Raw genomic sequence first — 72089 nt, 5'->3', positions numbered from 1 at the left:
CTCTGCAGACCACATACTATAGTAGCTCCAGCTCTGAGACCACATACTACAGTAGCTCCAGCCTGTAGACTGCATACTATACTATAGTAGCTCCAGCCTGTAGAGACCACATACTATAGTAGTTCCAGCCTCCAGACCACATACTACAGTAGCTCCAGCCTCCTGTAGACTGACCATACTATAGTAGCTCCAGCCCCTGTAGACTGCATATAGAAGCTCCAACTCTGTAGACTGCATATTATAGAAGCTCCAGCCTGTAGACTGCATATTATAGAAGCCCAGCTCCTGTAGACTGCATATTATAGAAGTTCCAGCTCTGTAGACAGCATATTATAGCTCCAGCTCTCAGTAGACTGCATATTATAGAAGCTCCAGCCTGTAGACTGCATAATATATAGAAGCTCCAACTCTGTAGAGACTGCATATTATAGGAAACCCAGCTCTGTAGACTGTATACTATTGTAGCTCCAGCTCTGTGACCACATACTATAGTAGCTCCAGCCTGTAGACCCCACACACCACAGTAGCTCCAGCTCTGTAGACCACATACTACAGTAGCTCCCAGCTCCAGACCACATACCACAGTAGCTCCAGCCTGTAGACCACATACCACAGTAGCCCAGCTCTGTAGACTGCATACTATACTATAGTAGCTCCAGCCCTGTAGACCACATACTATAGTAGCCCAGCTCTGTAGACTGCATACATAATTATAGTAGTTCCAGCCCTGTAGACCGTAATAATATAGGAAGCTCCAATTTGTAGACTGCATATTATAGAAGCTCCAGTCTCTGTAGACTGCATATTATAGAAGCTCCAGCTCTGTAGACTGCATATTGTAGAAGCTCCAGCCTGTAGACAGCATAATATAGAAGCTCCAGCTCTGTAGACTGCATATTATAGAAGCTCCAGCTCTGTAGACTGCATACAATATAGAAGCTCCAACTCTGTAGACTGCATAATATAGAAGCCCAGCTCTGTAGACTGCATATTATGCAGAAACCCAGCTCTGTAGACTGCAGGCTATAGAAGCTCGAGCCTGTAGCCTGTATACCACATATAGAAGCCCAGCCTGTAGACTGCATATTACAGAAGCTCAAGCTCCAGACTGCATATTACAGAAGCTCCAGCTCTGTAGACGTATACTATACCATAGTAGCTCCAGCCTGTAGACTGCATATTATAGAAGCCTAGCTCTGTAGACCGTATACTATACTCGATAGCCCGCCTGTAGACTGCATACTTATAGAAGTCTTGTTTCTGGTAGACTGTATACTATACTATAGTAGCTCCAGCCTGGTAGACTGTATATTATAGAACCCAGCTCTGTAGACCGTATATTATAGAAGCTCCAGCTCAGGTTGACTGCATATTATAGAAGCTCCAGCTCTGTAGACTGCATATTATGGCTCCAGCCTGGTAGACTGTATATTACAGAAGCTCCACTCTAGACGTGCTATTATAGATGCTCCTAGCTCTGTAGACTGCATATTATAGAAGCTCCAGCTCTGTAGACTGCATATTGCAGAAGCTCTAGCCTGTAGACTGCATATTAGTAAGCCCAGCTCTGTAGACTGCAGCTAGCAATAGCCCCAGCCGTGCAGACTGCATATTATAGAGGCTCCAGCCTAGACTGCATACTATAGAAGCTCCAGCTCTGTAGACTGCATATTATAGAAGCTCCAGCCTGCAGACTGCATATAGAAGCCCAGCCCCAGACTGCATATTATAGAAGCCCAGCTCAGACTGCATATTATAGAAGCCCAGCTCTGCAGACTGCATATACCAGAAGCTCCCAGCTCTGCAGATCGCATATTATAGTAGTCTACTGTAGACTGCATATTATAGAAGCTCCAGCCTGTGACTGCATATAACAGAAGCTCCAGCTCTGTAGACTGCATATTACAGAAGCTCCAGCCTGTAGACTGCATTACAGAAGCTCCAGCTCTGTAGACTCTGCATATTATAGAAGCCCCAGCCTCTGTAGATCGTATATTATAGAAGCTCCAGCTCAGACTGCATACAGTACTATAGGCTCCAGCTCTGTAGACCGGGGTATATTACAGGCTCCAGTTCTGTAGACTGCATACTATGGTGGCTCCAGCTCTGTAGACTGCATATTACAGAAGCCCAGCCCAGACTCCTATATTATAGAAGCTCCAGCTCTGTAGACTGCATATAGAAGCTCCAGCTCTGCAGACTGCATATACAGAAGCTCCAGCTCTGTAGACTGCATATCATAGAAGCTCCAGCGCTCTGTAGACTGCATATTACAGAAGTCTTGGCTCCTGTAGACGTATATTATAAATGAAATTTGCAGATCAGTGCTATTATGAAGCTCCAGCTCTGTAGACTGCATATTATAGAAGCCCAGCTCTGTAGACTGCATACTATAGCCCAGCCTGTAGACTGCACACACTATAGAAGCCAACAGCTCAGACTGCATATTATAGAAGCTCCAGCTCAGACTGCATATTATAGAAGCTCCAGCCTGCAGACTGCATACTACAGGGTCTAAGTCCCAGACTGCACAGCCATTACAGAAGCTCCCCAGCCTGTAGACTGCATATTATAGCTCCAGCCTGTAGACTGCATATAGAAGCTCCAGCTCCAGACTGCATATTATAGAAGCCCTAGCTCTGTAGACTGCATATTATAGAAGTTCCAGCCCTGTAGACTGCATATTTACAGAAGCTCCAGCTCCTGTAGACTGCATATTACAGAAGCCCAGCCTCATAGACTGCATATTACAGAAGCTCCAGCCTCTGTAGGATTCCATATTACAGAAGCTCCAGCCCTGTAGACTGCATATTATAGTAGCTCCAGCCTGTAGACTGTATATTATGTAGCCCAGCTCCTGTAGACTGCACACAGGCTCCAGCCCCATAGACTGTGACACAGAAGCTCCAGCTCTGTAGACTGCATATTATAGAAGCTCCAGCCTGTAGACTGCATATTATAGAAGCTCCAGCCTGTAGACTGCATATTATAGAAGCTCCAGCTCCCAGACTGCATATTATAGAAGCTCCAGCTCTGTAGACTGCATATTGCAGAAGCTCTGGCCTGTGAAAGACCGCATATTATAGAAGCCCAGCTCCAGACTGGTAATACTTACAGAAGCTCCAGCTCTGTAGACTGCATACCAAAGAAGCAACAGCTCTGTAGACTGTATACGACAGAAGCCACAGCCTGTAAACTGCATAGTAGCTCCAGCCTGTAGACCAGCACACCACAGTAACACCAGCTCTGTATATCACATACCACAGTAGCTCCAGCCTGTAGACCACACAGCACAGTAGCACCAGCCCCTGCAGACCATATACCACAGTAGCTCCAGCTCTGTAGACCTCATGCCACAGTAGCACCAGCCTGTAGGACCACATGCTACAGCAGCACCTGCTCTGTAGACCACATGGCTATAGTAGCTCCAGCCCCTGCAGACCACATGCCACAAGCAGCAGCAATCTCACCAGCCTGGGTAAATCATACTACAGTAGCTCCAGCTCCCCAGACCACATAGTACAGTAGCTCCAGCCCCAGACCACATACCAGTAGCTCCAGCTCTGTAGACCACATGCCACAGTAGCAATTCTGCCCTGTAAATCATACCAGTAGCTCCAGCCTGTAAACCACATAGTACAGCAGCTCCAGCCTTGCAGACCACATACCATAGCTCCAGCCTGTAGACCACATGCTACAGTGCAGCACCAGCTCTGTAAATCATACTACAGTAGCTCCAGCCCAGACCATAGCACAGCAGCTCCAGCTCCAGACCACATACTATAGTAGCTCCAGCCTGTAGCAGACCACATGCCAGCAGCACTGCTCTGTAAATCATACTGCTGCAGTTCCAGCTCTGTAGTAGACCACATACTACAGTAGTCCCAGCTCTGTAGACCATAGTACAGTAGCTCCAGCTCTGTAGACCACATACTATAGTAGCTCCAGCTCCAGACCACATATTATAGTAGCTCCAGCCTGTAGACCACATACTAAGAAAGAAATTCCGTTCTTTTTTTTAAAAATTAGTTTTCTACATATTAAAATTTCAGTGAATAAATCCGTTAGATTAATCACCCCATTACAACCTGACCCTCACACGTCTTCTTTGGGCTCTTGTGTTACTCCTCTTAGTTCTATTATATTATGTACTATATAATAATCTGTATTCAGAATCATAATTTAACAAAAATTTCTTATTGTATTATGGTATTGGTATTACAAATATTGTTTCTCTGTTTTCGATGTAATGTATTATCATAGCCTCCAAGTGGTCAACTCTTGTAAACCCTTATTGACACGTCATATGTAAATTAATGGAAATGACAGCATAAAATAATGTCATTGTTATTAATACAAAATACGATCGTTTTCGTTATTTTATCATCTTCAAAATGTGTTAATAAATAAAAGTACATTATGTACACAAATAAAACCTTGTTAAGATTCAAGACAACTGCCCGAGCAGCTAGTAAGCCTGATACATACTAGAAATATATATAACAAAAAATAAATACAAATAGGGAGTAAAGGACCACCATGAAGAGTAAGCAGGACTCAACCACTGAGCCATGATAAAACTAGTTATTTCAATCTTAAAGTTCAAGAAACTGATGAAAATAAAGGAATGGGAAAGTTGTTATCTACTTCTCCGGAGCATCTACTTTCGGGAAAGTAGACATTGACTTTAAAGTAGACATCACTTTGGGAAAATGGAATTAGAATGGGAAATCCATCCTGAAGACTTTTCACTTTATCTTTCCAAAATTTGCATCATAGAAAATATCTACTTCCGGAAAGTAGATAATCTACTTTTCTTTGAAATATCATAGAAAACGGGAAATTTGTATCATAGAAAAGAGATTATTTATTTGATTTTCGAAAGTAGATAACCAACTCTTTCCCGGAAAAGTAGATGTCCCATTTCTGGCGATACAAATTTCCCGCCTTTATGATAATCACTCGGAAAATTCAGTATTTCCCAAAAGTCGATAATCTACTTCCTGTAAAGTCAATAATAATCTACTTTCCGAAAAGATAACACCTACCAGAAAGTAGATAACCAACTTTCCCGGAAAGTAGATATTTCCCATTTTCTATGATACAAATTTCCCGTTTTCTATGATAATCTACTTCGGAAAATTAGGTAATATTTCCCAAAAAGTCGATAATCTACTTCACCAAAAAGTCAATAATCTACTTTCCCGAAAAGTAGATAAATAATCTACTTTTCGGGAAAGTAGATAACCAACTTTCCCGGAAAGTAGATATTTCCCATTTTCTATGATACAAATTTCCCGTTTTCTATGATAATCTACTTCGGAAAATTAGGTAATATTTCCCAAAAAGTCGATAATCTACTTCTCCAAAAAGTCAATAATCTACTTTCCCGAAAAGTAGATAAATAATCTACTTTTCGGGAAAGTAGATAACCAACTTTCCCGGAAAGTAGATATTTCCCATTTTCTATGATACAAATTTCCCGTTTTCTATGATAATCTGCTTTGGAAAATATGTTAATATCCCCCAAAAAGTGGATAATGTACTTCCACGAAAAGTCGAAAATCTACTTTACCGAAAAGTAGATAATCTACTTTTCGGGAAAGTAGATAACCAACTTTCCCGGAAAGTAGATATTTCCCATTTTCTATGATACAAATTTCCCGTTTTCTGTGATAATCTGCTTTGGAAAATATGTTAATATCCCCCAAAAAGTCGATAATGTACTTCCACGAAAAGTCGAAAATCTACTTTACCGAAAAGTAGATAATCTACTTTTCGGAAAAGTAGATAACCAACTTTCCCGGAAAGTAGATATTTCCCATTTTCTGTAATGCAAATTTCCCGTTTTCTATGATAATCTACTTTGGAAAATTAGGTAATATTTACCAAAAAGTCGATAATCTACTTCCCTGAAAAGTCAATAATCTACTTTCTCGAAAAGTAGATAATCTACTTTTCGGGAAAGTAGATAACCAACTTTCCCGGAAAGTAGATATTTCCCATTTTCTGTAATGCAAATTTCCCGTTTTCTATGATAATCTACTTTGGAAAATTAGGTAATATTTACCAAAAAGTCGATAATCTACTTCCCCGAAAAGTCAATAATCTACTTTCTCGAAAAGTAGATAATCTACTTTTCGGGAAAGTAGATAACCAACTTTCCGGAAAGTAGATATTTCCCCATTTTCTATGATACGAATTTCACGTTTCTATGATAATCTACTTCGGAAAATTAGGTAATATTTCCCAAAAAGTCGATAATCTACTTCACCAAAAAGTCAATAATCTACTTTCCCGAAAAGTAGATAAATAATCTACTTTTCGGGAAAGTAGATAACCAACTTTCCCGGAAAGTAGATATTTCCCATTTTCTATGATACAAATTTCCCGTTTTCTATGATAATCTACTTCGGAAAATTAGGTAATATTTCCCAAAAAGTCGATAATCTACTTCACCAAAAAGTCAATAATCGCCGAAAGTGAATGCGATAATCTACTTTTCGGAAAAGTGATAACCAACTTTCGGAAAGTAGATATTCCCTATTTTTCTCGATACAGTGCAAACTTATAAATCTTTGGAAAATTAGGTAATATTTCCCCTAAAAGTCGATAATCTACTTCCCCAAAAAGTCAATAATCTACTTTCCCGAAAAGTAGATAAATAATCTACTTTTCGGGAAAGTAGATAACCAACTTTCCCGGAAAGTAGATATTTCCCATTTTCTATGATACAAATTTCCCGTTTTCTATGATAATCTACTTCGGAAAATTAGGTAATATTTCCCAAAAAGTCGATAATCTACTTCACCAAAAAGTCAATAATCTACTTTCCCGAAAAGTAGATAAATAATCTACTTTTCGGGAAAGTAGATAACCAACTTTCCCGGAAAGTAGATATTTCCTATTTTCTATGATACAAATTTCCCGTTTTCTATGATAATCTACTTCGGAAAATTAGGTAATATTTCCCAAAAAGTCGATAATCTACTTCCCCAAAAAGTCAATAATCTACTTTCCCGAAAAGTAGATAAATAATCTACTTTTCGGGAAAGTAGATAACCAACTTTCCCGGAAAGTAGATATTTCCCATTTTCTATGATACAAATTTCCCGTTTTCTATGATAATCTACTTCGGAAAATTAGGTAATATTTCCCAAAAAGTCGATAATCTACTTCCCCAAAAAGTCAATAATCTACTTTCCCGAAAAGTAGATAAATAATCTACTTTTCGGGAAAGTAGATAACCAACTTTCCCGGAAAGTAGATATTTCCCATTTTCTATGATACAAATTTCCCGTTTTCTATGATAATCTACTTCGGAAAATTAGGTAATATTTCCCAAAAAGTCGATAATCTACTTCCCCAAAAAGTCAATAATCTACTTTCCCGAAAAGTAGATAAATAATCTACTTTTCGCGAAAGTAGATAACCAACTTTCCCGGAAAGTAGATATTTCCCATTTTCTATGATACAAATTTCCCGTTTTCTATGATAATCTACTTCGGAAAATTAGGTAATATTTCCCAAAAAGTCGATAACACTGGTCAACATAAAAAAAAAAATTCTCATGGTTCTGGATCAAAACAGTCTGTCTAATAAATAACAATAATAATAATTAACGGTTTATTGAAAGAGCTTGGCAGCCAGAAGGCTGAAAATATACAGTTACATATTTGGGGAATGGGTTACGAATTACAAATAATATACAAGTAACATAAGTGACACAAATAAGACATATAATAACTAGATGGGGAAAAGCTCAAACTACAGTTCATTTCAACATAGTGACAGTATAAGGAGCAGTGTTTACTGGGAGTGAATACACTGATTTATTACAAGTTATTGATAATTTTTACAATGGTTGGGACTGGGCTGTTCTTATAGCGATCAGTTCGTGCACGTATGGGCTGGATGCGGTTGTGGTGTCGAACAACGAATTCTCGGACAAGGGATCTCAGGTGGTAGTAGGAGCCGGTGTCGGGGATGGTGTAGAAGCTTCTTACCAAATTTGCAGATGAGGTCGTGGTGATGGTCAGTGAGAGTCGAAAGGGTCATGTGTGTTGAGCGCTTCTTGATATGTGGAGTAGGAAGGGGAGAGAATAATCTTGCATGCCCTCTTTTGCACTTTTTCTAGGTGTTTACGTTGTGTGGCATTTAGGGAGGAAGACCAGGTGGTGGAGGCATAGGTGAGCTTGAGAAGTATGAATGTTGTGTAAACACTGAGGAGCTCGTGTGGAGGAACTCCGAGGGACTTGAGTCGGCGGAGGAGGTGGAGACGGAAACTGGAGAATTTGATAACTTCACTGACGTGTGGTTTCCAATTTAGTTTGTTGTCTATGGTGACGCCGAGGAGCTTTGTGTAATTGTATGTGCTGAACTCAATTATGACATTCGTATAGCTGTATCAGGCTCAGTTTTCCAGAACCAGCATATCTATATATTTAGTGTACCATGCTATTCATACAGTAATTTATATGCTCATTGCCTCCACTTATGCAATTATTTTGCCTTAAAGGATTTTTGGCCAAAATACTTTTTCTCTGAACTAAAATTTAATGTGCCTAACTATTTAAGGACATCCAGAATAATACACAAGCACCAAGAAATGACCTCGAAAACCCATAAGTGGCGAGTAATTAGTATTGCAAAAGTAATTAAAATATTCTAAAAATCATTTGAACATTTTCTAAAAGCCATTTGAACAAGTTATAATCAAGATATCAAATTTTGGTTAACAGATCCTTAAGCAGCACATTCAGGAGTACCTATACTGAAATTTTGAACAAAATCCATTTTTTTGGCCGAAATGACGAAAATTGTAAGTCTATAGCCTTAAAGGATTTTTGGCCAAAAATACGTTTTCTCTCTGAACTAAAATTTAATGTGCCTAACTATTTAAGTACATCCAGAATAATACACAAGCACCAAGAAATGACCTCGAAAACCCATAAGTGGCGAGTAATTAGCATTGCAAAAGTAATTAAAATATTCTAAAAATCATTTGAACATTTTCTAAAAGCCATTTGAACAAGTTATAATCAAGATATAAAATTTTGGCTAACAGATCCTTAAGCAGCACATTCAGGAGTACCTATACTGAAATTTTGAACAAAATCCATTTTGGCCGAAAATGACAAAAATTGTGATCTGTTTGCTTAAGGATTTTTATTTAAAAAATAACACTATCTCTGAACTAAGACAATCCTTCTTCTTTAGGACATCCAGAATAATACACAAGCACCAGAAATGACCTCGAAAACCCATAAGTGGCGAGTAATTAGCATTGCAAAAGTAATTAAAATATTAAAATCATTTGAGCATTTTTTAAAGCCATTTGAACAAGTTATAATCAAGATATCAAATTTTTTGGTTAACAGATCGTAACCTTTGTTCAAGGAGTACCTATACTGAAATTTTGAACAAAATCCATTTTTTGGCCGAAAATGACAAAAATTGTAAGTCTATTGCCTTAAAGGATTTTTGGCCAAAAATGCTTTTTCTCTCTGAACTAAAATTTAATGTGCCTAACTATTTAAGGACATCCAGAATAATACACAAGCACCAAGAAATGACCTCGAAAACCCATAAATGGCGAGTAATTAGCATTGCAAAAGTAATTAAAATATTCTAAAAATCATTTGAACATTTTCTAAAAGCCATTTGAACAAGATATAATCAAGATATCAAATTTTGGTTAACAGATCCTTAAGCAGCACATTCAGGAGTACTTATACTGAAATTTTGAACAAATTCCATTTTTTGGCCGAAAATGACAAAAATTGTAAGTCTTATGCCTTAAAGGATTTTTGGCCAAAAATGCTTTTTCTCTCTGAACTAAAATTTAATGTGCCTAACTATTTAAGTACATCCAGAATAATACACAAGCACCAAGAAATGACCTCGAAAACCCATAAGTGGCGAGTAATTAGCATTGCAAAAGTAATTAAAATATTCTAAAAATCATTTGAACATTTTCTAAAAGCCATTTGAACAAATTATAATCAAGATATCAAAAGGTTCTTGTTGGGTCTCCCAGCACCACATTCTCTTCAGGACGCTGAGTGGTGATTGTGACAGCAGTACAAGGGTCACTGCTGCTCTCTGTTGTCTGGTGATTCATATGAAGTTGATACTGTGAAGAAAGTGAAAGTCAAAACATCACAGTAATTGGTAATTGATAGTCATCATCATAGGCCTTTTCCCTGATGAGAGCTGTGGTACCAAGTAGCTCTTGAAAACAGACAAAATATACCAACCCAACCAAAACTATTGAGCCTAATTTACAACAATTTAGTCAAGTGTTGGTTGGTTAAATTTCCACGGATCTTTAAAGCGATTGAGCTAAGATATGGAACAAAAGGCAGTCAACTACATACTAAAAGTAATCTTTCATATCACTATGCATTTCCTTGGTTGTTCAATGGCCATGTTTATAATTTCGTACACCTAAAATTAATCTAGAATTGGTAGGCTGAAGCAGCAGTAACGTATCAACACATATTTCGATAAACAGTATCAACTGAATGCCTGTCTGAATTGTACATGTTCGGTGTGCATCGCCAGAAGTTATTGGATAAAAGCCTTCATTGAAGATGTGATTGATCATTTTAGAGGAGTTGATGAGCATAACCTGAAAGTTGTTTAACCACTGAAATTATGCTGCTAATGTTCTGGAAGCAAGTCGCCATTGTGACAGACGATCATCGATATATTTTTATGATTAATGGTTTAAAATTAATTATTTTCTTTAGTTTTTAAGTAGCATAGTCAGCCCAATGATAATTTCAGTGATTAATAACTTGTTAATAACACTGATAAATATTGCTGATTATACATTACTGGAAAGTAACTATAATACTTTATCATAATTTTTATATGGATGTATAAGTGTATGTACCTGTTTTTGAGAATAAACTGATATATCAGGTCTTGTCTTGCTTTCTCGCATTCCCCTTGAAAAATCCTGCAATACTTCCGTGGCAGCACCTGTCCTCTTGTATTGATGAAGGAATGCTGCTGAAGCTTGATATCCTGCAAAACCAAGCAATGAGAATAATTTGGTTAGTTCAAAGATACGTGATTGAGATGATAAAAATAAATTCAAGGTTACAGAACTTATTTCACGCAGGGGTCAATGATATTAACGCACAGTTGCAACAATTCGATTAATGAGAGGAGAGAGAGAATAGTGGGGGCAAACTTTTACAAGATATAATGTTGGCTTATAAAATGAAAGGACCTTCTGGAGGCAGAGCCAAGGTGGAGAGGATACACGAAAGGATTAATTAACATAATTTAAAATATAATCCTGACAAACTAGTGTACAGCTGTTTTGAAGAAAGTTTGCAGGACTCCACCCTGGGAGTAGTAATTTACATAAAATAAACACATTGTATGTACAGTATATTGTTATGGTTCAGTTGTGGCAGGGCAGGGTGTGGGATCCCTATAAGGCAGTACACAGAACAAGGTACTGATGAAACCAAAACTGGACTTTGGCTGACCAATTTTATATCATCACAAGCTGAGTTACAGTATATGTAGTGTTAGCAACATGGGAAAATGTTGTAAAGAGGAGTAAAGATTCTTATTTTTTTGTAGATAGTCCAGCAGCTGACTTGTGTGTAGGCCATTAAGAAACAACTTACTTTTTTTTTAAGAACTTTCTATCCGGACCCTCTGGCATATCAAACCGAAAGTACTTATTTTAATATGTGGTACTTTTACTTTACTTTTATCCTCTTCGCCACTGATCGGCTTGTTAGCCGCTTGGGCGATCGGTCACGACTCTTTTCCTTTATATTCTTCACCAAAAGGTCGGCTCGCTAGCCGCCCGGGCGATCGGTCACGTCTCTGTCACGCACTGTTGGCAAATACTGGGCATGCACCGGCTCCTGAATGTACCTGAACCCGCTCCAGTATTGGTCAAGTCTTCTCTTGAAAGAGCTCACACTCGGTGCCGTCACAACACTCTCTGGTAGATTGTTCCAAGAGTTTACAACCCTCACTCCGAAAAAGTTTGCCCTCACGGTTTTCCGGACTTGCGGCTTCTTCAATCTTGAGCTGTGACCCCTTGTGGGGCGAGCGTCCGCCAGCTCCAAGTAAGGACACTCAACTGAGTAGTGCCCCCTGAGATGCTTATAAACCTCAACTAGGTCCCCCCTTGCCCGTCTGTAGTATAAGCTAGGCAAGTTCAGGCGCTCCAATCTCGCAGGGTAGCTGAGATGCTGAAGTGCAGGCACCAGCTTGGTGGCCCTCCTTTGAACATTTTCAACCAACTGACAGTCCCTAGCATATCTCGGGGACCAGATGGGGTGACAGTACTCCAGATGGGGAAGCACTTCACTCCTGAAGATCGTCACGAGGGACGGACCGTCTAGATATCTGAACGACCTTCTTATAAGACCCAATAATTTATTTGCCTGATTTACCTTCTTCTCACAATGGCCTGAGAACTTCAGCTCATTGTCAACATACACACCTAGGTCCTTTTCTCTACACACAGTCTCAACTAGTATTTTCTTCATCCCGTTGGGGGGACATATGGTACGCCTCCTTACCGTTGGTACGCCCCAGGTGTATCCTCTTACACTTCGTGACATTGAAAGCAACTTTCTTAAAGCGGCATTGGCGTAAGTGTGCATTTTTTGTGGACCTGAGAGTATGCTCGGACTGTAGAGACTGCATTAATTGAGACCGAATGTGAAAAGGACCTGGGTGTGTATGTCGACAATGGACTTAAGTTCTCGGGCCATTGTGAAAAGAAGGTGAAACAGGCAACAAAACTAGTAAGTCTAATAAGAAGGTCATTTAGATATCTGGATGGTCCATCGCTTGTCACGATCTTCAAGAGCGAGGTGCTTCCCCGTCTGGAGGTATGCTCGAGACTGTCAATTGATTGAAAATGTATAAAGGAGGGCCACCAGACTGGTGCCTACTCTATGGAACCTCAGTTACCCAGAGAGATTAGAATGCCTGCAACTACCTAGACTTGTGGAAACAGGCAAATGTAGTACCCATATTCAAAAAGGGAGACAGAGCATCAGCGTCAAATTACCGGCCGATCAGTTTGACGTCAGTAATGGGGAAATTTCTTGAATCAATTATAGCAGATAGCATCCGATCGCATCTAGAGAAAAGCAAATTAATCTACGACTCTCAACATGGGTTTACAAAGGGAAAATCTTGTCTAACAAATCTGCTAACGTTTTTAGGAAAGTCTTCGAGGTAGTAGATAATGACGAAAAATTACGATGTTATTTACTTAGACTTTAGCAAAGCATTTGACAGAGTACCGCATCAGAGGCTTCTGAGATAAATTAAGGCTCATGGTATCGAGGGGAAAGTTTTTAAATTGATAAAATCATGGCTCACCGATAGAACGCAGAGGGTCAGCGTAGATGGTGTTAAATCTGGAGTGGGGCCGTGTAACCAGTGGGGTTCCCCAGGGGTCAGTACTAGGCCCACTTGTTCATAATCTATAAACGATCTAGATACTGGGATCAGCAGTGACATAAGCAAGTTTGCGGATGACACCAAAATAGGGCGGCAAATTAATTCAGGGCAGGATGCAAATGCATTACAGGAGGATCTAAATAAACTGCAGGGGTGGTCTGAAAAATGGCAAATGAAATTCAACAGCAGCAAGTGCAGCGTACTTAATATTGGAAGAACAAATACTTATAATGTATACAGCCTTAACAACATCAACCTAGAGAAGTCGACTTGTGAGAGACCTAGGGGTACTTGTAAGCCCGGACCTACGGCCTAGAAAACAGTGCGTTAATGTTCGAAATAAGGCAAACAGAGTATTGGGTTTTATATCTAGAAGTGTAAGTAACAAGAGTGCAGAGATCTTATTGCAACTATACCTTGCGCTAGTCAGGCCGCACCTCGATTATGCGGTTCAGTTCTGGTGCCCCTATTATAGAATGGATATAAATTCACTCGAGTCGGTGCAGCGAAGAATGACAAAAATGATTCCGGGACTTAGAAACCTTCCACATCAGGATAGGTTAAAGAAACTTAACTTGCATTCCCTAGAAAGATGAAGAGTGCGGGGAGATATGAAAGAAGTATTTAAGTGGGTGAAAGGAATCAATAAAGGGGACATAGATAAAGTTCTTATAATATCCGAACAGGGTAGGACTCGGAGCAACGGATTCAAGTTGGATAAGTTTAGGTGGGAGATAGGAAGAAACTGGTTCACAAATAGGGGGGTGGACGAGTGGAACAAGCTTAGCAGCTTTGTAGTAAGTGCGGGAACTCTGGAAAGTTTCAAAAGGAGGCTAGATAGATTCATGGATGATAGAGAGTGGTAGTAACTCTCGACAGGAGCTGCCATGCACAGGCCAACCGGCCTATTGCAGACTCCTTATTTTCTTATGTTCTTATGTTCTTATACTACAGACGGGCAAGGGGCGACCTACTCAGTCAACTGTACATACCTGGAGCTGGCAAACATCCACCCCACAAGGGGTCACAGCTCAAGGCTGAAGAAGCCAGAAAACTGTGAGGGCGAACTTTTTGGGGAGTGAGAATTGTGAACTCTTGGAGCAATCTGCCAGAGCGTTGTGGCGGCACCGAGTTTGAGATCATTCAAGACCAGACTTGACCATCACTGGAGCAGGTTCCGATATATTCGGGAGCAAGTGCATGCCCAGTACTAGCCAACAGTGCATAACAGAGACGTGACCGACCGTCCAAGCAGCTAACGAGCCAATCAGTGGCGAAGAGGATAAAAGCAAAGTAAAGAGCAGATCGGGTGCTGCACTGAAACAAGGAGCAGATGACAACAGGCACCCAAAAGCAGATTTTTCTGTGGCTTATTTACAGTAAATAATTAATTTCTTCACGTACAAAGCATGTACAGACATCATTGTAGTGTTAAATGATCAGTTATCACTCTTTTACCCTGCAATTTCCCTCACCCTTCATGCCCTGCACACTACAGGTGATTTATTATTGTAGAGAAAAACTAAAAAATATAAACAATGTACTTATAATTAAAATAAAAAGGGTGCTACTATAGCGTGAAGGTTACAAGATGTTTAGGCTAGGTTAGGTAGGGTTAGAATAGGTCATGTTGGGTTAGGTTGGATTAGGTCGGGTTTGGTTGGGTTATATTAGGTCAGGTTAGGTTTAGGTAGCACCATAAAAAGTTCTTGTATGGTTTTATTACTTACTATCATTCAAAGATCTTCTAAGGAAAAACAAAACCGAACAACTCCTTCTGGTGTTACCCGCCTGCTGCAGTATTAACGTAAATTTAAACGACAATGCACAGGTTTGAAAGGTAGGTTAGGTCAGGTCAGGTTCTAATTGGTTATGTGCATTCTCACTTCCATTTTTCGTGTTCGGTATCATATAAATATTATCTCCAGAAATTTTGGTTCAATTCCATAAATTATTTCTGGTATAAACCTTCACTCAGCTCACTATTAATGGTTAAATTCGTTTTATCCCAATTGGTATAAGATATTTTTCTGGTGTATTTTGGTTAGGTTAGGTTAGGGTATTATAGTGGACACGGCTGTAGTTTGTGAAAATGTTAAAAATAAATATTTTTAAAATAAACGCTACTTAATATTTGTGGTTAAGAAGAACAGACCTAACCAACCAACCAAATCAAACAAACCTACCAACCTTTACCTAACTTCCCCGGTATATTAAACAGAAAGAATTTACTATAATATGGTGAAATTTGATGAATTTTCTGGACGTGAGATGATACGGCCTCATCGGCGCTATGCAGCCCTGGCGGGTTAGTCCTATATATTAACCAAAATCTGAAATACCTATTTGGATAAAAACGAATATTAACCCTATTATTTTTTTTTAAATTCACCAAATCGTCGACGGTAACGAATTATTTCTTACTACAAACACCAATGTAAACTACAACAATACCAAGGCAGCATAATATATAAAATGACGGAGTTTATCTTTGAAACTAACTTTTCATAAAACATCTTCACCTAAATTTCCGCTTGATGGCGGAATAAAACTCTCAATAACTACTTGTTGGGTTGACAACTACCATGGGCCATGGTGGTTAACCAACTCTCTAACATCACGTCACTTAATTATGAAAATAAAAATACCAACAATTTACTCACCACAGAGGACAGTAGCAACATAAGCTTGTGTTTAAATAACTTAATATAAAAATACTAAACATTTGGTCACCACATAACAGCTCGTCATCAGACGTCCTTCCCTCACGGCTCACTCAGGCAAATGGCTTGATGGTGACGTCACAATGGTGTGTTATAACAAGGAAGGAATATATCGAGAAACTTGTACTACATTCAATTAACGTTTAGCCCCTGACTGCTGCGCCATCTCTCGATTTAATTTAACCATAAAGTTTATCATAGAAAACGTGTTGTTGTCTGGAGACTGAGCTTGTCTTTAGCGTAGACTCCTGTCATAAGCCATATACATTTTCATTCTTAGCAGCCATTGATAAATATACATGATTGTCTGCTTATACATTTATATATTTATTTATTGACGAACAATGATGTTCCTTAAATAAAAGAAGAGGCAATACCATGTTGTACAGTACATGAAATAACATAAATAAGGGACTTAGGTGGTAGATAAATATAAGTTAAGAAAACATCAAAAGCAGCGGGCAAGTAGACTTAATCTTCATGATGTCCACAAAAAGTAGAAAGCAGTAATAAAAGGAGACTAAGTTTCAGCTTTCAGTCTTGAAAATATATATAATTCAGGGTAGATAAGGCCGAAATACATTACATGTTTGAATGTTCTGATAAGAATCACACACACACACACACACACACACACACACACCACACACATACACATACAGCTTGCTAACACTTCCTACTACGATTGTGGAGATAAACTTTAAACTTTGTGATAGTTGACAACTGCAATCAAGCTGGGTGGAAAAGTTAAGTGAAACCAGAGAAAAAAGCCGGGAGAAATACTCATTCTACTTGGCTTGTGCTGTAAATAAAGGAAGATACTGTATATTCATCCCATTAAGGTTGTTGGGAAAGAAACATGCGCAGTACAGCCCCAAGCAATAATACATTAACATCCCAACTTGAAAAACAATGTAATCTCAACCTACAACCCAGAATTCAGCCACTGAACCACGTAGGTATAAGTGCAGGCAACTGTACATCAGTGATAAAATCATTTAAATTCCTACCTGGATGTGGTACACTTTTCGTATTTTAGTTCAGCTTACCTGGGCGTTCATATAATGTACTGTACTAATCAATCCTTCTGTACTTATCTTAATAGTGTCCTGTAATGTATTCTTTTCCTTCACCTTTTCTAAGTACTGCATGTGGATAAAACTTAAGAGAATAGAACAATATTCACTGAAACAAGACATAAACAACGCAGAATGTATACAATGTACCATTTATATTTCTGCTCACGAGGATAATTTGGTGCACAAACATCAAGGTTCTGGACTTTATTAAGAATAATGTATCGTCATTTAGTGCCTGGCAGACTGATCAGGGAATTATACCACTGGCATTATTGTGCAACGAACTAATATATCTGCAGCAGCTTGGTCCTGACACACACACACACAACTGAACCTGCCTTTAACATGTAGTGTGTGGTATTTAACATGTGCTACCACATGTAGTGTGTGGTATTTAACATGTGCAACCACACCGAGTGTGTGGTATTAACATGTGCAACCACACCGAGTGTGTGGTATTTAACATGTGCTACCACACCTAGTGTGTGGTATTTAACATGCTACCACACCTAGTGTGTGGTATTTAACATGTGCTACCACATGTAGTGTGTGGTATTTAACATGTGCAACCACACCGAGTGTGTGGTATTAACATGTGCAACCACACCGAGTGTGTGGTATTTAACATGTACAACTTCGTGGTGGCAGACGTCTCTTAATAATAATAATAACACGTATTATTATCATTAGTATTATCAACCGAATCTCGCGTATTTTATCTTATCAAACAATTCCAAGTCACTTTTCTTCTCTGATGTTCCCGCGCAAATGTTCTGTACTATTGTTATTATTAGCCATATAATTAAAGTAATATTCGGTTGATCTCTTCAATACTATAATAACACCTTTAACCTTATTCAAAGTCATTCATGAACTGTTTATTTACATCCGCGTCCTGTTTCCATTAAAGAAAACGGAAATAATAGACGGGGGGACAACTTTACTTTCTTTATATTGGTTGTAAGATATTGTATAGCAATTATTTTAGTTTTGTCTAGGGGAGGATGGGAGTGAGAGAGTGTTGCTTTATATAGGTGGGATAGTGTGTATAAAAGGGAAGGGTGGGTGTATATGGGGGAGCAGACACATGGTTATTAATAATACCAAGATGCATACACAACCTTGGGACCCATGTAATATGTGTGTAAAGTTTCAGGTGTCTAACCACTTCCATTTTGAAGCTACGACTGGAACAGACAGACAGACAGACCATCAGACACGTCCTTTTATTAGTAGTAGAAATAATAACACAAATAAACAAATATTTGTAGAATCGTACTGATGTGAAGGCGGTCAGACCTCCTAATTACTGAATTCAATATCCATTCTGTCCCAGATGGCAAAACGGGGAACATTAGATGTGGTGGTGAAGGCGGTGGTTGGGGCAGCCAGCCTGCTGGCAATGTGCTTATACTGCAGGTGAAGACGTTGACGCAGGAACTCGTAGAGCTCATACTCTGGACCCATCCTCTCCTTCAGCAGTTTGATGATCTTCTCTGGCACCTCCGAGTACTTCTTTGGGTTCTTGTTCACCTGCCGCTCTGCTTCGAACTCTGATGGAGAGGAGAGAAGAGTTGCTCACCTCCCTACAGTACAGTACTGCTGCTCTACGGGTGATGCGGTGGTGTTGTAGCACTGGTGGCAGTGCTATAGATGAAGTGATAATGTTAATGGACAATATTTAGTGTTATTTGTTGTGAATGTAGTGATACAACATTGCAACTTGCCTAGCAGCAAAATCAATTGCCCTACAACATTGCCACTTTATCTACAACACTAATGCTTGCATTGCAACACTGCCACTAGCCCCGAAAGACTACCAATTGACTTGCAACACTACCACTTGCCTTGTAATATTACTATCTGTCCTACAATACTGCCATTTCAACTACAGTATTGCCAATAATAATAAAACACTACCACTTTAGCAGTTCTCCCACTTTATACCACTACCCACTTACATACAGCAAAACTATTTTAATACAGCACTAATGCTTAACTCAACATTACCACTTTACCTCCAGCATTTGCAACTTACCTAAAGCACTACACACGTCACTATAACAGTGTCAACCCTACCACTTACCCTAAAGACAATATCATCTTACCCTGGCTCCAGTAACGCTGACGGGCGCCCTGGAAGAACATGGGTAGGTACTCCTCCAGGACAGCCAAGGTCGTGTTCCACTCCTCCGCCAGGCCCACTACTGAGTAATCGTACTCCGCCTGGTACTTCGCCTTCTGCAGCGCCCATGGGTCACCCAGCTTCCTATACCAGGGAGGACACAAACAGGACATGTGTGGGATCACCTCCATGTTATAAAAGAGGAAACAAAGATTACACAGAAATAAATACAGGTTTGGTGTAAGTCGCATTGTAGTGTTTATGCATCTTCTCCAAGAGCCGTTATGACAAGTAATTACCCCAATTCCAACTTTTGACCCCAGATCCTTCATCAGCATGTCCAGGGAGGCCTATAATGAGGCTTGAACCATAAAGAAACTGAGAAGAGTGGTTAAAAAACATACATACTCTACCAGAAACTTAATAAACAAAAAAATTACTAGTCACTTTATAGGAGTAAACATGGATCCTAAAATTACTTTATAGAGACAAAATGAACAATGAACTGAAAAAGAAGTTATATAACAAGAAAATCCATATGGGCGAGAACTCACAGGCACTGTTCGTATTGGCCGCAGAAGAATGGGACAGCAGAGGAAAAGCTGCGACTGCCTGGGCTAAAGTCACACTCCGGGTCGTCCCCTGACACACACTCCTCCAATTTCTTCCAATACCACGTCCGACCTACCACACAGTCCCTCATAATCAGTATTGAACATAATAATAATAATAATACATCTGTTACAATAACTATTAAAATAAGAGAGAATAATAGTTGATAATAAATGTTTAGGAGATTGTTAAGGCAGTAAATTACTCATAATATAAAGGACTGTGGCATATTACCCAGTTAAATCTGAGATGATATTTGGGTAAGTTCCTTTCATACATATCAATTTTAGTCAAGTATTTCTTGGGTATTCCACCTTTCTCTTCCCGTCCACTTACCCTCTTCCCTTCCTTTACCCTTCCACTTACCCTCTTCCCTTCCTTTACCCGTCCACTTATCCTCTTCCTTTACCCTTCCACTTACCACCTTCCCTTCCATATATCTCCCTTTCCACTTCCTCCCTCCACGCCACTCACCACTCCCTGGTCTCTGCTTCTCCTTGACCGCCATCTCCAGCTTCACCCTCTCATGGTCCACACGCTTGAACCGGAAGTAAGAGATATACTTCTCCACCGGGTCCCTCACCACTGTGATGTAAGCTGGTCGGAGGGTCACATACTGGCTGTGGTGGGAGGTACGAGAATTAACTATACTCACACAAGGAACACATTATAAACATGGAAACGTCTACAATTCCACAATAAACCAGGTGTGTGTGTGTGTGTGTGTGTGTGTGTGTGTGTTCTGTACTGTTTATAATTAAGGACTAACTCAAGGGATGGTCTCAAGGCTAACTAACCTCCTGTGTTGAGTGAAGTTGATGTAGAGGGAGAAGCGATCATAACTCTTGGGCCAAAAGTTGTACTCAAACCAGGTAGCTAAATTCTTCTGCTCGTCTTCACTCATCAGTCTGTGGAGAAAAGGACAATAGTGAGGACTGGTGAGGCAAAAGAAAAAGGTGAGATTAAGAGGACAACAATTAGGAGGAAAAGAAACAAAGAAAGAAAGTAAAAACATATCTAAGATAACACATCATTAAAAATATTCCAACAACACAATTCTAGGCAAAGGAAACCTCGACCAAACAAATCTATGAGAATCTACACCTAAGATCTACTTTTTACATACAGTACAGTTTAGTACTTTTTGAGGTGGAGTGCTACAGTTGTATCTCCCTCACCTCTGCCAAGGCGTCCTGTAGACGTGCTCCTGGTGCTGGTAATCGAGGTCCGCTGACAGGGACTTCATCAGGGACACCAACGTCTGCCCTCCAGTACGCGGGATGCGGTTGAAGAAGAGCCAAATGGTATCCGGGGTGCGGTTATTTGCGGAGGGCGAGATGACCGTATCATTGAGGCGTAACAACACTTCTTGTTTCTCTCGCCACCCAGGCTCTTCCGTCGTTGTTGTGGGGGTCGTCGTCCTGTCACCAAGAGAGTAAGTTTAGAGAGGAAAGACAGCAGGGGGAATAAATGTAAGAAGAGAGGAACAAGGAGAATGAATATAAGGATAGAGGAACAAGGAGAACGAATATAAGGAGAGAGGAACACAGAGAGTGAATATAAGGAGAGAGGAACAAAGAGAGTGAATATAAGGAGAGAGGAACAAAGAGAACGAATATAAGGAGAGAGGAACAAGGAGAACGAATAAAAGGAGTGAACAACTAAAAGATAAGAAGCAAGGAGAATACATTACTTATCAATCCACCATCTTATAACCCTCTCTCAATCTTGTGTAAGGATTCAACCAAAGAATAGACAACCCTCAATGAAGTGGGAAATAACAACAGCGATGGACAACAAAGTGTGGGAAAAAATACATAAAAATACAAAACAAACAGACAAAATGCATGGAACCAAACCTAACCTAACCATTGTTGCAGACAGTAGGCAACAGTGTCTGGGATAACTACAGACAGACAGACCTATTATGTCTGTTCTCCTCCCTGATCCCAAGACAGACCGATACACTAATTTAATTCATCAATAATGGCTGATATTGCCTTGACATTACAAACGTGAGGGAGAATTTTAATGCCAGTCATGCTGCGGCTGTCGTGACCTTATCAGACACTGTGAATTGACCTGACCTGACCTCGCTCTGTGATGGGAATATTCCTTTTATTAACCTCACAGCTCACAGAAGGAGGGAAGGTGGCTAGTTCTTAAGTTTGGTTGAAATAGTTAAAATTTAAGTTAGATTCAGTTATAATTAAGTATCGGTACGTTGAAGTTAAACTGAAGTTACCTGAGGTTAAACTTAAATTACGTTAGGTAAGCTAAGTCAGGTAAAGTTAAATTTTAGCTCGGTGTGGCTTTGTGAAATTACAGATAAGTGAAGTTACGTTATAGGTTAAATTACAATTAAGTAATGTTTGGTTATAGGTTAAAGTTACAGCACCATCCTCACACCTCACCTCAGCTCCTGTTGGACACTGTAGTCATCGTCATAGTCCTCAAAGGCGGGTGTTGTCTGATCCCTGGAGTTAACAAGCAGCATCACCACGTACACCTTGAGCACTACCACACACGCCACGTAAGGCAGGTACCTGTAGGGGGAAGCAGCATGGGTTAAAAAGGTCTCTGTGGGGCGTGTGGGGATTGTATGGGTGGGGGTGTGGGGATTGTATGGTGATGAGAATATATAAGGTTCGAGAATTAAATAAGGGGTACTGTGGGTTTATATGGGGGTGTGGGTGTTTAATGGGGGAATAAGTTAGGTTTGAATGGACGAAAATGGGGTGATGCAAAAATTGGAGATTAACTGGAGAGGGAATGGGAGGAAAATATACAGTGTATGGGTGTAAAAAGGCAAGTGGATTTAAAATTGACTTAATAAGATAGAAAATCCGATCCATGACTCGCGAGAACAGCTGCAAGATTAACCAATGATGGCGAGGACAGGTAGGAGAGGGCGCCTTTGACCTACGACACCTATCGCCGTCGCTCAGAACAAAACAATAACGAGGACGCCTTCAAGACAATTCCAGGGTCACGAAGACACACACCTACGAGACTCTGAGTCATACATACCTGAAGAGACCGAGGACAGTGGAAGCATGATCGCTGTTTCTCCACCTCCTCAGCTTCAACGTCCACATGCTACAGCGAGGTATCTCAGAGGCGGTGAGGTGTGATTTCCCTTCAGACTTCAGTAACTTCAAATCCTCATTATCTTCACGGATCATCACTGACAATCTTCCACAACATAATGAACTTTGGTTTTCAAGCACTTTTAATGGTATTTGTCAGCGGTTTTACTTCCTAGGTAAATAATAAAGATATCACTTGATGTACAGTACACTGATGGATAATGTAGGAGGTGGCAGCGAGTCCCAGCCTTTTGATAACACCACACACACACGACTGTTATGACTACCGGCAACATCCCTACGGACAATACGGTACCGCACTGACCCAGCAGTTGTCGTACAGGTAAGCTCATCTTGCTGTCGGATAGCGGTTTTCGACTTAGTTTTCCTCTTAGAATAGTTTAATATATAAAAATTACACCTGCAAAGCTTAATCATGCAATATCTAGTTATATATAAATAATCACACAGGCATATGTACTTAATTTAACGAAAACTCATATCTCAGTTTCCCTTATAGGTTCTTATACTCACCAAACAATAATGATAATGGAATATATATTGTATAAAGATAATTAACTACAATACAACGGGTTATTTGTTTTGGATGTGAGTATCTTACGTCAGGCAGCGGGGCACGAGCAGCTGACGCCACGAGATGGTATACCGCTACCCGTTGACGGTTCACCACTCACCACCAGCCGCCAGGGGGCACACCTACACCTATCACCAAGAACTACAGAAGCAGGAACTATTACTGCTACAACTTCCTTCCATCAAGCTCTTACCCTTCTTCACCCTCGTCACTTGTCTTTCACTTACCGATTTACTCCCGCATAAGTGTAGATTCCTTGGAGTGTGTCGCTCTTGGCCACTGAGTCTTCTGCTGTGTGTGGAGCTGGAGCGTCCTGGCATAAAACCGTGTTGGCAGGTTGTTTCGTAGTATATGTTCCATCATGGTATCTCTTGTAAGGCTCTGGTACTTTACACACTATGCTAATCAGGCTCATTGGTCTATAATTATTTGTGGAGTGACAATCGCCCTTCTCCAATGTAGGACCCACATAAGCCATTTTCCAGTTCTGGGGACCTTTTATTCATCTAGACCTTTACAGAACAAGATCTTAAGGGGCTCAGCAAGCTCGTGGCACAACTCCCTTAACACTCTGGGGTGCACCATATCTGGGCCGGGACTCTTGCGAACCTTTAGCTTTGACCATGTATTTCTTATAACCTCTTCTGAGAACACAGTGTGGGTCAGAGATGTGGCTCACCGTCTGTCCTCAAACGCAGGAAGATTATTTGCATCCTCTCTTGTGAACACCGAAGAAAAGAATTTGTTCAACGCCTCCGCCTTGCACACTGGTAAACGCTGATCAGCACTGCGCAACAGCCCAAGCAACTGATATATCAGTGACGAAGAGGAAAGACAAGTAAAGAATTTATAAACTTGCGAAACTTTTATATTAGCACACTAAAATTTTACCCCCCCCCCCACCACGCGCGTCTTCCGGGATGAGAACGTCCATCACAGCTCATCACGCAGCACCTTCATCAACTCATAACAGTAAAACTGACTTAAAAATGATGAACAATAGAACGACAATGCGAAGTTACAGAATGATTCAGCTTTATCTCCAACGCGTGGATCTCAGCTAACTGTGTCCGATGCAGCGGGAGTGTCAGTGTGTTTACCGTCCCACCAGCGAAGATGTGATGGCGCTACAAATGTCAATAAAACACATTATATCACCAATTTTAATATATCATAGTTTTACTCTAGACTATAATAATATAAAAACATCTGTGATTAGGGAAGTGATATAACGTCATGTATGGATTACGCGTGAGGTGACTCGGGGCTGATTCTTAGCGAACGTTCACATCCATTACGATATTACGGTATCAACGGTGAACGCACTCCTAGTGCTTGGGCGTAGTGGTGGTAGTTGTGGTTGGTAGTGGTGGTAGTTGTGGGTGGTGGTGGTGGTAGTTGTGGGTGGTAGTGGTGGTAGGTGTGGGTGGTGGTGGTGGTAGTTGTGGTTGGTAGTTGTGGTTGGTAGTGGTGGTAGTTGTGGTTGGTAGTGGTGGTAGTTGTGGTTGGTGGTGGTGGCAGTTGTGGGTGGTGGTGGTGGTAGTTGTGGTTGGTGTGGTAGTTGGGGTGGTAGTGGTGGTAGTTGTGGTTGGTAGTGTGGTGAAGCTAGGTGGTAGTGGTGGTAGTTGTGGGTGGTGGTGGTAGTTGTGGTTGGTAGTGGTGGTAGTTGTGGTTGGTAGTGGTGGTAGTTGTGGTTGGTGGTGGTGGCAGTTGTGGGTGGTGGTGGTGGTAGTTGCGATGATGAGAGAGAGAGAGAGCCAAGAAGAACAAAAGACGATCACAATAAGAACAGTAACAGCTAACACCATACGAACAAAACAACAGACAACCACGTACACAGGAAGACCAGTACGCACATGGTTGAAGCTTAGGTATGTACGCACGAGTTGAAACGGTGACGTGCAGATCTTAATAGCGTTCATGTACGCAGGAAGTAAAACTGTGTACGTAAGAAATAAACACATGTGTACATTACTGGAGTACAGACTATCAAAGGAATGAGAGGGAGGAAGAGGCGGAAAGGAGGAGAAGTGAGAGGAGGAAGGTAGGAGGAGAGAGTGAAGGAGAGGAAAGGTGAGAGAGGAAAAAAGGGGGAGAGAGGAAACAGTGGAGGGATAAAAAAGGGGTAAATAGAGGGGAGAGGAGGGTGAGGGAAGGGGAGAAAAGGGAGGAGCAGGGACACAAGGGTGAGAGAGGGGGGGTGATGGAGAGGTGAGGCGTGAGAGAGGGAGGGGCGGGGGAGTATGGTTGCTGAGTAGTGGAGTGATAACATAACTGTAGTCAATACTAACCACGTACAGTACGTCAACCACGTACATCAACCACTCCAACCACGTACACCAACCACTCCAACCACGCACACAATCTCACTCCAAACCACGTACAATTCAAACCACTCCAACCACGCACACCAACCATCTAACCACGTACAGTACGTCAACCACGTACATCAACCACTCCAACCACGTACACCAACCACTCCAACCACGCACACAACACGTCAGTAACTACCGTCCGTACATGCAAGGTCGTGAATTAACAAGAGGTGTGTAACAAGTTGACCTCTTTTGATAGTATCTCACTTCCTCAGCCCCGAGTGCGAGGCTAGCACGAGGTGTTTCTAGGACGGGGGTACAGGTACTAGAGATGGGTAGAATCAGCTAGGAAAGTGATGGGAGTGTTACATGCTTTATCATTTACTTATTTATATCATGTTATTTCTATTCAATTTTACGTTATTCTATTTTCTCCGTCTATCCACCATCATGACTATTTGGCTTGCGGCGAGTGAGACTGGTGACGCAACGCTCATTTCTCCAAACAATATCTACCGGAATGTAACTTGCGTGTTTCTTACATCATCATAAGCACTTGATTACAGCGTGAGAAACTGCCAACTAGTTTTCACGTAAAGAATTAAATGTTATAAACAAGACAGTAAGCAGCAAATGGATGTGGTTTAATGGTGTTTACTCCTGGTCAAATGGTAGCTTATTTATCCCCATTTTTTTTATAGTAGCAAATTATGCATCTCAATAATGGCCTTGAATGCAGTGTTATCCATGTAACGCATCTCAGGCAACGAGGAATGTAATGCCTTTATCACTACTCCCCATCAGACGCCATGGACACACACAAGACTGCTGGAGCCACGAAAAATGAGCGGTGTTGGAAAGTAATCTAAAAATAATAGTGGAATATTAGCTAAAAAATCAAGCGACATAACGGGAGCGTCGTGAACTGGGCTGAAAATTAGCAAGAAAAATTTTATTTGACTACAAGGATGGTTGGCCAGAGGCATTACGTGATGGACTGATGATAGAATGATGTATTTCTGCCCTTCAAACCAAAACAAACAAAATCTCAGGCTGACCACAAGAAAGACTGAGCAGACATTGTTTTATACATAAGAAAAATGAGTTTGTCGTTAAATTAGGTGCGTAGAGCCATATATTTACATCACTCAATTCTATCCAGAGTAGATTAGACCTGGAAATATTCACCATTATTGGAACCTATAATTTTGTCCCCTGAGATCCGTGAGGTATATCGTGACGGATGACAAAGAAATTAATCTCTTTTACACTATATTTATTCGTTGTTTTATCTCTTCTTTTTTTTCGTCTAGTCAAACATTCCTGATTAAATTGCATAGTGTCACGTAATTTCGTGTGGAATAGAGAGAGAATACAACGCAGATTGACAAAAGTTGAGTTATATTTTGAAATCCCTGTTTAGATGGCATGGAACCTTGTTATTTATTTTCTAATTTTTGTATCGTTATTTAACTTATCACAACAATATTAACAGATGATGGAAAATATTTTTATGAATATCTCTTCTTGATTTATGTCGTTAAAAATTCTAATTCTGAGAGAGAGAGAGAGAGAGAGAGAGAGAGAGAGAGAGAGAGAGAGAGAGAGAGAGAGAGAGAGAGAGAGAGAGAGAGAGAGAGAGAGAGAGAGAGAGAGAGAGAGAGAGAGATTCAATATCAATATAATATTTGTTTCACGCTGTTTCTTTCGTCAATTTATTATAGGATTAGAAGTTATTATTAATCATTATTAAGCAAATTATCACAGCTGAAATAAGAACACTGATACACATCCGTTTGCTCCAGTTTACCCTACAATATATGAACCAAAGATTCGTTTTCTTTTAATTTCGTCTCAGGAACGGACTGATGAATGCCCAGCCACACAAAACTAGATACAATACTGTACCATTTTCACTCACTCAATTATAATGCATTATTTACTCAGCCAATTACAATATATTCATTATTCATAGGCGTTAGTAGTACACAAACAATAAGGAAAATTCTCTCGGTCGATTAATCATAGAAAACGGCCGGGCTAACTACTTTAAATCGAGACAATAAATTTTTTGACTAGAATTAACTGAAGACAACACGACATATAATCATTATAATTGATAACACAAACTTACCACAACCTTTAACATTTATACTAAAATAATAATATATCTATATTAGCTATATATAGACTACCTTATTGAAGATATTGGAGCACTTAATTATTCATATGTGGCTTTAAATGTCACACCAAATTGTAATTAATCATAGGAAATTTCAGTAATAAGAATCACAACTCACGTCAACACGAAAATTATATATATTTCTCACGAATCAAGCATTTCGTAGCGATTATTTTACTGCACATAGACACCTGAGCTGCACACTTACCCACAAAGAAACGCTCATTGGCACATACACGGAGAGTCACTCAAGGTCTCACACACGGACAGACAAAGCATGCATACCTAAGTCCTGCCTTGTCCTGACGGCTGGGGGCCAGGTATATAGGAGGCGGCTGCCCTTAATAACAAAAGGTAGAACACCATCAATATGTATGTACAACTTACCCGCGAACAATGCCGCCTGCTGATTGGTGGAGGTGTAGGGGCCAGGCAGGTAAGGTGTGTGCTAATCAATGGTGATGAATAGCCTTCTAGCTCATGTTATTATCGCGCTGCTTCAACTTTCTCAACCTAGAAATTACTAGCATGTCGATCTGATGGCGACAGACTGTGTTCTGTTGTTGTTGTTGTTGTTGGCGTGTGTGTGTGTGTGTGTGTGTGTGTGTGTGTGTGTGTGTGTGTGTGTGTGTGTGTGTGTGTGTGTGTGTGCGTGCTTACTTTCAGTGCGCGTCAAAAGCAAAATGACTGAAGAAGAAGATAATACTTCTATCATACTTCCGTCATTATCAGTCATTCATGCGTATTATCAAATAAGTGTTTCATTCCTACCCCCTCACACTCCCATGCCCTCCTACCTCTCAGACATACTCTCCCCTTTCTCTCATTTCTCTCCCGACTCCATGGTACTGCTGTGACTACCCACCCATGCCTCCCTTGACCATCTCCTCCTTCCCACACCCCACCCTGCACCTTCCCTCCGTCACGGCCCTTATCCCTTCCTAACCCTCTCCCTTCCCTGCCCCTTGTCCTCCTACCCCCAACCCTTCCTTCCTCCCTCACACCATCACGACCCTTACCCCTTCCCAACTCTCTTCTTTCCCCTACCTCCTACCCTCCTACCCTCTACCCTCCCTCCCTCCTTCCACCATGGCCCTTGCCCCTCCCCAACCCTCTCCCCTCCTCCACCACCCACCTCACCGTCCAGGGTTTGAGCCAATACACCTCGGCATTCCAGCGTGGACCAGGATCAAGAGCACACCACACCTCGGTTCCCACACAAAATGTACCAGTTAAAAGTGTCTCGTGTTTGTTTGTAAGTGATCACCGGCGCCTGTGTGGTGCTGGTTTAGTGAAGATAGTTCCTTGATGTTACTTTAGCGTTTTGTTAGTCCCGCACGAGTATTCGATTGGATATATTGCGTTTATATTCCTAATTGTGTCGGTTAGTAGCCAAACTCGCTTCCGGAATCAATCTTTGTACGACTGTGTGTGTGTGTGTGTGTGTGTGTGTGTTGCGTTGATATGTACAACACACACACACACACACACGTACATGTTATTGCGGTATACTTTTTTAATATGACGATAATTACTTTGTGGCCACGTGTGTTACTGTGGCCAAGTGTGTTACTATGGCCTAGTGTGTTACTGTGGCCAAGTGTGTTACTATGGCCAAGTGCGTTAATGTGGCCAATTGTGCTACTGTGGCCAAGTGTGTTATTGTGGACAAGTGTACATTGTATTATACATTTGGTCAAGTTGTGTTACTGTAATACAATATGGCTGGTTGTGTATCAGAATAATGCTACTGTGGCTGAGGCATTACTGCACATGTTGTAAGGTGTTACTGTGGCTAAGGTATATTGTAATAACAAAATATTGTAATATGTGTTACTGTAATAAGTGTCAAGGTACATTGTGTCAAGTGTCAAAGTGTGTTACTGTGGTCATGTTAAGTGGTGTTATCAGGTCAAGGACTGTATTATATATTGTGACCAAGGTGATCAGGCCAAATTGTGGTTTAAGTTATTGCACAAGTGCTGGCATACTGTGGCCAAGTGTGTGACTGTGGCTAAGTGTGTTACTGTGGCCAAGTGTGTGACTGTGGCTAAGTGTGTTACTGTGGCCAAGTGTGTGACTGTGGCTAAGTGTGTTACTGTAGCCAAGTGTGTGACTGTGGCTAAGTGTGTGACTGTGGCTAAGTGTGTTACTGTGGCCAAGTGTGTTACTGTGGCTAAGTGTGTTGTCTGGTAATTTAAATATATGTTCAGTCCTTTAACTTTGTTGGCTAATGCAATAAATTTTCCAAAATAGACCAGAAAAATATGACAAGGGGGATACAGACTGCAATATATTTCATCTACTTAAAAAACAAAATAATTAGCGCTTCTGTTACTGGTACTTTTCCAACACTGGCTATATCTGCCTAAGAATAAAAACAAAGATATTAGGGGCAAATAATGACGTCAAGGCGTAACTCCCTGACCTATGAAGTTTATATAACACATATGAAGCGACTAATACTAATTGTGATTTTATAGGAAAACTTAAAATATAGGAAAATAAGGAGAAAGAGGAAGGAAGGAAGGGAGGGAGGGGTGGGTAGGGTACGAAAAGGACTAGGAGAAGAAAGTTTAGGAGAGGGGAGAAGGTGAAGGAGAGAAGGGGTAGGGGAAGGATGAAGAGAAGGGAGGGTGATAGTGAGGGGAGGGAGTGGGAGGAGGGGAGTGAGAGAGGGGAGTGTGAGAGGGGCGGGTGAGAGGGAGGGACAATCGATGCAACTCACGTATCCACAACATACCTGAACCTTGGCTGCTGTTTACCTGTGTACCCTCTCATGGCCACACCCTCTCATGGCCACACCCTCATGGCCACAAACTCCTGGCCACAACACCTCATGTCAACCCTCATGGCCACAGCCCCTTACGACAGCTGAGAGGGAATGAGAGAAGGAGAGGGAGGAAGGGAAAGGGAGGGGAGGAAGGTAGAAGGTATAGAGATGGAATCAGGGAAGGAGGGTGGAAAGGAAAGAAGGAGGATGGAAGATAGAGGAGGGAGGAAGGGGAAGAGGGTGGTAGGGAAGGTGTGTGGGGAGGAAAAGAAGAGGGAGGGAGAGGGAGGGAGAGGGAGGGAGGAAGGGTAGATACTCTACTTTCATGCACTTGACCTAAAATATACATGAGGTAATAAATGTATATGTGTCCTTCTTGCTCTAAATTCTTGTATATTAATGATTAAGGAAGAGTTTATGTATAATTGTTAATATCGCATGAGTTTGGTGTACATGATTATACAGTATTCGGACAGTTAATGTGTATAATATGGTGTAATAGTTATGCATTATTCATACAGTTGACTTTCATTTCTAGGTGTATATTTTAACTAAAGAACTATGTATTTCCTGGTATATGTATAGATGTATTAAACATGATCGTATGTGTACATGACCAACGTCGGTTTCAGCTCCAGATGTTAAGGTTTTTCAATTATTAACTTGTGATGATGCACACATAAGAGCAAGTGACCTTCCTGGTATAAGTAAATACATCACCAACGTTCTCTCAATTTTATGGGACTAACACCAGTAATCACGTTGCAGATAAATAATAAACTCCTGAAAGTGACAGAAAAAAATATCAGAAATACAATTACCCAAACTAAGATAAATTATAATACATAAATTTGACTGAACTTACCTCACTGGATATTGAAGACATTTATTTGATAATTTAATTTAACTATTTAATTGAAATTAGTTTGAGGAATGTAACTGGTGATGAAAGCAACTGAAATATATTGTAAAAAGTGATAATTAGAGACTGTGGCGGGAGTCCCTAGTGAAAGACGAGACATCAGCAAACTGGTGAAGGAACACAACCGTCACGATGGGGTGGTCAAGGTGAGGCGCTTTTTGGTTCGCCCCTGGGGGAGGAGAGGGCCTGAGGGGCGCAGCGAAGGTGGAGGACGGCCATCCCAGGGGGCAGAGGAGAGGGAGGAAAGCCAGGAGGAGGAAGAAGAAAAAAGTGGAGGAGGAAGGGATTCCTTAACAGTTCCAACAGGAGTCGAGAATGAGTCATCGAGCACCATGGCGACCGAGTGGGAACAGTTGAGGGAACAACTCCTGACGCCCAACACTCGTAGGCTACAGGTCAGTTCCTCCCTCCTCTCACTCTCACTTAACTTATTCACTTTTATACATTATCCTAAAACTAAGGAGTAGAGATCTGTCACCTTTAATGATTCATTGTTATAGTTTATTCGAAGTTCTATTCATAGTTTTAAAAATGCAAAGATTTATAGTCATTTGTAATAGTCAATATGTGTTAATTAACCTCTGTGTGTGTGTGTGTGTGTGTGTGTGTGTGTGTGTGTGTGTGTGTGTGTGTGTGTGTGTGTGTGTGTGTGTCGCTGAACCCTAGTGACTCACCATAATGGTTGTTGGTCGGTCATTACGACACCAGAATGACACATAAACACATAACTTGTCTTGACTGTGTCCACCTGTGAGCGTGTCTGGGCTGAGCCACACAACACCTAACCAAAGGTCAAAGGTTACGTGCAAACACAGAAGGTCTTATACACGAGGTCAGAGGTCACGTACATGGTGCCTGAAATCTTGTAGTACATATGGACCACACACGGGGCTAAGTGACACGTACATCTAAAGATCGAAATTAATTATCATGTATTACAGATATGCACACGAGGGTCAGAAATCAAGCACACAGCATCAAAAATCACGTACATAAAGTTTAAAATCATGTCTCACAGGTTTAATGACACGTACAGAGAGTTAAAGGACACATACAAGCACGAGCAGTCACGTACATAGAATCCACAATCACAATATCATGAGTTTAAAGACACACACATGCTGGTCTGTTTCATATCATATGGTGTGAATTGGTGGGTGACGTCAGAGAGAGAGAGAGAGAGAGAGAGAGAGAGAAAGAGAGAGAGAGAGAAAGCCAGGTGTGATTTTTTTGGCCAGAGAGAAGGTCAGGTTTAAAGCTCACACACACACACACACACAGGATCCAGAGGTAACTATTCAAATGCTAAAGATAAGGGAAGCAAATCGCACGTCATCTTAACATTACCTCAAGTTATCAGTATAATAGAAAATAAATGATCATCCTATTAGAGCGGAAACTTTAATATATCACTGACTGGCTGGTGAAATTTACGTTACTAAGCTTCTGCGTTGGCCAGGATTTATTCGGCTTTCTTACAATTTGATGGAAGGAAGAGTTTCATCCATAATTTGAATAATATGTACCATACTGCAACAACAGATTGACAATTTTAATTCGTTCCCTTGCTGATTGCTTATATCATACGTACACCATAAATAGTCAATCTGAGACTCATATTGGCCCCTAATCCCTCACCACTGAATGTTCACGACCCTAATCCTTGAGTTACTTATGGAAAAGAACATTCCTGAAATACTAGGAGAGATTGTGCCTATTACATAACACCTTGATAGCTACCTCGCTTAGGTCCTGAGGCGACACTAACACAAGGACACGTCAAGTCTCTCGTAAAATATAAGTGAATAAATGATCTGTGAAGCTACTGTAATTATATAGAAGAAAACGACAAGTCAATCATCTTACAGAAAACGTAATGCTTATTTTAATGGGGTAACTATGATATTGTTTATTGACTTACTTATAAAATTGATATGTTTATGCTGTACAATACTTCAGGATATTGTACAGTATTTCAGGATACATGTAAATACAGATAGATATAAATTAATATAGGAGGACCAATCAACATCACTAAATACTCGAATATTACGTAGTTACGAAAAGTCAAGGATTAAGGGGAACGCGCCTCAGGATATTGATGCCCCGTGTAGAGGGAAGGCGTGCTGAGAGGGCGTGCAACGGAGGGCGTGATGGAAGAGCGTGTTAGGAGGGCGTGCTAGGAGGGCGTGCTGGAATACAAATGGAACAGTAGCGTGAAAGAGAGAAGCTTCCTTATAGGCTTATGCATGGCTACGTAAGATCATTGTCCCAACACCCACATCGATTATAGGGTGTGTGTGTGTGTGTGTGTGTGTGTGTGTGTGTGTGTGTGTGTGTGTGTGTGTTAGGTTAGGTTGGTGTAGTAAGCCGCAGTAAATGGTTTAGCCTCGCATCCCTCCCTGCATCACCGCCTTTGTTGACATGACCTGCCGTGTTTTGTGTAGAGATTTAAAACATGATTTTTTTTTAGCCAGTTCACACGTGTTATTTTTTCCCTGTTCCCCGCCGGCTTTACCTCCTGTGTATTAAGACAACAACAGTGAAGACTCAGAAAAAAATGAAAAAACACCCCAAGACGTATTTGAATTTATACAACCAACACCAAACATTATAATAACAATCTAAAATCACTTTACATCACAATACTAACTACCTCAATTACAACTATAATAACTACAATCTCCATAACCACAACAACCTAAAAAAACAACTACAACAATCACCACCACAACGATAATCATAACTACAATAACCACAACCTCCGTCACAACAAAAACCACCACCAAAACAACCACCACTACCACAACAACTACAACAATCACCACCACAACGATAATCATAACTACAATAACCACAACCTCCGTCACAACAAAAACCACCACCAAAACAACCACCACTACCACAACAACTACAACATTCACTACCACCTCCAGCACAAGAGGCAGTCAGGTGTGAGGTGGAGTTAGTCAGGTGTGATGACGTCTCTCACCTCTTCAATAATTTACAGTAATTATTCCTCTACATATCCGAGCCTCCCTCTTTGGCAGGTGTTGGAGATAGATTAAACTGGTGTTGGAGATGGAGTAATCTAATGCAGGAGATGGAGTGGTGTTGGAGATGGAATAAAGTATAAAAAAAAAAAATCAAATGTTTTTATTTTTCAAGAAGGCACCAGTCAATGTTTTGTTACCAGGGTGATCAAGTAGAGGATTTGTACCGTAGGTGAAGTTAATCTATACTGTAGTACCGCTTCTGTTGTGTTATTGACCCCTTGATGTATATACAAGAGTAATGTCTATATACCCCCCCCCCCACCACCCTGTGTATTAATGACAAGTGAACAGGTTTATTATAGAGTAAAATAAATTGATATTATTGCCTTTGGTATATAAACTTGTGGATGATTTTATAAAGTATTACTACGTTTCAATAAAAAAAATATAAATAAAAACTATATAACTCTAACCTCACCTAACCTTAATTAATGTGTTTTAAAATGTGTATTGTAAGTAATTCAGTTAATCAGAATTCAAAATTAATATCAAATATAAACCTTTAAGTGTACATGTTAAGTGACTTCCTGTTCTGTTTGATTAAATCTTCCAATGTGTGTGTGTGTGTGTGTGTGTGTGTGTGTGTGTGTGTGTGTGTGTTACCCAGTCGACAACACCCCCCCCCTCAATACATACACATACCACCACGATACCTGTACTCCCACACAACTACCACACCTACACCCACACACCACCCTACACCCACACCCTACACCCACACCCTACACCCACACCCTACACCCACACCCTACACCCACGCCCTAACAAGATGTATCCTTCACAGAGGCTGGCAGTAGTAACAGATTTGATGGAGTCACTGTCCGAGTCACTGCTGCAGAATCAAGGAGGAATTACCTGTCCATCCTGCAGAGGTAAGTACCCCCACACCTGTGTTAATTAACCTCACCTGTAGTAATTAGCAAATACCTATACTGATCAACAAACATCTGTATTAATTTAGTAGCACATATACACTACTAAACGCACACCTGTGATTATCAACACACCTGTAATAATTAACACACCTGTAATTAATTTACTCTATGATAATTAACTTACACCTGTACTAATTACCACACAGCGATAATAAATTAAATCACACTATAATTAACATAAATCAGTATCAACTTGGGATAGTCTCTGTACCTTAGCGTCAATAGTAGACTACTAGCTGGGGACGGGGAATAGTCACAATAGTAGACTACTAGCTGGGGACGGGGAATAGTCACAATAGTCGAGCTAGTAGATCTCGTACTACTTTAGGATATTATAGACCCTAAAACAGATATCCGGTCCTATTTTTAGCTGCTTAGTGTCCAGAAACTATTTGGTCATACCCGATTTCTTTCTTTTTCTTTTCTCTCTCTCTGTCTGTCTCTCTTTCTCTCTCTGTTGCTTCCGTCTGCTCGAATAGTCCAACCTGTCTACCCATTCACCTGTCTACCCATTCATCTACCTGTTTATCTCCTCATTTTACATACCTGTTTCTCTCTTCCTATTTAATTCGTTTACCTGCCTATTCACCCCCTGCTCACCGTCTACCCGCCGTCACTAATGCCTTCACAATTCATAGTCTTATCTACTGTAACATCACGCGGAAAGTATCGGTTTCCCTTGTTACACCGTTACAATTATGTTATCTTGTCACTATCCGTCCTGTCTTCCTCTCTCTCTCTCTCTCTCTCTTCCTCTCGGCCTCTCTCTCTCTCTCTGTGATTCCTTCTCTCCTTGCGTGTCGCTCACCAGCCCCTCACACCACATTGTACACTACACTGCACCACACCCACACCACACTACTACACACCACACTATACACTACACACCATACACTACACCACACCCAGACTAAGGCACCATTATCACCAAAGTGGTTCCAGGGATAGGGTTTGTGTTGACGTGTTCTGTGTTGGAGGGAGGGAGGGAGGAGGAGGAGGGAGGAGGAGGAGGAGGGTGGAGGGAGGGAGGAGGGAGGAGGGAGGAGGGAGGGAGGGAAGGAAATGAAGGAGGGAGAGGGAGGGATGAGAAAGAGGAGGAAATGAAGGAGGGAGGAGGAGGGATGAGGAGGGTGCATGAAAGAGGGTCATAATATATACCTACACACAGACAATTATAATCACTAAACGTACATAGAAACATTCACATACTTACACAAAATAAAAACACACAATACACAAAATATTACACTTACCCAATTTTCTCAACACTAACACCTAACCTAACCTAACCTAACCTAACCTAACCTACCTGGTGAGAGACAAAACCCGCTGTTGACCATCACACCTAATTTGGTCACTAACTTAATCAATAAAGGTCAAAGGTCATGAACTCTGGTGCCCCCTCTTACCTGTCTGTTTCACCATAACAATACCTGACAAAATACAGGTATGTAGTCTTCGTAAGATAATAATACACACACACACACACACACACATACACACCATACACACACACACACACACACACACACACAATTTAGTCCTCATCAGTATCTAGACGGACATAACTTCTTTTTACAACAATAAATAGTAAAAAACTAATAGAGAGAGAGAGAGAGAGAGAGAGAGAGAGAGAGAACACGTTCATTCTCAGAAATATCGGTGTTGTGGTCCATTAAATATTCAGGTGATCAACACAAGCGATTCAGTCTACACCATTCTCTCACTCTCTCACTGTCTCACGCTTTCCCTTCACTCTCTCACTGTCTCACTTCCCCTTGCACTCTCACTTGCTCACTTTTCCCCTCACTTTCTCATTCATTCTCCACTATTCTCTCACTTTCTCACTCTCTTCCTTCCTTTCCACTATTCCCTAGCCTTTTCACACTCTCCCTCTGACTCTCCCACTCCTCCTACTCCACCACACTCACTCACTCACTCACTCACTCACTCACTCACTCACGTTAAAAAAATTACTTCAAATACGCACGAGACGACAACAGACAGAAATGGAAACTCGGAAATTGCTGTGTAAACTCTCATAGATTTTAAACTACGCCACAAAGCACCAATTTTGTCATAAATCTTTGTGACGATGAAGTTCAAGGCAAATGTTTATGAGAGAGAGAGAGAGAGAGAGAGAGAGAGAGAGAGAGAGAGAGAGAGAGAGAAAGAGAGAGAGAGAGAGAGAGACATTGAACACTGTACACTGTTCACTCACACATTACCACTAAATAATGTACTTTTACGAGACAGCAGCACGAACACCCTCCCCTCTACCTCCCCCACACACTCGTACGTCACTAAAAAATAATGGGATTTATAAAAGACATAAATATAAAAAAGGAATTAACGATAAAGATATACGATTACAATGTATAAATCCTAGTTAAGACGATTAATAATCAGAATTTGAAGTTTCAACGACGGCCTATACTGAGAACTGGAGCAATTGTAAGTTTTGAACCCTCCAAAATTACAAGGTGTCCCCCCGAATATTTTTGGGTCTAAAAATTATGTTTGCTCAAAATCTCAGTAAAGGATCTGTGGTCGAAAAGTTTAAATTCTAATTACTAAGTTATCTTATATCAATTATCATAATTAATTATCAAAACTTCATACTCTAAGGTGCTGTTAAGAAGTGTGCTAGCTGGAAACAATAGTATATTCAAGAGTTTGTTTATGTTCAGGAGTTTATATTTTCTGAGTAAAAAGAGTGACGATCTAGTGTTGTAGTTCTGAGGCGCTCTCCTAGATGGTGCTTATAATGCTTATACTCAAGAGTTTTTTATTTATTTACAGTATATTTATTTGCGAAAGATATATACAATGGCACACACACACACACACACACACACATACACACACACACACATACACACACACACACACACAGCAAAAGGAAAACTGAAGAAAAACCTAAAAAAAATATAACACCAGAAGGATACTGAAGTACCCAATGTAAAGGCGTTTTGGATGTCAACATAAGTTTCATGCAAAAGTTGACGAGAAAAAATGAAGGAATATCTTAACCAAATACTCAACACATTTCAGCAGGACGGTCAACAGTTCACAGGAGAGGTTTTATTCCACCACAACTCGACCAATACCATTAAAATCGTCATTAAATTTGCAAACCAACTCCCAGAATTGTCTACTTGGTAGGTGGCTCGTCCCCTTACCTCCCTCTCTCTCCCTCCCTCCCCTTCTCTATCCCATCTCCCCTCCCCCTTCCCTCCCTCTCTAACTCCTCTCTCTTCCTTCCCCCCTCCCTCTCCCTCCTCCTCGTTCCACTACTTGCAACACCCAGAAGTCGACACAGGAGCTGTACATAGGGTCTTGGTGCTCGTGCATTGAAAAAATATATAAACAAACTGGCGCTCACGTATCCGGATCTGGATATAAGAACGATCTGTTGTCGCCGAGTCGGATTTATTACCACGAACGCTGTGTCATACATGGTGTTGTGTTGGTGTTGTGTTGGTGGTGTGTTTGGTGTTGTGAGGATGTGTAGGTGTTTTATACAATTACAAAAAAATAAACAAAAACACCAACATGCGTTTCCTGTATGCAAGAAAAACACACGGACACATACTTACACTCACAAATACAGTCATACAAGATATATACACAACAATATATATACGCTCATATTTAATGAATGCAGAAATTAACACAAATATAAACATACACCCGTTAATAACACACACACACACACACACACACACACCTTCAATTAAACTAAAGACTGCTGTGATATTATTAAACATCTCTCCTTGTTAATAGGTCAGACCACTACAATCTGCTTCAGGCGATATTTAAAGGTCATACCCGATAATCTTACGTTACAAGGAAATACCATTAAACCATTGCCTCTGGGGATATTTAAAGACGAGACCCTTAATATTATAGTCAGGCGGTATTTTTAGGGCAGTACCTTATCATATTGAGTAGGGCTATACTGTAATAGACCAATAATATTATCATAGTTTATTGTTGTTTTATTTCCTTCAGTACTGGACGTTACTTTAGGTCAGCCCCTTAAAATAAAGTCATCTGACATTTTAAGGTCAATTTCTCATGTTCGAGTGATGAGTTTTAAGTCTTAGAGCCCCAAGCGATGTTTTTAGCCCACCGTCAGCCAGCTATATGTAAGCTGACACTGACAGACTCACTCACACACTGTCCTGGAAATATCTAATGAGAATCGAGGCGAAGAGTTAGTCACATATATGCACCATTGACACTCACCAGGCACTCTTACACTAGATATTAAGACCAGTGCCACTACTACACTATATATAAGGACCAGTGCCGTTCCTACACTAGTTACACTAATCAGTGCCACTCCTATACCTGGCTATAAGAACCACTGGCACACTGGCACTCCCACCATTGTATTGACTGGACACGTATAAGCGTGGCACTCAACCTGTGACATTTTCCGGGAGATCTATATTGAAGGGTAGCTAGTGTTGGCACCCTCCCTCACCACACAGCTACTGCACTACATTACCTGGCCACCACCATCACCGACTACCTGAGAGTGTGTAAACGCAGACCTTGTAGACATCACCAGGTCAGGGAACAGTCTGTTCAATACACACATTAAGAATAAACATGAAACGATGGTAATGTTTGGGAGTAAGTTTAGGTGTCTCATTGCTTGCTGAGTCATTGTGAGGGGAAGGGATGGTAGGGGAGGGGGGAAAGAAGGACGAAAGGAGGGGGAGAGAGAGAGAGAGAGAGAGAGAGGCGGAGAGGGGGAGAGGGGAGGGGATCTGAAGGCCACTGCTACATTCAGTTTGTTTTCATCTATCGATCCAGCTGTTGGCTGAACCTCTTTCTACCTCACCCCACCCAACCCCACCTCACCCAACCCCACCCCACCTCACTGGAGTCGGTGCAGCGAAGAATGACAAAAATGATCTATCTTAGAAACCTTCCATATCAGGATAGGTTAAAGAAACTTAACTTGCATTCCCTAGAAAGACGAAGAGTGCGAGGAGATAAGGATAGAAGTATTGCAGTGGGTGAAAGGAATCAATAAAGGGATATAGATAAAGTTCTTATAATATCCGAACAGGATAGACCTGGAGCACTGATCTGCTGATAAGTTTAGGTTTAGAGGGAGAGAGTTGGAAACTCTGTCCACAAATAGAGTGGTGGACGAGTGGAACAAGCTTAGCAACTTTGTAGTAAGTGATGGGACACTGGAAAGTTTCAAAAGGAGGCTAGATAGATTCATGGATGATAGAGAGTGGTAGTAACTCTCGACAGGAGCTGCCATGCACAGGCCAACCGGCCTATTGCAGACTCCTTATGTTCTTATGTTCCCCACCCCACCCCACCCCACCGCACCCCACCCCATCCCAACCTCATAACTTCACCCCAACCTCACTACACCTGTCGGTCCTCCTACACCACTATCAGCCTTTAACACTCTACCCCTCCATTACCATCATCACTTGCGCCATAATCACTTTGCGCCATCACTCTATCTTACTCCCAACGTCATCACACAATGGTTCAGGTAATGACACTAATCATGACTTAATTTTCACCTGTGTGTGTGTGTGTGTGTGTGTGTGTGTGTGTGTGTGTGTGTGTGTGTTATGCATGTGTCTCTGTCTGTCTGTGGTCTGTTCTGGGCTTGTTTTTTGACGTTATTATTATTATTATTATTATTATTATTATTATTATTATTATTTATATGCATATTATTATTATTATGTTATTATTATTATTATTATTATTAATATTACATATATTATTATATACTGCATTATTATTAATATTATTATTATTATTATTATTACATATTATTATTATTATTATTATTATTATTATTATTATTATTATTATTATTATTATTACTTGGCTATTATTATTATTATTATTATTATTATTATTTGGTTCATTATCACTAAATATGAATAAAGGAAATAAAAAGATAAAAATGACAGGTGAGAATACATGATAAATAAGAAGGGACTTAATTCACCTGTACCTAATTAGTGAGAGGGGGAAGGTACAGGTGCACTTGATTGGTATACGCACATATATCTACATGTGCACATGGTCAATATGAATACACTTACACTTACCTGTACACACACACACACACACACACACAATTTTTTTCAACAAACCTCATTATTATCTGAACATTCCATCCCCTGGCGACCTTGTGCCCGCTCTGTCCACCATTTACCCTCTTAACCTTGTGTTCGCCAGGCGCAAAAAAAAAATAGACCTTGGCTAACATTTCAAACTTTACCATGGAGGAGGAGGTGAGTTAATTCACTAGTCGTATAATAAGCCTTGTGGTCGTATTATAAGCCTTGTGGTCGTATTTTAAACCTTGTGGTCGTATTTTAAACCTTGTGGTCGTATTTTAAGCCTTGTGGTCGTATTTTAAACCTTGTGGTCGTATTTTAAACCTTGTGGTCGTATTTTAAACCTTGTGGTCATAATGCTTCCTTGTGGTCGTATAATGAGCCTTGTGGTCGTATTTTAAGCCTTGTGGTCGTATTTTAAACCTTGTGGTCGTATTTTAAACCTTGTGGTCGTATTTTAAGCCTTGTGGTCGTATTTTAAACCTTGTGGTCGTATTTTAAACCTTGTGGTCGTATTTTAAACCTTGTGGTCGTATTTTAAACCTTGTGGTCGTATTATAAGCCTTGTGGATAATAAACTCCTTAATATCGGGATCACAAATAATAAAAATTCCCATTAACGGGGTCATGGGATGTTAAAAGGGTTATAGGTAATTAAAAGCCATATAAACGAGGTTCAGGTCAATAAGGTCAGGTCATCGAGGTCTTTAATTAAGTAGCTATTGGGTCAAGGTGTGTTAAGGTAAAGAGTGAGTAATTATGTCACCACTTAGCAACACGACAGACAGATACACACACACACTTTTACACACACATACACATGTATACACACACACACTTTTACACACACATACACATATACACACACACATCTGTAGGTCGTTTGAGGGACGTGGTGATGATACACACACACACACACACACACACACACACACACACACACACACACTTGGTTGTGGTAGCTATGATAGTTAGTGATTAGTGAAAATACAATAGTTACAGCAGATACAGTGGTAGTTAGTAGTAGTTATAGAGTTAATTAAACGCCTATGGAGTATTTAAAGTGCCTTGCATGCCATTTAAAGGGTTGTTACTGGCTGTAATTAGTTTGGAAATCAGTACAGTATTCACGGAAATAGTTAGAGGTTAATTAATGTTTTTGTGATTTTCCTGGATGAGTTAATTAGCAGTTAACACACCACCTATATTATACTTAATTGAGGTTTGTAGTGTGCCATTGTTTATTGTCATTCATCAACTGAGGTAAGTGTGGCAATAGTGTACATACTGGTGATAGTGTTTACAGTGTGCCAATCTGTCTGTCTGTCCGTCAGTCTTCTTCGATTTGTTCTTCATATTTATAATTTATCGTTACTTGGAGTTTGCTTGATCTTTACCATTAATCTCTCTCTATCTTTGTTCTTATTTATCTACCACTTTCTCTCCTTTCCTCCCCCCCTCTCTCTCAGTCGTCATCCACCTTCAGGGTTATACATCAGTCGTCATCCACCTTCAGGGTTATACATCAGTCGTCATCCACCTTCAGGGTTATACATTTGGCATTGTCGCACTGAACCAACATGGCTCCCCCCTTCCCTCCCTTCTCCAGTCGTCATCAATGTTTATCACTTATTCACATGACTCGTGTTCTGTGGCGCTGACACCCTCACTACTTTCCTGCCGTTGTCTCTACTACTTTCTACCTCTAACACCACTACTTTCCTGCCTCCGTGTTCGTTACTTTCCCACCTTAACCACCACTACTTTCCACCTCTCTCTCCATCTTCCGTTTCGATGCCTTATTGTCAGCCATCTTGGAGCTGCAGAACTGAGTCAGAGGCGTTTTTTTTATGTTGTGTTGAGGGAATTGATAAAAACCTGAGACCTTCTAATGGTTGTGAAGAAATATCGTGTGGAAACATCCCCCCCCCCTTCCCCCCACTGTGTTTACATCGTGACGTCATGAGCGCGGTTAGACACGGAATCCAACAAATGACTTCACAGAATCCCATGAAATCCGACTAATTTTTTAACGAACGGCACAGACTGTAAATAAATAACCAAACAGACTCGCATGCGTCTCTGCTTACACAAACATAATTAACTTCAATTACAAAAAAGAAAACAACAATTTAGTGGTCAAGAAACACGAGAAAAATACATATGCTTCAGAACTCACATATGAGATGAATTATTTATACATAGAACCAAACAATACCGACCAAATACACCCTTGACGAGACACCAGCTGTAACGCTCCCCACACACTCACCACCTACCGCCTATCCTGACCTAACACACCACAACACAACACAACACAACACAACACAACACAATAACAATACTTACAACATTAATAATAATAATAATTACAACAAAAACAAAAACAATATAAACAATTACTTAAATCCCACCACTTGACCTCTGACCTGATAACATTGACCAAACAAGGCAAAAAATTATGACTGTCAAGGGCACCCCCCCAGGTGGGTGCTTTGGGAAATTGGGCAGAGAGTCAATCGATTTAAGCGTCTGCTAGCAGGAGCAAGTTGGCCAGAGAGAGAGAGAGAGAGAGAGAGAGAGAGAGAGAGAGAGAGAGAGAGAGAGAGAGAGAGAGAGAGAGAGAGAGAGAGAGAGGGGGGGGTAAAATCAGAAATGTGTGTGTGTGTGTGTGTGTGTGTGTGTGTGTGTGTGTGTGTGTGTGTGTGTGTGTGTGTGTGTGTTTGGTGATAGCCACTTCCAGTCACGCATACAAACACAGCCATGTCCGTAGATGGCTAATTTGTCACGCTCGTACACTAGACAGACAGACAGACAGACAGACAGACAGACACATGACCCAATTACACAAAGAAAGACTTCCACGCCATCCTAACCTAACCTAACCTAACCTAACCTAACCTAACCTAAACCATTCTTATACAGTGACGGTGGAGGCGCCAAACGGTAGGCTGCGTCAGATCTGCCCTTACTGTGGGAGCTTCTACAACGCGGGCGCCAACACAGACGTGAGACTTCGCAGGAATAGAGAGCTGAGGCTGGAGTTGCCCCATATAGTGAGTATTTACCTGTTGTAGCGTCCCTTACCTGAGTATCATTAAGGAATTGTACTTATATATGTATTTTTAACCCACCTGGAGGTTAATTAGCTCCCCTATAGCTTATTTCACCTTTAGATTGACTACTAGGTTACATAAATGATTTCTGGTGATATAAAATTAATTCCAGGTCACAAAAGTGATTCCAGGTAACATAATTGATTCCTGTTCGCATAAAATTAATTCCAGGTCACATAGAATTAACTCTAAAATTAATTCTGGGTCACAAAACTAAATCTTGGTGACATAAAAATAATAATTCCAGGTCACGAACAAAAGAAATATAGAATACCTTCTCATAGGTTACGTGGTCAGTGGCCTCGCGTGTCTGAGCCGTATATATCAACCCTATAGTTATACCAATTGTACATCATTATATATAACTTATAGTGAAGATGAATGTAAAGTAATATTTGGTGACGTATAAGACAAAAGAATGATAAAGATAATGTTTGTAGGAGCTGAGAAAATCAATGGAAATTATATAGTTATTTAAAGTTTATTTTTTAACAACGGGTCATTTATTATTCTGATTCTAAGTAAATACAAGATTGATTACAGGCGTGTATGTATGTATGTATTTATGTATGTATGCATGTACACACATAAACACACATAAACACAATTTCTTATATATTCACAGAGAGAGAGAGAGAGAGAGAGAGAGAGAGAGAGAGTAACGTCCAGTCAACTACAATAAGTAACGCCTCTGCTTGGTATCGATCCCGTGACCTTTGATTACACACACACACACACACACATCTACACCAAGATGGTCCCCAGGTCTTGCTACTTAAATCCAGGTTATGTATACGTGAACATAAACTCAAATACACATACGTATACAAACATACACAAAGGCCTAAGCTAGGGTATAAAAATATGTTGTATTTTATGTTCTAAATATTTTGTAATTACTTAATCTATTGTTTTTAATTCCTTTTATATTTTCTTGTTTATGTAATTTTTTGTGGAGTTAAGTTACGTAAGATTTTTTTTTATTTACCGAGTCCCTCCTCTACCTCTTCCTTCCACGCCTCGTCCTTCCTCTTGCTCCTCTCTCATCCCCTCCAGTTCCTCTTATTTCTTCCATACTACTCCATTTCCTTCCCAAGCCCACTCAATCCCTCTCCACTCTATACCACACCTCTCCCTTTATTATCAGTGCCTTCCACTCCCTCTCATGTCCCTTCCCTCCCTTTCATGCCTCTCCTACTCCCTCTCAACCTTCTCTTACGCCCTCCGCTCCCTCCACGCCCCTTATAGCCTCTCCGCTCCCTCCCACGCCCCTTCTAGCCTCTCCACTCCATCCCACGACCCCTCCCAACCTCTCTATTCCCTCACACGCCCCTCCCACGCCTCTCTAGTCCCTCACACGCCCTTCCCACGCCTCTCTAGTCCCTCACACTCTCCCTCCCACGCCTCCTCTAGTCCTCACACCCCCTCCCACGCCTCTCCACTTCCCCTCACACCTTTCGTTTCCACAACTGTAGCGAGGGAGGGAGGGAGGGAGGGAGGGAGGGAGGGTGGGAGGTGGATCGATGACGTAGTTGAAGCTCACGCCCGCCACCACACGGTCTCCGGTTCCGCTATACACGCTATGCAGACTGCTAACTTCTTCTATACACGCTATGCAGACTCCCAACCCCTTCTATACACGCTATGCAGACTCCCAACCCCTTCTATACACGCTATGCAGAGTCCTAACCCCTTCTATACACGCTATGCAGACTCCCAACCCCTTCTATACACGCTATGCAGGACTCTAACCCTTCTATACACGCTATGCAGACTCTCCTTCTATACACGCTTATGCAGACCAACCCTTCTATACACGCTATGCAGACTCCTAACCCTTCTATACACGCTATGCAGACTCCCAACCCCTTCTATACACGCTATGCAGACTCCCAACCCCTTCTATACACGCTATGCAGACTCCCAACTCCTTCTATACACGCTATGCAGACTCCCAACCCCTTCTTTACACGCTATGCAGGTTTCAGTCTCCTTCTATACACGCTCTACACGTTACACACGCTATACACGCTATGCACGTTACACACGCTATACACGCTATGCACGTTACACACGCTATACACGCTATGCAGGCGGTGTATGGACCTATAATAACGGGGTCAAATACTCCTAAGGATTTCACTCATTACATTGACCAACGAGAAGATGACCAGAAACAATAACAAAGGTAATGACATTAACAAACAACTACATTAACAACAAAAACAACAACAACAACAATAACAACACTTAAAACAATAACAATAATAACAAAAATAACAATAACAACACGTAAAACAACAACAACAACAACAACAAGCACCTGAGGGAAGCACTTAACTTCTGACTAGACTATAAAATTATTTAATGACAAGAGATAAACAGCTTAACCTTACGCTGACTGTGTGTGTGTGTGTGTGTGTGTGTGTGTGTGTGTGTGTGTGTGTAAGGGAGTCATGGAGGGAAGGGGAGGGTATACAGTTAAGAGTGTGGTAGGGAGGAAGTAAGGGGGCTGAATTTTAAGCCCCCTTACCCCTCCTCCTCCTCCCTTCTCACTTATTCCTTCCCGGTTCACCAAATTATTTTTTTAGGGCACTCGACGATCACTAGTTAATAGGTAGAATAATACTCGTATACAATAAATAACAACAAACTAAAAAAATAAAAATAAAAATAAAAATATCGTAAAACTCGAAAAAAATTACCCCTTCCCCATTAGCCCCTCCCCATTTCCCCCTTCCCTTAGATCCCTCACCCTACCCCCTCCCCACACCCCCTCCCTCTCCATCTAAATTGTGATCAATAAATATTCCAGAAAGTTTGTGAGTTAACCTTTAAGAAGTTTGGGTAATTTTGATACATCCGAGTCATAAAGATGTCGACGTGCACACTATATCACCGTCACATAACAGAGGCCCTCACGCAGTCACCCTCCACCTTCTTCCACCCACTTCCTCCACCCACTTCCTCCATTCTCTTCCTCCACAACCGTCCTCTTTACCCTCCTTAACCCCAATCAACACTCCACCTCTCCTCCACCCACCCTCCACCCACCCCTCCACCCACCCTCCTCCTTCTCACTAAGAACTCAGTATTATATCGCAATTATTCCACCAATTATTCTCCAAGTTGCTGTAGTCCTCAAATTATCGTCCATAATTATCAAAAGAAACTGGAATGTAAATTAAAATGTTTTATAGTCGTGGTAAGGTGGTGTGAGGTATAGAATTATATTTTCCTATACAGTATTATATAAAAGTAGTTTCTATACCATCTAAAAATTCAATGCTTAATATAGCGAAAAAAACTAACTTATCGTCTTTCAGGTAACGTTAGGGTGTTTCATCATCAGGTAAAATAAGGTGAATGGAGTTAATCTTCACATGAACCGAAATAAATATGTAATTAACCTTAATATTTCGGGTTTAATGAATTGATCTTTAAGTAGCCATCTCCCCCCCCCCCCTCCTCCGCCTCCCTCAGGATGTGGAGAATAGGTCGAGATTCGGTGGTTTGGGGAACTTCATGATTGGTCGACTGGGAGGACTCAACTTTCCCGGCTGTACCAACGACACCCTGACTGGTGGCGGGGTCAACAACAATAATGAGGAAGGTGTGGGTGAGGAAGTCGTGACAGATGGCTCACATACCATTAATTGCGGGATATTAGCGCCAATTAATGATGCCACGGCCTATAGGGTCGGTTCTGGCAGCTCTCTTCCACCAATAAGAAGACAGGTAAAGCAGAAGTCTACGTTTTCTATGATTCTTCTTTTTGTATGACTACAGTACATTTTCTATGACTCTCCGTTTTCTTCGACTGCACGTTTTCAGTCGTAGAAAATATTAAGACTATCATATTTATTAATAATATTCATATAAGATTAATTATGTATGACGAATTTTACTGAATATCTGTCTATCTATCTGTCTATCTATCTATCTACAGGAGGTCAACAGTCGTCGGGGTAGCGTTGCGTCGTCTAGGAAAGGGTCGGGCAGCCTACGGTCAGCCAGGAGTGAAGAACGTATCCCCCTGCGTGAGACTACCAGCTCCTCCACCAGTCACCAGCGACCTGTGTACCCCGCCCGAACCACACGACGAGAAGACTTTATGTGAGAAGTAGTGCCCTGGTGGGGGAGAGTCAGTCATATCCTTTCGTGGAGTTAGGAAGGAAAGGAAAGGAGATGGAAATACAGAGAGAGAGAAGGAAGGAAGGAAGGAAGGAAGGAAGGAAGGAAGGAAGGATAGAGTGTTGTATATCCTTGTCCTGAATGGAGGGAAGGGGGAGAGAGAGTGGGTGAGGTGAGTTTAAGTGAGTAGTGGTGGCCTTGTCGTGTAGGAGGGAGGGAGGGGTTAAAGGGAGAGTGAGTGTGTTTCTTTGTAGTGTAGGGAAGAGGGAGGGAGGGATGGTACAGGGATTATAAGGATAAATATGATTGTGTGTGTGTGTGTGTGTGTGTGTGTGTGTGCGTGCGTGCGTGCGTGTGTGTGCGTGTGTGTGTGTGCGTGTTTGTGTGTCGCACCAAGTTGTATTGTATTCTGGTACATTATAACGTACTGTATTGCATTATACACTCTAACACTACACTGTACACTCTCCCACAACACTGTACTGACATACTGAGGTGTTTCAGGCAAGAGGTGAGGAAGGCCAAGGAGACGAAGAACTTCACAGATATGAAGAAATTCTACTTTAACACCTTTGAGTCTTACGCCAGCATCTGTGCCACTTTTAAGGTAATGATACCAGATTTTAGGTAATGCGCCTCCCTGATTTAAAGCAATGCTCCCTGATTTAATGAAATGCTCCCTGATTTAATACAATGCTCCCTGATTTCATTTTCTCTTGGTAATGTTTTCGTCTTAACATCATTTCCTTATCATCATATATGTTTTTCCTATATTGTTATCGTCTCCCCATCGCCACCCTCTTGGTACACTGACGGCGGCCATCTTGCAGCGTAACCCGGACTATGATGGTGCCCGTGTTGACGACCCGGGCCTTAAGATGGAACTAGTGTACACCGTCCACGACTCTGTACACGAGATGGTTAGTAGGAGAGAGAGAGAGAGAGAGAGAGAGAGAAAGAGAGAGAGAGAGAGAGAGATCTGTGTATGTTGCTTTTCTTTGCTAACTTGTCAAAATATATACAACTATTTATTAAGTTAAGACACGCGATTAACACTAAATAATGGTAACTCACACACCCTCCGTCCCTCCTTTATCAGCCGTCAGTGGTCCACAAACATTTCCTGAAGGCGGTGATCAACGCACTGTTGCAGGAACGTCCTCACCTCTTCAGTAAGGACCGGGTGAGGGCGCTGTTCGTGGTGCTACAGTCACCAGTGTTCCTCACCCAGTCCTCCTATACCGTCTTGGCTCACGTCCTCAGGAACATCACTTCACTACCTAATGGCGACCATCAGCTCCTTGTTAACTGGTTCAGGACGTGAGTAATATACATCCCTACTTTGTTTTGAACGGGTTTTAAAAAGTCTTACTTCCTTTAACCGATTAGAAACATACCCACCTCTGTATCTACGGTTATTGTACCCTTAACTGTATCCTCACTACGTGTCTCGGCAGGTTGGAGGTGTCACGGCTGAGAATGATGGTCGGATTTATCACCCAGTTTTTATCAGTCCGTCAGTTCCCTCCTCCAGATCGCTCCCTCCCGCCCCTCAGCAAGAGCAAGTGGTGGATCCCTACAGCTACCAAGGTTCTAGCCATCCTCTGTGAGTCATTACTGTAGTCTTGTTTAAAATTTTTGGGTATTGTTTACGAGTTACATCAGTGTAATGTCAATTGTAGGAGCAGTTAACCAAATATAATATTTATTGCTAAAGTTATTATGTTTTCTATGGTTTTAATTTAACAGAAAACGCATTATATACCTTCTATACCTAAAGTATTGTCTATACTTATGTCCTCTTCGCCACTAATCGGCTCGTTAGTTTTATTTAGCGATAAATAAACAATGAAATGTTGATTTAGATATATAATGAACTAGAATCGAGTAAAACAAAAATAATCGATTCACTCAACACAACCGTTCGACTCCTTTCATGCACACAAACTCTCTACTCTTACGACGTGTGGCTGACTGTCTCATCGAACACAGACGCCAGCAACACTTCCTCTCAGACTCCACTCCTCAACTACACCGAGTTCTACAACCACGCCCTCGACCACCTTGAACTGATGACAGAGTATAAGAATTGGCAAGACCCGACTAAGCCAGATACCTTCTCCTTCTGTCAGTACCCCTTCATCCTGTCCATTGTCGCCAAGAGACACATTCTTACCAAGGTGGGTGTCATAGGTAGATAGATTAGGTAAGGTAAGATAAGTTAAGGTAAATAGATAGAGATAAAAGATCATATATTGATTAATAAATATATGTGTCAATACAGGACATATGGAGACAGGGGGGGGGGGGCGAACTATATAATAAACAACCTCCCTAAGCGCACACATCCTAACCGCACAAGATACGCCCTATCGTGTCTAATCAAACACTTTTATTTTTCTACCACAGTTTCCATTCCTTCCTTATCTGTTATCTAACCCACTCGACCCCTTCCAGGACGCGGAGTATCAGATGATCGTGACGGCGAAGAGATCACTGGTGGACAAGGTGGCGAGGCATCAACCACCACAAATTGATATTTTCTTCCTAAACATCAACATCAGGAGGAACCATCTTGTTGAGGACTCGCTGAAAGAGGTGAGGGGAAGGGGAGGTGAGGGGAAGGGGAGGGGATGGGAAGGGGAGGTTGATGGTGAGGGGGTGGGAAAGGGAGGTTGATGGTGAGAGGGTGGGAAGGAGAGGGTGTTGGTAGGGAGGGGTGTTAGCAAGGGCGTTTATAGGGTCTTGTGGGGAGATTATTAAGTGGAGGTCAGAGGTCACAGCTTACTAGAATATTATGTCGTGATCTGATGTCATACAGATTACCCTTGATGGGGGTTTAACAACATCTAGCGTCCCACAAGATGTCAGGGCATATCAGAGTATACTCCTGGAGGGGTTCTAACGAGTGCTGGTGTGTCCTTAGATCGCGGCAAAGAAGAGGGACCTGAAGAAGAAGTTGAAGGTGACGTTTGAAGGGGAACCCGGCCTGGACATGGGGGGCCTCACCAAGGAGTGGTTCATGTTGATCATTAAACAGATCTTTAAGGTAAGGTGAGGTGAGGGAGGGAAGGGTAAGGGAGAAAGGGAAAGAGAAAGGAGGAAAGAGAAAGATGAGGGAGGAAAGAAGGGTAGGAAAGAAAAAGGAAGGGTAGGAAGAAAGGAAGAGAGGTAGGGAAGAAGTAGGAAATTAAGGGAAGTAAGAAGGAAGTAGAGGAAGTAGACGAACTCAGAGTTTAAAGAGAGGTGAGAATAAAGACAAAGAGATAGTGTTGCCATTGTGTGTGTTGTGTGACGGAGGTGTGACCTGTACTATGTGGTGTGTTGTGTGACGGAGGTGTGACCTGTACTATGTGTGCTGTAGCAGATGTTGTTCATCGTCCTCTATGGTGTAGTTTTTAAAGCATGAATGACTATGTGGTGTACCGTGAGACTCGTAGTATAGGGTGTGGTGTACCGTGTGACTCGTAGTATAGGGTGTGGTGTACCGTGTGACTCGTAGTATAGGTGTGTGTGTGTGACTCGTGTGACTCTGTAGTAGTGTATGTGGGTGTGGTGTGACCGTGTGACTCGTAGTATAGGGTGTGGTGTACCGTGTGTGTAGTATAGGGTGTGTACCGTGTGACTCGTAGTATAGGGTGTGGTGGTGTGACTCGTAGTATAGGTGTGGTGTGCCGTGTGACTCGTAGTATAGGGTGTGGTGTACCGTGTGACTCGTAGTATAGGGTGTGGTGTACCGTGTGACTCGTAGTATAGGGTGTGGTGTACCGTGTGACTCGTAGTATAGGGTGTGGTGTACCGTGTTAACTTTACCGTCGTGGTCCCCCTCAGCCGGAGAACAAGATGTTTGTGTACCACCCGTCTAAGAGGCTTTACTGGTTCTCGCTGGCTCAGGACGGCAACCTAAGGGAGTACAACCTGATCGGCGTTCTGATGGGCCTTGCTGTCTACAACTCCATCATTCTTGACGTCCACTTCCCCGCCATCTGCTATAGGTGGGTCCTCGGCTTGTTGTTCTCTGCTTTTCTTAACTTTTGGACGAGATGTTTATTCAGTTCGTCTCTGTTCCCTTCTCTCTCTTGGTGTCCTTCTCCACGTTTACTTCACTACCATCTCCTTCAGGTGCTTCCTCTAGTCCTGGCATCTATCTAGGACTATTTTCTATTCCCAAGGCAGCTGTAGGACTTCTAACAGCTTTCAAGGACTCTCTAGGATTCTCATTTTATTGATGTTTGCTTAAGTAAGACTATAATAATATCCTGGTGGTGGTGGAGTGGTAACCTACTGGCGTTGTCTTCCTATGAGTCACTGGTTTGATCCCCAGCCAGGTGATAGTTTTGACTCACCAGCTCTTAGGACTGTGTTTGAACTCATTGTTGTAGTGTTGTGAGGGAGGGACACAGCAGGTGGTGTGAGGGAGTAACTCATGTATCTCTGCAGGAAGCTGTTGAGTCCTCCTGTGGTTCCCGCCTACGAGCACCTCGCCGTTGGCATCGCTAAGGCGCCCGGCCTCGACGACCTTAGCGAGATAATGCCCGTGAGTGATTCTAAATGGTCCTCCATACTTATATAAAGACCAAAACAAAAGAAATTCCAATTACTGTATGTCAAGATCCTTCAGTGGAAGATGTCACTTGTATCTCTCACACTTGTATTTTCATCTCCAGGAGGTGGCTCACGGCCTCAGGGAACTGCTCAAGTATGAGGGCGACGTCGAGGAGGACATGTGCCTCAGTTTCCAAGTAAGGATCTGCACCTTGACTTATTATTACCACTTGTAAACAATAACAAACTCGGCCACTTGATCGTCGGTCTCTTAACAATGTTATCGTTTTAGCTCATAAATTAACTTGACTTGTGACTTAATAATATTAATCCTGGATCTGCACCTTGACTTATTACTACCACTTGTAAACAATAACAAACTCGGCCACTTGATCGTCGGTCTCTTAACAATGTTATCGTTTTAGCTCATAAATTAACTTGATTTGTGACTTAATAATATTAATCCTGAACAACAAACACGAATATTCTATAAGTTTATAATAATAATACTTATATAATATCTTAATGAATCGTAGATCTATTTATATTACTTTAATCTTAACTTAATTATGCTTCTATTTACCATTAACTACAACTGAACCTCGTAAGCATAATGTTCTTTATAGTAAGGTTAAATCAGCCCTTTGGTAGATAGAGACAATCTAAACAACAATTATCCCCACTAAATCCCATAACCTAAGCTTATTTATATTAGTTTTTTTTTAACCAAACATTCATACATAAAGTTGCAGTTGTTTACACTCAAGGTATCGTAAACAACGGAGACAGACTAGTAATTTTCACCTAACTGTTTCTAATTTCCACCTGTCTCTAATTTCAACCTAACTCCGTCTAATTTCAATTCCCAGGTGTCTTTAGAAGAATTTGGTCAACCGAGGACTTTCAACCTCAAAGAAAACGGAGAGTCACTACCGGTAACTAATGAAAACCGGGAGGAGTTCGTGAAGCTGTATCTTGACTGGATTCTCAATACCGCCATCTATGAGCAGTTCAGAGCGTTTTATCTCGGCTTCCACACCGTCTGTGCTTCTAACGCCTTGATAGTGAGTCTTAGATTAGGGAGAGAGAGAGAGAGAGAGAGAGAGAGAGAGAGAGAGAGAGAGAGAGAGAGAGAGAGAGAATGTGTTCAAGTTATCCCTCTACAGTCATCATCACTATTATCACCAACATTAGCCTCATCACCATCAACACCATCATCACCCTCACCATTACCACCAACAACACCCTCCCTATCACCACCACCTCATCACCAACACTCTCATCTCTCCTTCACAGATGCTGCGGCCGGAGGAGGTTGAGCTGCTGGTGTGTGGTTCTCCAACATTAGACCTGAACGAGCTGAGGAAGGTGGCGGAGTACGATGGCTACCCTGAGGACCATCCCACCATCAAGTAGGACTCGAGTCTTATAATTATACTCTTGTGTCTTAGGTGCTTCAAGTCCTAGGGTTGTTAAGCACTGGGTCTTTAGTTATAACCCAATGAAGTTGTAATGGTTGATGCTGTACAGGTAACGAGCTTGTGACGTCATAGGTAAATTAGCTTCCCTTTATTGACCTTAATGATAAACCTTTGAGAACCCAGGCGTAAGATTTGGTCTACTTAAAATAACATTATATCAGTGTGTTTTAGGATTTAGGTTAATTAAGGTATTTTTAGAGTAGTTAAGGTATGATTTAGGGTAATTAAAGTGTGTCTCTCCTTCAGGTGGTTCTGGGAGGTGGTGAACGAAATGCCGGTGGATCAGCAGAAGTTGTTTCTGCTCTTCACCACCGGGAGTGACCGCATCCCTGTGGGCGGTATGGGCGAGATGATGTTCAAAATCTCCTGCTGGCGAGCACACACCCACATGTTGCCTCAAGCCCACACCTGCTTCAACCAGCTCGTCCTTCCTCCCTACAGCTCCAAGACCATCCTCAGGAACAAGCTCTACATTGCCCTCGCTAACGCCGAAGGCTTTGGGTTAGAGTAGTTCCTGAGGAGGCGAGTGACTGACGGGTTCCTGCGGGAGTGAATCCTCTACTCGTAACTTTCAGGAGGATAAACAAAAGCGACTCGGGGTATATTTTACATAACGAATCGATACCCAGAGTCACGAGGAAAGATATCACGAATTCTAAAATCCCAGACATGATATTGTAGTGAAGGACACCATAGGGATATAGTGACATAGACTCCTCCTCCTCCTCCTGATGAACACTATAACACTCACCTGAAAGAAGTGTAGTGTCACCCAACGCTCTCCAGAAGAGTTGAAGTGCAACAACCGTCTCAGCGCTATGTAACTCATTCTGTAAAGGAAGTGTTTATTAACCTCTAATTAAAACTGTGATATTATGAAAAGACGTAGAGTAATAAGTGAAGGTAGAAATAACATAAATTCAAGTATAAGAAGCTTAAATAACATGTAAATAACGAAATAATCCAAACCAAAGTAAATAGGTTCACAGCTCTCAAGTTTCTGGTATGGAGGAAGAAAAAACAAAAGAGCATCGCATTATTTACCTTTTTGTTGTTGTAAGTTGTTAGGTGTTTTGAGGTGCGACAATATAATCTTTTCTGTTCTACTTTTGGTGTTATTTAGGTGAGTGTAAAATAGTGTCTTTTATATAGTTGTGTAATAGTGCTCCTCCTATATTATATTACGTTTGTGGAGCTGATAATAGTGATAACAGGATCACATGAAGATTACCACCACCACTTTATTTTACTTGAGGATTAAACACTCTTCCACGACCCTTATATAACTCAACGCAACCGAACCTAACTTAACTGAACCTAACCTAATTCAACCTAACCTAATCTTACCAAACCAAACTTAACTCAATTTAATCTTAACTAACTTAAACTAACTTAACTGACTCATCTTAACCTAACCTAACCTAACCTAACCTAACCCTTTCCAGGTAACGTTAGGGAGTTTAATTATCAGGTGAAATAATGTGTGGGGTAAAACAGGTAATATTCAGGTGATTCTTCTTACCTATAAAGTGCGGGTATTTGTGTGTGTGTGTGTGTGTGTGTGTGTGTGTGTGTGTGTGTGTGTATGTGTGTGTGTGTGTGTGCGTGTGTGTGTGTGTGTGTATATAGCGGCACCGTGACCATGAAACACAACTGAGCACTGTCTTGTGTTGAGAGCCATCTGTCGGCGTCTTTTATGGGTTCATATACTCCTCCCTTACCTTCTGTTCTCCCCTCACTTCCCCTACATTTATCTGCCAGCAGTCTAATCACCTGTTCGGGGCACTGTGTGTCTCTCTTGAAGAGTCCTCCTCTTCTTCCTCTTGGGTATCTTACTTGTCACGTCACCCACAAAAACTTTAGCAAAATTCACTATAATCAAGTCTAATATACCTCTGAGAAGGTTAGATGCTGTTTTGAAAGGGAAATTGACCTCAAATGAAGACTTTCACCACAAGAACAGTCAGTTGCCTGTCTGTGTGGTGACTTACCAGAGCGTGGTGGGAGGTGTGGGGGTGATGGGAGTGGTGTGGGGGAGGATAGGGGTGGGTAAGGGGATTAATAAAGGAGGAGGTTGGTGGGGGTGGGGGTCAAGGTGGGGTAATGGAGGGGGAAGGGAGGGGAGGGGGGAGGAACACAGCCATATCCCCATCATCTTCACCTTATTGTAAATATTGCAGTCGTTCTCAGCGGCTCACAGGGGCAATTGACGGGGTTCGTGTACAGTCATTCAATATTGGTGATAATAGACGATACGAAATAACAATGAATGATGAACAAAGAAGATTTATTGACGAAGAATGAACGGGGTTTATAGGGAGTGCAGTGAAGCCTCGTGTACCCGTATATTGAAAGTAGACATATGAATTCAAACTCATAAAGTACGAAAGGTCTTAGTGAGTCTCAGGTTATATCTGGGCGTTTACGATTAATTTAAAATGATCTGTAGGATTTTATAAGAATTGAGACGTAGTTTAAATGAACACACAAACAATATCTAGAGGCTACAAAGAAAAAATAAACGATTGAATCCTTATTAAAGTAACAAAAATACATCTAAGGTATAGGATCAAGTCGTCTATAGCGTTGGGTGGAGGATCTGAGAGGACTGAAACACGTTCTTAAACACTGATAGAGTTTAAAAGTCGATATAAATGCCTTTGAGTGAGATTTAAAAGGACTTAAAAGTTTTTTATAATCTTAAATAGAGAAAAAAGTGTTAATGAACTAATAAACATGATAAACTAGAAAACTTGCGATAAGGGAATGAAAGGAGGTAAGATTACTCCAGGTAAGATGTGAACAAGGCGTGAGAGGAGAGATTAAACCGAAAGCGAAAGATTTACAGCAGATTTGAATTACTTACACACTCGGGGGTTAACACAATGACTCTGTGGTGGAGGTGATCGAGGCACATTATCTGTATAAAACCCAAAACAAATATAAACATATCATCTTTAAAGTTATATTGTTCATATGTTTTAAATTGTATATTGTTGTGTGTGTGTGTGTGTGTTTATTTTTGCCTACATACTATTATCAACGTAAATGAATATGTTTTTATGAATACTATTAGAGTTTGCTCAAGTGCAATGTTACAGGTGGTAAGTCGTGACACATGAGAGAGTCGTGTTGTGTCGAGTGGTAAAGACGTGACATGTGAAGAAATAACTACGAGCACAATCCTCAAAGTTATTTATTTATCAAAACTAACACAAATTAACCAAACTTACCTTAATCAAACCTAATATAGAAATATTTATTTTCGGTTTATTATTATTATTAATATTATTATTATTATTATTATTATTATTATTATTATTATTATTATTATTAACATCAACAAAGTGTAGCATTATTTTCACCCGTACCTCATTATCACAGATCCTGTTGTCTATGGCGTCATTGGTAACAGCTGACGTGGTTTCAGAGGCATGATAAGTGACAATCTGGAGAGGAACCTTAAACTGGGCTGTCACTGATCAAGACAAGGTGTCAGAGTGTCACATCTTAAGTGACTACTCTAGAGTTACCGACAGTGTGTAGTGTTGAGGAACTGTATCTCAATTATCGCCGGAAACACTTTTGTCGAGCTGAAGTTGGTTATTATTATTATTATTATTATTATTATTATTATTATTATTATTATTATATGTATTTTTTATTATCTATATAATCACCAGAAAAATTAAAAACGCTAAAACTCTCTCTCTCTCTCTCTCTCTCTCTCTCTCTCTCTCTCTCTCTCTCTCTCTGTGTGCTTAACGTTTGCTTAGAGAATAAATTATCAACATCATCAACATACTTCAACAACTCCCATACAGTCTGCACCTCAAACATTATTCACCCTCACACCACTTCTATCTACGTTTCTCCTTAATCTGTCATTCATCTCTCTCCTCTATTTATATGTTGTAACTCAAATTATCTCACGTGTATCTTTATTAACTAATTTATTTATTATTGTAATGTTTCATAACTGGATAAAATAAACCAGTTTACATCTATATAATTAAGATTCAGTGGTACCCAGATCTGTGCTTTGAGTCATCTGTTTACATGTATGACGTCATCTCTTTCCATATGTGACTATCGGTTTAAATATGTAACATCATTTTGTACATGTGTGACGTCATCTGTTTACGTACGAGCGGAGTGAGCAACATGTTGAATTTATAGGATTTAATTGTGTAATAAATATTTGTTTATCAATATGTGTGTTCTTTAATCCTGTTATCCAGGCCCTTGTACTTATCATCCAGGTCCTTATAATTATCATGCAGGTCCTTATACTTATAATCTGGACCCTTATACTTCCATTCCTCTCTTTTCTCCTGCCCTTGTGTCTCTTATTAGTTCTGCCACGAGATAAGACAAACCAAATTTGGTAATACTCTAGAAAAGTGACTCGTTTTATTCAGCAAGTTTAAGAAAACATTTATATACAAGAAAAAATCTTTCTTACCCTTGAGAAATTCACCCCCCCCCCCACCCACCCCTCCAAAAGTAGAGGAATAGCTGCAATTTTCGTATTTAATTATTTATTTTATGTTACGCGGTAGTTTCCGTCCTGAATAAGAATATAAGTCGACGCTCTAGCTCCCGGCGACGTCATGTTGATTTGTTTACATTATGTGATTTGTCGTAAGATATGAGGAATCTACCTAACTTACCTAACCTACCTAACCCACCTAACCTAAGATGGAGATATGCTTTTGTCACTGAAGACGAGAGATATGAAATACTTCAGTTAGCCTCGAATTTGGTGACTATAATAGAAAACGTAATAACTTTCGACGGCTAACTGAACCATTTTATACCTACTGCTACGTTCTTCAGACAATAAATTAATATCATACTTCTGTGACTTACTGAGTTTGTGCAGTTCCTGAGAGGAGGTTTTGACTGATGAAAACTGATCCCATCTATAATATATTCTGGTCTAACACCTAAACACCTCGTAAATATATCTGTTAAATAAATAAAAAATCCTTATAAATAATAATATAAAGTCACAAATTGTCTTTCTATTCCATAATACAATTTTTTATTTATGTCATGCTAATAATTCTACATTAATTTCAAACTTTAATTTTATCAAGTGTATATTAACGTATCTTCTTACATTTTTTAATAGTTACTACATGAAATCAATTACTTTTTTGTTTTGTTTTGAAGAGGAATATTATCACAACTACAACAACGATGGTAATTGTAGTTGTAGGTGAAGAGGAAGGGTTATGGGAAGGATGTTGTGGAGGGTTGTGAGGGGGCTATGGAAGGGTCGTGGGAAAGGAGGGGTTTGAAGTTGTCGTGGTGGGGAGGGAAGGGTCGTGTGGTTGGGGTCGTGAGGTGGTCTTACATCGTGGGGTCGTTAACAAGGGAGGGGGGTCGTAGGGGGGGTCGTGAAGGAAGGAGAGGGGGGGGGGCAGGAGACGGTGGACTACATCGTGGGGTCGTTAACAAGGTCTTAACTGCCTTTATGGAGGGGAAAATTTTTATCACGCGCTAAATTAAACACCACTTGTTATAAAGTTGTCGCCCTGCCTGCCTCTCTCTCTCTCTCTCTCTCTCTCTCTCTTGCTCGAATCCGTGAAACAAATTTTACAATGTTTAATGACTTATCCGAATACTCATCTGAATTTTAGAATTACGCGTTGAGAGAGAGAGAGAGAGAGAGAGAATACGTCTGGATGACTTAATGATCTCTCTCTCCTCAACACTCACTATCTCTCTATCTCCCCCTCTCCCTCATCTCTGGCGACATCTCCACAACATGTACAGATATGTCGTCGGAAACTCAAAATTTCTTACGTCACTAGAGATGCATTTAGGCACGTATCTAACAGTCTCACTTAAGCTACGTCACAAAAGTCCTCAAGTCAAAATAAACTCGTAAACGGAGATGTGAGAACGTGTCTACCTGACTCACTCATGCTACGACATAAAGATAGATTCTCAAAGTATTCTAAAGACAAAAATATCCGCCACAGAATGACTATCTATGATAATGGTTGTTTCAGGTTAATAGTGGTTAAGCAACTCGTAATCTTCATAACATTGAATTTATTACAATAAGTATTTACGTTACAATTAACAATAAAATGGAAATACTAGAATAATGAAACAATAGAAAAAAAAACAAAATATGAATAATGAATAACCTAACTTAACCTAATATGAGTTAACACTGCAGTAATGAACCCTGAGTCAAGTACACGAACACACCTGTAGTGGAGTAGTACGGGGCAGAGCAGGGTAAGGCAGGGTGGAGGTGGATAGAGGCGTAGAGGCGTGCCTGACAAGCGCACAGGACCGGGAACACCTACTGTACTACCTTCTGCTGCCACTACTACTTCGTGTCTGCCTCCTACCGACCCCCGCCTACCCACCCTCACCTCGGCTCGTCACAACGCCTCGCTCTCCTTCATCGAACCAGTTAACGAAGCGGGTTCGTTTATGCAGCTTTATGACTATTTGTCTGTTAATCCTGACAGTCTCTCTCTCTCTCTCTCTCTCTCTCTCTACCCTCGTAAAAGAGCAGTCTGGGATCCCTAGTCTAACAACCTCGTAAGTGAGACAAGAACTGAATTAGTCGTAAGATAAATATTTACCTTAGAAATATGGGAAAGAATTAAGTGAGATTCAGGAATGACCCTTAAGTTAAGATGAAAACCAAGATGGCGTCACAATATCACCAAGACTTTACCCTAACGTAATTAAGTCTCTTGTCATCAGTTACGAGATAAAGATCATAGAACCCAATTTAACTTACGATCTTTTATTACGAAACATTTATGTTAATAAGTTCTTGTATATAAAAGTTAAGAGGATTTTCTTTTTTGTCTTAAGAGCGTTTGAGAATTTGATGTCATTTAATGCGTGTATAGAGTCATGAAGATGTGTTTATTGAGCGATCACACACACACACACACACACACACACACACACACACACACACACACACACACACACACACACACACACACACACACACACACAGCTCCTATTTTTCTTGAAGTTTAAGTCATCTAAGTTTTTTTATTGCTTATGTGTGTGTGTGTAAGGTATCTCTGTCTACCTGTCAATCCCTTCTCTCCATACTCTTCTCCCCCCCCCCCTCATTAGACCTCCGGGAGGCGTTATCTCTTGATCCAGGATGGCGCCTCTACCTCTTTCTCCTCCCTCTCTCCTAGAACTCCTATACCTCACGCTGGGGGAGGGAAGAGGAGGGGGAGGAGAGTAAGATGGATACGAATGAAAATGGATGGGAAGGAGTGAGGAAGGGAAGAGGGGTAGAGGAGGGGAGGGGAAGGAGAGGGTTGGGGGAGGGGGAGATTAAGGTGAGAAGGGGGTGAGGGGAGGTTAGAAGCAATAAAGGACAATAACTGGGATTTATGATGAAACAAGATGATGAAAGATTGATAAAAGGAGGAGGAGGAGAAGGAGGAGGAGGAGGTCCCCACCCCCAAACACCCTTCCCCACTCCCCCCCACCACCAACACGCCTCCATTACCCCCACCACCATCATAAACATCACCAACCAAACTCCATCACCACCATCTTCAACCCGGAAATGACGTCACAAACATAAACAATGACTCACCTCACACCTCTTGAGACACATTACATCGTGAAAGATTAAATGAATGACTAGTGATGGAGAGGAGTTGTTCTCGTGGCTGTGCAGAGATCCTTTAAGTGTAATCGATAGTACTTAACGATAAAAGGTGGGAGGGACTTGAAAATATAAGTGGGAATCCTTTAGCTACAATCGTTACTACTTAATGATAAATGTTCCTTATCCCGTGTGTGGAGTGGCGGCTGGAGAGGTGCTGCTGACAGCCTGGTGACACGGCTCGTCTTGTAGGGCTGAGGTAATGCTCTCTCTCTCTCTCTCTCTCTCTCTGATATTGTATCATGGAGAGAGAGAGAGAGAGAGAGAGAAGAGATCGGAGGAAGGAAGGAGAGTAAGATAAAGAGCTGTGTGTGTGTCTGTCCATCGATCAAAATTGTGCATCGACGTGTGGGTGATGATGGGAGGGTCACCCCACTGGCTATTTTAAGGCCCTCCCTCTCCCCCATCCCCCCTCCATCCACCTCCCCCTAGTGTCGTTGGGGTCATCATCTTGTCTTAAACTGTACATCATTTTTATTTATTTTTTTTAATCACGTAAATATTACCTAACCTATATTATAACTTAAACTAACCTAATCTAACGTAACTTAACCTAATCTAACGTAACTTAACCTAATCTAACGTAACTTAACCTAATCTAACGTAACTTAACCTAATCTAACGTAACTTAACCTACCTGGGGTTAGATTAGGTTAGGTTAGCTTCGTGTTTCATTGTCAGGTAAACTAAAGAGGGAAGCTAATCTACAGGTGACATACAGGTAATTACCGGCCCTCCACCTTAACACAACTAGCAGGGGGAACACCTTCATACTAGCAGGGGGACACCACACTAGCAGGGGGACACCATGCTAGCAGGGGGACACCATACTAGCAGGGGGACACCATACTAGCAGGGGGACACCATGCTAGCAGGGGGACACCATACTAGCAGGGGGACACCATGCTAGCAGGGGGGAAACCATACTAGCAGGGGGACACCATGCTAGCAGGGGGACACCATACTAGCAGGGGGACACCATGCTAGCAGGGGGGAAACCATACTAGCAGGGGGACACCATGCTAGCAGGGGACACCACATACTAACAGGGGACACCATGCTAGCAGGACACCATACTAGCAGAGGGACGCCATACTGGCAGGGGGCCTGTACAGCAAGCCATACTAGCAGGGGACACCATGCTGGCAGGGGGACACCATACTGAGGGGGATGCCATACTGGGGGGGACACCATGCTAGCAGGGGACACCATACTGGCAGGGGATACCATACTAGCAGGGGATACCATACTGAGGGGACACCATACTGGCAGGGGAACCATACTGAGGGGGACACCACTGCATGAGAGGGGACACCATGGCAGGGGACACCATACTCCAGCCTCCACACGGGGTTAGTGAGGTGGGAAATGTATTAACCTTGGGGTCGCTTTAACCCCCCCCTGGTCCCCCTTTTTTTTCTCCCCCCCTGTCTCTTCCTCCCCCTGTGTCCTCTTCCTCCCCTGTCCTCCCCCCTCCTGTGTCCTCTTCCTCCCCTGTGTCCTCTTCACTCCCCCTGCTGTCCTCTTCCTCCCCTGTCCTCCTTCCTCCCCTATGTGTGTCCTCTTCACTCCCCTGTGTCCTCCTTCTCCCCTGTGTGTCCTCTTCCTCCCCTGTGAATGAAAGAGAGGTAGGAAGGGAGAATAAAGGTAGAGGGAAGTAAAGGGGAGGAAGGAGAATGAGTCAGGGAGGTCAGGAGGAGCAGGGAGGTGGGGGGGGAGGGGGTATGGGTGAGGGAGACAAGGAATAAGTAAGGTGGGGGAAAGTAGTTGGATGGGTAGGTGGTGGAGAGGGGGTTGAGAAGGGTAGGAGGGGAGGGTAGGGGGAGGGGGAAGGGGGGGAGTGGAGGAGGGAGGGGGTTGAACGCGTGACCACCCCATAAAGGAGCATTAGGTGTGGGTGATGGTCCGCTTACTGATAGTGCCGCTATAACACCCCCTCCCCCTCCCTATCTTCTTCCCCTTCCCTACCCCCTTTCTCCTTCCCTCCCTCCCTCCCTCTGATGAATAGCTGGTTGGTTAGTACCCTCCCTCCCTCCCTCCTTCCCTCCTTCCATGCATACACTCCCTCTATCGTTTTCTCCACCCCGCTTTCCTTCCTTCATTATTCTCTTCTTTCTTCCTTCCCTCCACTACCCTTCTCTCCATCTTTCCCTCCTACTCTCCCTCCCTTTAGATGAGGTCAGGTTAGGTTAGGTTAGGTCAAATTAGGTTAGCCTTAAGTTAAGTTAGATTAGGTAAGGTTAGTTTAGCATTAAGGGAACGCATCTTAAAGTGATCCCAAGTTACCGTAAGACCTTTTCAGAACCCTCCCTCACCTCCCCACGGCATAGTAAGACTGGCAGGCCGCCCATAACACCGTGTTGTGGGGTGTGACGCCCAGGGGGAGCAGGTTGCCAGTTAATGTATTTTATTGTGTATTTCTAAACTAGGTGGACGGGGAGGTTAGATATATGGCTGAGAGGAGGAGGAGGAGGAGGCGGTGGTGATGGTTGAGGAGGAGGAGGAGGGCGGGTGAGGTGATGGTTGAGGAGGAGGAGGAGGAGGCGGTGGTGATGGTTGGGAGGAGGAGGAGGAGGCGGTGGTGATGGTTGAGGAGGAGGAGGAGGAGGCAGTGGTGATGGTTGGGGAGGAGGGAGGAGGAGGCAGTGGTGATGGTGGTTGTGAGGAGGAGGAGGAGGAGGCGGTGGTGATGGTTGAGGAGGAGGAGGAGGAGGCGGTGGTGATGTGGTTGAGGAGGAGGAGGAGGAGGCCGGTGAGAGTGATGGTTGAGGAGGAGAGGAGGAGGAGGCAGGTAGCAGTGATGGTTGAGGAGGAGGAGGCGGCAATGTAAAAGGAAAAGAAAGGAAGAAAATTCGGTTAACTAAAATCCTAACCACTCAAAATTTGACAAAATTCAGGATAACTTAAATTATCCGAATGAAAACAAACTCGTAAGACTCAGGAGCCGGAAAACCACAATCTTTAATATCCAAGAAACGACTGATAACGTCCCCTGATTAGCCAATCACCAGCGGAGATTAGGCGAATCGTAGGCGGCAGAAATCAATTGTTTTATCTCTTAGAGTCCAGTATCAGCGGCCGTCATACTGAGACTTAGATAAGAGAGAGAGAGAGAGAGAGTTGATTGGATGTATTTGTAATGTGTGTGTGTGTGTGTGTGTGTGTGTGTGTGTGTGTGTGTGTGTGTGTGTGTGTGTGTGTGTGTGTGTGTGTCCTCGTCTCTAAAAGACTAGCAGTTTCGGGCAAAAATCGATACTTTATATAGTTCCTGTTATTGTGTGAAGAATAAATATTAAAATAGAAAAACCTAAAAAAATAAATAAAACACCTGTAGTTTTCTGTACACACAAGGACTTCAATACACTACATAGGTCTTACACATGCAGACATAAACACACACACACACACGTTACTGAATATGTAATGAGTTAACTAACAACACTACAGAATGGAGCCGTGTATTCTCCCTGTAACTAAACCCTCTCCCTTCTCTCTCCCTCTCCCTTTCCTTTCTTACCCCTCTCCTCCCAATCCTTGCCTCCCTTCCCCACCCGTCTCCCTTTTCTCCCTCCTCCTTCTCCCCGCCCTTCTTTCCTTCATTCTCCTATCTCCATCCCCTCCCTGTTTCCTCCCAATCCTTCCCCTCCCTTCCTTCTTTCCCCTTTCTTCTTCTCCTTGCCCTCCCCTTCCTTCCCCTTCTTCTCTCCCCTCTTCCCTTCCTCTCTCGCTCCTCCCAACAGAGCCATCAGAGCATAGAGCCACCCCCCTCCCCTTGGCTGGCTCTCCTGAAGAACTGCATCCTGTGCTTTCATAGCCACGAGGAGAGGCCCTGAGCTTGTCCCTTTTTTATCAGTATTTTCAGGGCCATTGAGTATCACAGATCTGTCCTGATTATTTCCGTCGCTGGCTCGGGGTGGATTGTGACCTTCTAGATTAACCAAGCCTAATTTTATTGCCCGTGTATTGAATATTGTCCTGGTAAAGGAGGGCGTAAGCCGGATATGGGACACGTCAGGGGGTGAATATCCGGCCTTAATATAGTGGCACGTAAGGGTCAACTAGTTGGGGAAGTCGGTCCCTGTGAGGGTTATGTTTTGGGTCATTCACTCACTGGCAATAGAGTTTGAGAATATTTGTATGGCAGGAGTTGGTGGTGAGTGGGGGTAGGGGGGTGAGTGGGTGAGTGGCAATGGTGGTGAGTGGTGGGGGTGTTGATGGTGGGGGGTGATGGTGGTGGTGGTGGGGTGGTGAGTGGTGGGGTGGTGGTGGGGGTGGTGAGTGGTGGCAATGGTGGTGAGTGGTGGGGTGGTGAGTGGTGGGGGGGTGGGTGTGCACTAGAAGGGAGGAGGAGGAGAAAGAAAGGAAGAGGAGGAGGAGGAGGAGGAAAGAAAGGAGAAAGAAGAAGAAGAAGGAGGAGGAGGAGAGGAAGGAAGACCCCCCATCTCTGTGTAGCCAAGTGAAAAAAGATGCTAAGGTCACCAACATACAGAATTAGTTTCTTTGTGTGACCCCTCCCCCCTTATCCTTCCTCCTTCCCCTCTCGCGTGTGCCTCGATGCAGCCAACTATCTCACTCCTCCTCCTCCTCTCCTCCCCTACAAAGACAATGCTAACCCACACAGACACCACCATTTAAACACCCGAAAAACAACGATTCTCAACCTTAAAGCCTCATCACCCCTCCAGTCTCTATGATGAACATGACGAATGACCAATAGATCTCGTTTAGCTATCAGGTTCATCTTGATAATAGCAAAAGATGTTACCAAGGGGAGGAAAAAAACATATCCCGGAGTAGTAGTAGTAGTAGTAGTAGTAGTAAAAGTAGTAGTAGTAGTAGTAGTAGTAGTAGTAGTAGTATTAGTAGTAGTAGTGTTGGTTGGTGGTCATGGATGATTTTTATAGGACCATTGTTTTATGAAGGGCGGGGAAGGGAGAAGAAGATACTTCAGCCTCTTGGTCTGGTTTACCTGATTGGTTTCTGGATCCTGGTTATTTTATTTTGTTTTTGAAGGGGAGGGAGGAGGGACAGGGGAGAGGGATACTGTCGCCTCATGGGGCCTAGAGTAAGGGGTATGTAAAGCCCAAGGGACGATGTATTGGTCTGTTATGTGTATCAGTCTTTGCAATCTGGTTCCTCTCTCTCTCTTCCTCTCTCTCTCTTTATTCCTCTTTCCTCTTCCTTATCTTTCTTCTCAGTCTTTCCTCTTTCCCCTCCTCTTCCTTTTGCTTCCTCCCTCCCCTCACTACATCAGGTCCCCCTCCTCCGGTAAGTAACTCCTTCCCTGCCCCTCCTTAACCCCCCCCCTCTCTCATCAAAATTTAGGTGTGTTGAGAACATAATTATACTTATTACTAATCAGGTAATATTTATATCTGCAGGTGTCAGTGTGTGTCCAGTGTGTGTGTGTGTGTGTGTGTGTGTGTGTGTGTATGTGTGTGTGTATGTGCATTGCCTGTGGTTGAGTGTATTAGCGTGTGTGTGTGTGTGTGTGTGTGTGTATATTAACCATATGTGTCCTGTATGTACAGTATGTATATATGTGTGTGTATGATCGTGTACGTACATATGACCGTGTGAGCAGCCGCTGGTGGTTGTACACGTCGTCGGGATGAACGATGGGGGGGGGGTTATTGCCTTATCTCTCACCCTTATCTCTCGTGGAGATAACTCTATTATCTCTGATAGCCAGCCCTGGATGGCGTCTCTCTCACTCTCTTTCTCTCTCTATCTCTCTCGTCCCCCCCCTCTCTCTCTCTCTCTTCCTTTGCTCTTTTTCTTTTAGTTTTCTCTCTATCTCACATTCTGTCTCTCGTCTCTCTCTCTTTTATTTCCTTCCTCTCTTTCTCTCTCTCTCTCACGGTAACTTAGGACGCCTGGTCGGGCTGGTTGGCTGGGATCAAAGTCCTCCTCCCATCTCTCAAGGTCAGGGAAGGTGGTTGGTAGTTCCCCTGCGTGTTGTAACGTGAAGAAAAACCCACTCGTATGGGGGCTCTGGCTTGATATAATTAGTCCTTGTCCCTCTCGTATGGTATTTGTGGGGTTAGGTTAGGTTAGGAACACACACTCACACACACACACACACACACACACACACACACACGCACACACACACACACACATATTGGTCTAGCATTTTTCCTTGTTTGTCCCTTAACACAAAGACACAACAGGACAAACAGCCATACAGACAGACAGATAAAGCCGTAGTTTTTGTCATAACAACCACATCTATACTACTATCTCCTCACTAGATAAACCTTATCGTGAGGCGTTGTCATTCACGTTAATAAGCAAGACGATGAAGATGTTTGTGAGAGAGAGAGAGAGAGAGGGGGGGGGGACAAATCACCCTTTCACTATTTACTAACTTTCAATATAACGCCTTAGTAGTGTCACAGTTCCTTAGTGCCTCTTCTACCGTCTACACCAATGTCAACAAATAAACAACAACAGAGCCAGGTAGTGTAGTGTTAGTCAGCAGCCGCCGCTACACACTACACCTCTCCACCTATCATATTGGACGAGTGGTGTACTTATGTGCTCTGTGTAAACATGTATAAGGGAGGTATGGTGAGATAGTCTACTTCCTGTGTGTAAACAAGAGGTGAAGAAGGAGGAATTGTTTGTCTTGTTTTCTTCTCTCCATGTGTGTAGAGTTTTTGTTTATGTCGTGGGGTAAAGTAGGGGCTAAGGTGTTGATATCCGAGGTCTTGATGTTTTAGCAGGTATGGTGGGTTACTTACTATCTTGGCGGGATGTAGTCGGTTTATCGGTTAATGTAGAAGGGCTATTGTAGTACCAGGACTAGTGTAGTACCAGGGTTAGTGTAGTACCAGGGCTCGTGTACCAGGGCTCGTGTACCAGGACTAGTGTAGTACCAGGGTTAGTGTAGTACCAGGGCTCGTGTACCAGGGCTCGTGTACCAGGGCTCGTGTACCAGGGCTAGTGGAGTACAGGGGTCGTGTGCTGGGCTAGTGAAACAGGGTCGTGTACCAGGGCTCATCTGGGGCTCGTGTGCCAGGGTTAGTGTAGTACCAGGGCTCGTGTACCAGGGCTCGTGTACCAGGACTAGTGTAGTACCAGGGTTAGTGTAGTACCAGGGCTCGTGTACCAGGGCTCGTGTACCAGGGCTCGTGTACCAGGGCTAGTGGAGTACAGGGGTCGTGTACAAGGACTAGTGAGGAACGCCCTACCATACAGTGTTTTTCTTCTGCTATACAATCTCCATCAGTTCAAATCATCCTGCTTCAAGTATCTTCAGTCTCTGGCAAAGGGACGAAGCCTCACTACATAGACCTGGCAACGGCACTTGTCTCATCTCTCCCTCAACTGGACACAGAGGCTGGAGGCCGCGGTGTGGATGGATCTACCTGACTTGGAGAGCTTTATGGTCGCGTGTCCGTTGATGGTGATAGAGGTGAGGCGATAATGTTAATGTGTAGCTGTGATAGTAAATTCATTTGTGTCACTTCTTGACGTCGAGTCGCTGATACAGTAGGAGCTGACGAGGCGGGAGGGGGGGGGGGCTCAATTCCTCCCGCGGTGGTGGTCCTCCTCACGCTGTCACACACAGGGAAACGGGAAGACAGTCTCCTAAAGGTCTTGATCCATCTTTGGCGTGGTTGCGTGCGTGGATGCGTGCGTTGTTGTAATGTATTAGAATGATTTACGAAGTAAATAAAAGGAGTTAAGGTAGAAGTCTGTCACGAGCCAACAGGAGGCATCAGCGAGGTGCATCGAACAGGTCGTTGAGTTGTAACGAGTACGGACTATTACACCCAAGTGGTGTTTTCCTACATCGACGATGATCATTTTTCGCGGCGTTTCATGAGGTGGGAACACGTCAGACTGCAGGGGCTTCAAGAACTAACTCCCAGAAGCATTCTATCACCAGCAGCAGCAGCCAGCTCCCACACACTCAAGAGGTACACCCCAATTTCAAGAATGTTATCAAGTGCTCGATCACGACGCTGATAAGACCAAGTACTGCCGGGAAGAAATCATCCCTCCATTAATACCCTAAACATCACCAAAAGATGCCCTTAAACCCCTGATCGTCATCCCTAAATACCCAACAACTACGACCAAGACAACCTCTAAAAAACACTACAAATCTAAAACTCAAAATCTGATTGGTCGAAGCATTGGAATGAGATGCGGACGTATGTGTAGCCTAGAGGGGGATCTACCCGACAGGTGATTGGTTCATCTTTCCACAGAGTAGTGTAAGTCTCTAGCCACTTCTGGTTTAAGCCTCAGAGGACCTTGTTGGCATTAACACTTTCCTTTGAGTATCTAAAGCTGTGTTTTAACCAATTGGTCTCAGTGCCATGGTGAGGTGGAGGCTGAACACGTTAGGGGGTATTGTTACGGTAAGATTATGTAGGGACGGTAGGTTATGGTTAGGTTAGGTTAGGTTAGGTTAGGTTATGGATAAATGCTTTTGTGGGCTATGATTGACTATTATATATCCTAGTTTAGCTGTTGGATGACCTATGATTGAATCTTTGTATGGATTACGATTACCTCTGATTATATAACCTATGATTGGGGTCTTGGCTTCACTGCTCAACAAGGTACCAACATGCTTTCCTTCTGTTTATTTTTTATCAGTGACGGTGACTGTGAAGCTCCCATAAATCATAACGACTTGAAGCTTATAAATGAGATGAGAGATGACATGACAGAGATGATTGTAGTTCATATCAAGTACCGTGCAAAACAGTACATGGTTTATTTTGGGTACAGTTCCTCTCTGATTGTATCTCTGTAGTGGCTCTGCTAAATAAAGTCTCTCTCTCTCTCTCTGGCGGTGTACACCCTCGTTAACAGTACATACAGTACATAGAGCCCCTGTACACTCCCCCGTCAAAGCAACGTCTATCAGTTTGGGTATACGCCGCAACACGTACCCAAACCCACGTACTCTACAACCTACGGTACCCACGCCCACGTACCCCACAACCCACGCCCACGTACCACACAACCCACGCCCACGTACCCCACAACCCACGCCCACGTACCACACAACGCACGCCCAAGGACCCCACAACCCACGCCCGCGGATTATCAGTTTTTAGTACGATCATATTTTTCTCTGGGAGGAGATATGAGAAGGTACCCATCTGCCTCACTAAAGCCGCAACGCG

At 42.1% G+C, this 72089-nt stretch overlaps 2 protein-coding genes across 6 annotated transcripts; one reads left to right on the top strand and one right to left on the bottom strand.

Moving 5' to 3' along the window:
• Positions 1-18471: 18471 nt before the first annotated feature.
• On the bottom strand, positions 18472-23355 carry LOC121857403 (heparan sulfate 2-O-sulfotransferase 1-like). The gene is made up of 8 exons (XM_042353435.1): positions 23028-23355; positions 22412-22543; positions 21176-21418; positions 20795-20905; positions 20472-20617; positions 19940-20069; positions 19369-19529; positions 18472-18813 (listed from the first exon to the last, which is right to left on the bottom strand). Exons 1-8 carry the CDS (start codon positions 23180-23182, stop codon positions 18563-18565), a joined length of 1329 nt encoding a protein of 442 aa, XP_042209369.1. The 5' UTR covers positions 23183-23355; the 3' UTR covers positions 18472-18562.
• A 5997-nt stretch (positions 23356-29352) lies between these two features.
• On the top strand, positions 29353-56948 carry LOC121857405 (probable E3 ubiquitin-protein ligase HECTD2). Of its 5 annotated transcripts, none has more exons than XM_042353444.1 (19): positions 29353-29433; positions 31584-32268; positions 35714-35801; positions 44909-45039; positions 48583-48837; positions 49049-49215; positions 49738-49840; positions 50064-50153; positions 50333-50553; positions 50691-50839; positions 51226-51413; positions 51691-51831; positions 52160-52282; positions 53065-53228; positions 53674-53770; positions 53901-53975; positions 54648-54842; positions 55075-55190; positions 55506-56948. In XM_042353444.1, the coding sequence occupies exons 2-19, from the start codon at positions 32206-32208 to the stop codon at positions 55768-55770; spliced, it is 2631 nt and encodes an 876-aa protein (XP_042209378.1). In that variant the 5' UTR covers positions 29353-29433; positions 31584-32205; the 3' UTR covers positions 55771-56948. The 5 variants fall into 5 exon arrangements, with proteins under 5 accessions (XP_042209378.1, XP_042209381.1, XP_042209377.1 ...); XM_042353447.1 differs by having other exon boundaries at positions 29354-29403; positions 31720-32268; XM_042353443.1 differs by having other exon boundaries at positions 29354-29433; positions 31490-32268.
• Positions 56949-72089: the final 15141 nt, after the last annotated feature.

The sequence above is a fragment of the Homarus americanus genome, unplaced genomic scaffold (assembly GCF_018991925.1).
Source record: "Homarus americanus isolate GMGI-L3 unplaced genomic scaffold, GMGI_Hamer_2.0 scaffold14604, whole genome shotgun sequence".
In the NCBI taxonomy this organism is placed as follows: Eukaryota; Metazoa; Arthropoda; class Malacostraca; order Decapoda; family Nephropidae; genus Homarus; species Homarus americanus.
This window is presented reverse-complemented; position numbering and strand designations above follow the sequence as displayed.

What these genes read in the sequence shown, in the direction of transcription:
- LOC121857403 (XM_042353435.1), bottom strand. Translation starts at nt 23,182, where the DNA reads ATGATCCGTGAAGATAATGAGGATTTGAAGTTACTGAAGTCTGAAGGG. An exon ending in GAAGCAGAGACCAGGGAGTG is followed by an intron (nt 20,070 to 20,471) that starts GTGAGTGGCGTG and finishes ACTGTGTGGTAG; the next exon opens with GTCGGACGTGGTATTGGAAG. An exon ending in GGCCAATACGAACAGTGCCT is followed by an intron (nt 19,530 to 19,939) that starts GTGAGTTCTCGC and finishes TCCCTGGTATAG; the next exon opens with GAAGCTGGGTGACCCATGGG.
- LOC121857405 (XM_042353444.1), top strand. Translation starts at nt 32,206, where the DNA reads ATGGCGACCGAGTGGGAACAGTTGAGGGAACAACTCCTGACGCCCAAC. An exon ending in TCATTAAACAGATCTTTAAG is followed by an intron (nt 52,283 to 53,064) that starts GTAAGGTGAGGT and finishes GGTCCCCCTCAG; the next exon opens with CCGGAGAACAAGATGTTTGT. An exon ending in GAGGACCATCCCACCATCAA is followed by an intron (nt 55,191 to 55,505) that starts GTAGGACTCGAG and finishes TCTCTCCTTCAG; the next exon opens with GTGGTTCTGGGAGGTGGTGA.